Raw genomic sequence first — 72,089 nt, 5'->3', positions numbered from 1 at the left:
TATTTTTATACGCACAACCATGATAATATTTCACAATTTTAACTCTAATACATTTTCTAGGTAAACTTTTACGAAATGAGCAACCGCTGCATTGTTTCAAAAACCTAAGTAAAAACATTCCATAAGAAAATATTATAACATCATGACACTAAACGGGTTGGGCTTTAAGCCATTCAAGAGTTACATTTGGCCATACTTGGCTGTAGACGATTCCTTATAATGGGTGTAAATGTCTTTACATTGAAATATGTAACTTACATGTCACAAGATATATCAACTCCCGGCATAGGTTCGTTCTGTTTTATTTTCCATAATATAAAAAGTCTAAAACATAATAGCGATGAAATTAGCAGTCGTGATAAAATAAAGATAAAATAATACAAAATTTGCACAAATAATAGTTCACGCGCTCTGTAAAGAAATACAAACTACAATATTAAAGATATTTCAAAATATTCCCACACCGACTGGTGAATTAATTGAAGTAATCGAAAGAATTCTAAATGATTTTAATTAAGTTTTCTCTGAATTTTACTGTCTTACTCGTAAGAGTACATTAACTACTCTGAGCGCAGAAGGAATTTGGCGGTAAAAAGTACTAAGAGATTAAAAAGAACACCAGTGTATTTCTTTCTCTCATTCTATCTCTCATTCATACCCATAAAGCAAACCAAGAAGATTGGTCATACATGACAAGAATTCACAAAGACTGTACGGGCAAGGATGAAGTGCCTCGGACATCTCCGTTAATATTCGTGATATAACGTACATTGCCGAGGATATCCGATTCAATTAAACAGCAGACGATACCGCGAGGGCAAAGTATTAGTTTCCCCGCTATGTGCGGCGCACGTCACTATTAAGTTTAAAGAACATGAAATGTTACGTCCCGTGACATACATGCTATACCTTCTACATGTTTTCTTTGTTTATATTTAAGCTTATCTACATTCGTCACCGGTAATTGATATGGGCGGCTCCTCCATAAAAATATTACCAATTTCACTGGAAAAAATCCCGCAAGATACAGCGGACGCTCCACTTCAAGAATCTTCCTTTCTTCTTTACTATTCCAGATGTAAAGCACCCATGCACGGGATACTTATCCAAGTGTAAGTAACTTTAATTGGAGGAGCGGGGTATCGAACTAATAACCTGGTTTCGTAGTTAGACAGTGGATCACTGCGTCCGCTCTAAGCTTGGTTTGTTTGCATTTAAATTTATTTATAGTCGCCAATAGTAATCCATATAGGCGACTCCTTCGGAGTACAGACAACTAATTTTAGTGGGAGGATACGGCAAGATAATGACAGACGCTCCCCTAGCTCTTTAGCGTGTCGTATGTAAAACACACAAAAAACAAATGACCATTCAATTTAAATGATAAATTGCAAAATAAACAAGAGCTGTCCGTAAGACAGCCAGTGCTCAACTTTTTTATTCATTGTCCCTGAAGCAGGAATATTACCCTAAATGTTATCCAGTATCTGCTTTAGTTTTGGAGAGTAACTTGCACGCAAAACTTCATTAAACTGCAGACCAGTTTGCAGTTTGCAATTCGAATCGGAAACTGAGAACCACTGACTAGCCGGCGGTTTTGCCATTCTAATGGAGAAGGAGGGAGTGCAGACCCATAACCTCAATTTTGCCACCACTTACTAAGTACTTAAATTATAGTAGTAACATTCCTTGTACTTTTATTTTGAATCGTGAACTGCAGACCAATTTGCAGTTCGCAATTCGAACCGTGAATTGCGAACTTCGAACTGCAGTCCAGTTTGCAGTTCGCAATTCGAATCGTGAACTGCGAACTGTGAACTGCAGACCAGTTTGCAGTTCGCAATTCGAATCGGAAACTAAGAACCGCAGACTAGCCGGCACTTTGAAATTCTTAATGGAGAGAGTGCAGACCCTAAACATTTATTTAGCTAGCACTAACTTAGTACTTAAATCATAAGAGTAGTATTTCAATAAACTTTCAATTATGAATCGTGAACTGCAGACCAGTTTGCAGTTCGCAATTCGAATCGTGAACTGTGAACTGCGAACTCCAGATCAGTTTGCAGTTCGCAATTCGAATAAAAAACTAAGAACCGCAGACTAGCCGTCACTTTGCAATTCTAGCGGAGGGGGAGGGAGTGCAGACCCTTAACATTTCAGAGTAACATTCCAATAAACTTTCATTATGAACCGTGAACTGCAGACCAGGTTGCAGTTCGCAATTCGATTCGTGAACTGCGAACTGCAGACCAGTTTGCAGTTCGCAATTCGAATCGAAAGCTAAGAGCCGCAGACTAGCCAGCATTTTGCAGTTCTAATGGAGAGGGGGGAAGTGCAGACTATGGACATTTATATTTAGCAAACACTGGCCTATTACTTAAAAGTATAAGAGTAACGTTCAAATATATTTTCATTTTGAATCTTGAACTGCAGACCAGTTTGCAGTTCGCAATTCGATTCGTGAACTGCGAACTGCAGACCAGTTTACAGTTCGCAATTTAGATTCGCGAAATGCAAACTGGTCTGCAGTTTGAAATTCGATTACAAAGCTATGGGCTTCGAATTGTGAAATGCATTTTTGTACACAGTTCGCAGGGCAGTGTTGATCAGACTGCACTTTGAAGTTTGAATCATAAACTGCAGACCAGTTTGCAGTTCGCAGTTCGAATCTTGAACTGCAGACCAGTTTGCAGTTAGCAATTCGAATTATGAAATGCGAATCTTGAACTGCGAACTGCAGACCAGTTTGCAGTTCGCATTTGGAAACGTGAACTGAGAACTGCGAACTGCACACGAACTGTGAAATGCATTCTTGTCCGCAATTCGCAGGGCAGTGCTGATCACACTGCACTTTAAAATTTGAATTCTAAACTGCAGACCAGTTTGCAGTTTGCAATTCGAATCACGAACTGCAGACCAGTTTGCAGTTCGCAATTGGAAACGCGAACTGCGAACTGCAGACCAACTGTGAAATGCATTCTTGTCCAAATTCGCAATGCAGTGCTGATCAGACTGCACTTTGAAATTTGATTCATAAACTGCAGACCAGCTTGCAGTTCGCAGTTCGAATCGTGAACTGCAAACCAGTCTGCAGTTTGTCATACGATTCCAAGCCATGACCATCGAATTGTGAAATGCATTCTAGCCTAAAATTCGAAGCGCAGTGCTGATCATACTGGGTTTTGAAATTTGAATCGTGAACTGCAGACCAGTTTACGGTTCGCAATTTGATTCGCGAAATGCAAACTGGTCTGCAGTTTGAAATTCGATTACAAAGCTATGGGCTTCGAATTGTAAAATGCATTCTTGTCCACAGTTCGCAGGGCAGTGTTGATCATACTGCACTTTGAAGTTTGAATCATGAACTGCAGACCAGTTTTTAGTTCGCAGTTCGAATCGCGAACTGCAGACCAGTTTGCAGTTCGCATTTGGAAACGTGAACTGAGAACTGCAAACTACAGACCAACTGTGAAATGCATTCTTGTCTACAATTTGCAGGCCATTGCTGATCAGACTGCACTTTGAAATTTTAATTGTAAACAGCACACCAGTTTGCAGTTTGCAATTCGAATAGCGAACTGCAGACCAGTTTGCAGTTCGCAATTGGAAACGCGAACTGCAGACCAACTGTGAAATGCATTCTTGTCCGCAATGCGCAGGACAGTGCTGATCAGTCTGCACTCTGAAATTTGAATCGTAAACTGCAGACCAGTTTGCAGTTTGCAATTCGAATCGCGAAGTGCAGACCAGTTTGCAGTTCGCAATTGGAAACGCGAACTGCGAACTGCAGACCAACTGTGAAATGCATTCTTGTCCGCAATGTGCAAGACAGTGCTGATCAGACTGCACTTTCAATTTGAATCGTAAACTGCAGACCAATTTGCAGTTCGCAATTCGAACATTTGAAAAATCGGGCATAAAATTGTTAGATAGTGGTTTATGTTTGCAACTTTGCACTAAAAGTAGGCTTTTGCGTGTGGTGAGGATGAAGAACGTGAATGAGTAGATTAATATGTGTGAATAAGCAAACGATTTCGATATTGTTCTCAAAATGTCTTGATTTCAAAGTGGCGCTGATTATTAGACTAAACAGTTTTTTCTGACGCAAAGCACAAAACATTAGGCAACCTTGGTCATCAAACTTTAGTTTTACACCCCATTCTCTCTTTTCCTTCCGATTCCTTGTTTTGTCATACAGATATCAGAAGAACTCTGTAACTTTTTCCAGGAACTTCATAACAGTTATCAGAAGAAAACATGACAGGTTATCTAAAGAACTCCCCCGTAGTCATTGAAAAGATCTCAGTACATAAAAGTCCTTTTGAAACCTTATTCAAAATAGTACTAAGACTGGTATTTTGGACAATGGTGCGAGAAAAACAAATTTATTGTTTAGTGCAGTTCGTGCAGAAGCTTCCTTAAATTAAACATTTAAACACTTTAATCGACTGAAAACATCATTAAACAGCATAATATGTGTTTAGAATTTATTTCTAAACCTTTTGTACATATTAACTAAAACCATTTAAATTACTAAAACAATGCATTATATAGTTCAATTATTACCTCAGTGATCTGAAAAATAGGTAGAGATATAAATGCCAACAGGAACTATCTTTGCAAAAAGATATTTGGCGTTGATGGGGATTCGATGTATAGATAAAGCGTTGTTTACATAAGATGTGCATTACTTCTTGACACAATAATGCCGCTTTACAAAAGATATTGTGCAATTTTAAATTAATACTGCATTTCTGACATTTTCTTTGTATATACACCAGCAAAAAGATGGCATTTTGTGAATCAAAGCCATATCAAACACTTACATTATTACTATTAGTTTTAATCAAGCAATGGAAATCAATCCGCAAGTACATTACAGAGTTTACGGACATAGCGGAGCTTACCACGACCGTAAACTATACGATACATATATAATAGTTACACACAAATTCGTGTACTAAAAACAATCATCATTCAGGCAAAACTCCAATTTTACGCGTGTGAATACCTCCTGTCTGCAATAATGTTTTGTGATCCTCTAATAGAAACAGTACCTACAGCATTTATGTAATACTCTGTTAAAATGTAACGAAATATTTGTAAAACATTATAGAAATTTCAGCCAAATAAAAGTATGCATCTGTTCATTTATTTCCAGTCCCTTTGGCTTTAATTTGTTGAAGGCTTATAAATTTACAGCTTTATTGGTTCTTTAAGTAGGTCAAAAGTTGACTTAGACAGCTACGCCGATCAAAAATATTGTATTGTATTGAGGTAGTTTAAAATGTTTGAAAAACAGGAAGTCACGGCGAAACGTTATTTATCAGGATAACTGGCATGCAGAAAAATCAATTGTACTGCGTATAAATGTCATCCCGTATATATATCTATAAAATCAATAACTTACATTACTTTCTTCCCAAAGAATAAACATGATTTTTTAAAAAAGAATGTTGATAAGAGAAATAATACCACGTAATACCTTCAAATTCGCCTGAAATTGCTTATCTTCTATATTATGAGGAAATATCTCAAAAGTTATCTCATAGACTTATACATTTATGTTGTTTGTTTGTTGTTTACATGTGTATGCTATCTGCTTCAGTTCACAGAATTGTACGGCTGATACACAAACAATCAGATTTTTTGTGTATTTCTAACTTTGTGCTTTATCGGTTTGATTTAATCAATTACGTAACTGGTTCATACTCAATGAAATATTCACAGAATGTAGTCATGATACAGAAGTAAAACAATACAACAATAGCAACTAATAGAACACTGTTTATCTCTTGCTTTTTTAATATACTCTTGTACTGTATACGATTCAACGGATGTTCTCAACGTAACAGGTCCTGCAACTTCACTTGATAAACTGTCCGATAATGTGGAAATATTGTCAGACATTTTGGAACCTTCGAATAAGTTGACGACGTTTAGAACACCTTCAGCACCTGGACATTTTATGGAAAAACGTACTGTTTTTGTAAACATATTACTTTGTTTTTCATCTGAAATATAAAGATTTAATATTTAATCTAACGGATCCCTCTCAAAATTTAAATCATAGCGATTTGTCGCATACCCCTACATATGAAATCTTTATGTTGTGTATACAGTGAGCAACATCTACCATTTTTCAAAGAAATACATCAGTAATATTGCGAGTTATCCTTTTACCGCTTGGCATTAACCGTCCTTTCAAAGTGTAAAATGGTATTAATTGCATCAAAACGTCTCATTTTATATAAAATATACCACGTTTTCACAGAGATACCTACGTATATTTCGAAAGGCTTCCTGTAGTGATTTTATTGGAATGCATGCTGACAAGTATATTTGTGCTCCTGTTTCCTCTGTTAAACATTCTTCTATATCCTTCAACCTTTGTTCTAAAACTGTGCTATTAAAATAGTTCAATACGCTTAACAGCACAACAACGGAATGGCATCGAATGTGAAAGAGCACGGAACCTTCCGTTACATCTATAACTTCACCTCCGGCATTTTGAATGTCCTGAACGAGTGATGTTACACATCTTTGGGAAGCGCTTTGTTCATCTTGAGTCAGAGCTAAGTTTTGACTTGAGAAGAAATCTTTAACACGTGTAAATGCGGAAGATATTATGTTTGTCATCCCCTATCTGCTGGACTCTAAAGTCGACCTCAACCTTTCAACAAATCCTTTTGATCTTTCAGCATGCACAGGTAATTCCGCGTTCTCTGAGTCGATTTCTCACTGTATGTCGACTAATTGGACGTCCACGGTTACCTACAACTATACGTGACGTAGATTGCGCCGTCACAAATCTGTCACGTAAATGACTTTGACGTATATAATTATCCTGTCGTATTGACGTTACACGCGGTCTACCTGAACGTGGTCTATCGATAGACGTTCCCGTGTCTCTAACACGTCGAATAAGACGCACAATTGTCGAACGAGAGACGTTAAAACGTCTAGCAACTTGTTCCTGCGTTCGCCCACATTCAAGCATAGCCAAAACCTGAGCCCTCTCTTCAGAATTCAGCCTCGGCATTACGAAAACTAATGTTTTTTTCAGAGAATAGCTGAAAATATGCTTGTGTGTCGTATTACACATGTACATGTGCAAAAATCGTTCAATCAAACCACATGGTTTACATGCACGGACTGCACGAGGAAATCATGACCAGGTACATGAAGTGAACAAATGGCTGAATGAAATCGCGCGAGTTTTTGTTCACTGTGTTTGTCGGTCAGAGTACATGTAGATTTACTACATTTCACAACAATTAAAAGCGTTAGGAAAAAAATAACGCCAAATTTCAATGAGGCGTTTCTTTATCTCGTCAGTATTTTTACATTTTAAAATGATAATAATAAATTCGTAAATCCTTTTTCAAGAATGACAACTATCTTTATAATTAGCTTTAAGTATAAATAGTACACAGTCGCATTACATGCATGCAAAAGAAAAAGAAAGGTGTACCGTATTCGGCTACTGTAACTTATTATGAGGGATAATGGAGCATAACCAGTACGCTGTAAAAAGTCAAATCAGTATTATGAACGTCGCTTATGCCCTTAGATACATACCTGCGTATCAAGTTTGGACTGTAATTGTCTATACATTAATTATATTCATTATTCAGGGAAATTTCTTCTGGCAAGTTTGGGGACATAAATCATGCTCTCTAAGAATATTAATAAGATTGATTAAACTAAGGAAATACGTGCTTACATTTATTTGTTTCTTTAAGAAATAAAAGATATCGTGGTTTTACAAATATTCTTACAATCTGATTCGGCATCGGTGCAACGCTGAAATACGCGTACGAATACAAAAGTGATAAACAAGGCTAAACCAATTATTGCTTAAACTGATATTATATTGACACTGTTACTTGGTTTAACAGTAGCTAGTGATTTGACAAAATCTGCTTTCGAGTGCAGTGAAGTAATATGGCGATTGAGTTAAAGCAAACCTTGTACGTCAAGAGATAAGCGCTCCAACTGCAGGCTAACATGTTCAGTAAACTGGTCCATAGTACCATTTTCATCTCTGATATTGAGTTGCACGCTTTATATCTATAGGATCCTCTCCGACGCAATTTATTATTTCAGCTAGGGCCGAAGATTCTTCACTACACAATCCATTTCCTAGATTCATAATTGATGTACTAAGTTGATTCCATTTTCTGAAGAATGTCCTAGCGTCAATGCATCCATCTGGGTGGTGGGCAGAAAAATCATTTCGTAATGTCCGTATATTTTCTATTGCCTTCTCCTCTGATTTTTGCAATGACGGAACAAACAGGTTCAGTAATAAGCAAGAAAGCAAGGAAATATCTAATTTGCATATGTCTGGCATGGTGTCATTATGTGGGAAAAGAATGTTGTACTGTTTTAAGGTCAGCACTTTTAAGTCCTTTAATTGCTTTATTGCCTCTTTGTTAATCTGAAGGAACCCGTCTAGCTGTCTTTTTTGATCTGCCAACTTTTTGACGAATATCTGCCTCAAAACTAAAGCTCCCCCTCTTAGCGTCAGAAGTATCAGTCGTATGTAATACTCATTTTCCTGGGTCAACATGACTGTATCTATGTTCTGAAAATAAAAATAAGGTCATGAACTTTTCTCTTGAAAGATCAAAATTTTTAATTTCTAGCATTAAAAACGGAATGTACTTATACAAATACCACGGTATAGCTGATTATATAAACCGTTATTTGCACGTATGAGAGTCACCAGCATTCTCTTGTTAAGTGTTCTTATACTGCCTATGACTAAGTGAAATATAAATTTGATATTAATAAAGTGAGCATTATATTCCACTTAAATTGGCAATTAGCACAGGAAATTATCGTCATTTTGGGAAACAAAGAATAGAAATTGACTTAAATCTCTTTTACTTAGAAATGGCCTTGTGTTCAAAGCCTCTCGACTAAAAAAGATGGGCAAAGCTATATATCTGGTTTAATCATTAAAGAACGGTTTTCAGCGACAACTCAAAGCAAACAAAAATGATCTTAAAAAAAACCCTTTCTGAGAAAAGATTTGTTGCAAGGTTTCTGTCTAGACCTGTCTTTTAGATGTGAATCGTTGGCCGTGCTTGCAATATGTTTTTGCAGACTAACCATTCGTATCTATAAGAGTATGATGGAATTGTTAATTGAGCTAGGAAATAATATTTCCTTATTGTAATTAATAAATATTGCATAAAATTGTGTTACAAGGTATTGGTGTAATCAGGAAATTTTCCAAAACAAGAACATGGACCGTTATTAAGTTTAAGGTCTACAGAGTCAATAAACCAAATATTAATACATATGTCACGGAGTTTCTCCTGAAACTTTTAACTGTTATATTTCTTAAATAGGAAAGGAAACGTACAGAAAAATAGGGTTCAACAAGTAACGCTGTCCCCAAATAAGAGCATCGTTCCTGTAGACTGTACAAGAAATTGTGCAAACTGAGGTGGCTATGCTCTACCTAGAGGTGGAATCTTTGAGCATATATATATGTGTACAAGTTGAAAGAAAGTGCAAATGATTGGAATGTTAAGAATGAAGACATTTGCTGCAGGATTATTTCACCGATATAACGATACTGAGATTCCAAATATCAATAAATAAAGTAAAGACCTCTTTCAATAATATAAAGAAAACAGAAAACAAATTTCTCTTCTTTGACTGTTTCTGACTGCAATAAAATCCCTCATACAGAGTTATTGCTCCAAAGTATAAGAGAATTATTCGGTCCGTCAATAATTCCAGAGATATTATCAAAAACGATTATTTAAACACATGTCCTAGAGCTCACGGACTTTTATTGCAACAACTGAGGCCAAAAGAAGTATATATTTTTTTGTAAACAATATTTCATATCCTCCATGAAAACCCATTTCTTAAGTGGCAAAGACGTGCCTACCTATATTTCGTTTACCTACGTTTATGATATGGGAGGTAAAAAAAAACCAAAGCAAACACACGAGGACAAAACGAACAAATAAAGGAACACAGTGGGGCACCGCCTTGGAACGGTCAGTGGCAAAAACACCACTGGGGAGCTTAAACTCTAATTTTGTTTTATTTCAGCATTTGCCCATTTTACAAACTGTCCATAATCTTTTGACAACATAACTTAAATAGGGCCTTAACTGATTTAAGCAGTCTTGCCTTTTATCAGACATACCCGAGTACATCAGTCTTAGTTATTTGCTGTACGTTTTAGGAGTAATAGGACTCCATATTATTTTACTACGTGTAACTGGAAATTTCAGCATACAAAATTGTTTAATAAAAAGAAAAAGATGAGATATAGTTACAGATCTGCAACTTTATGCATTATGCGAACCCCGTCCCGCATATCCTATCGATATCATTTCAGGTTAAAAATAGTAATGTACTCTGTTATACTGGCCTAATGTTTTGTACCCGTCCAATGAGGAAATTAGTATTTCAAAATATAATCACAATATTACAACTATACATTCGTTTAAATAAATTTACAATGTATACCAATAAACTATGTATACTTACTACAGTTCCATGAACGTTGTATTAAAATAATAATAATAATAATATCCTTTTAATTGTATAAACCCGTCGTCTGATATACAGCTGTGAGGTGTCCGCTGTTGAAGTTTGTTATACGTTAAGTAACTACGCAGCTAGAGAATAGATATCATATATTTTTGTGGTAGTTTCGATCGAAGTAGGTCATTGAGACAGTAGCTAACCTTATGAAATGCGCGGCAGTTTAGATAGTTTACTTTTTCGCGTCCGCACCTTGGTTAAAGTTTTGAGGCACTTTCGCTTTATCTCTGTAATTACTTGATGGATTTGTTTCAAACTTATAATAGTTATTTCTCATCATCACCCACATCATATGACACAAGGGCCATAACTCTCGCACCAATATTTCATGAATTAACCCCCCTTTTACTTAGAGTTTTGATGCACTTTCACTCTATTTCAGTTATAACTAAATGGATTTGATTCAAACTAAAAGTATTTGTTCAACATCATCTCCCACGTCATATTACACAAGATCCATAACTCTGGTACCAATATTTAATAAATTATCTCAACCTTTTACTTAGAATTTCAGGTTAAAGTTTTGATGCATTTTCACTCTGTCTCAGTTATTACTATATGTATTTGATTCAAACTTAAAATAGTTGTTCAACATTATCACTCTCATCATACGACAAAAGGTCCACAAATCTTGCACAAATATTTCATGAATTATCCCCTCTTTTACTTAAGTGTTTCATGTTAAAATGTTGATGCATTTTCATTCTTTCTCAGTTATTGCTACATGGATTTGATTCAAGCTTAAAATAGTTCCACTTTATCACCCACATCATATGACAGAAGGTCAATAACTCTGGTACATGTACCAATATTTCCTGAATTATGCCCCCTCCCCCACTCCCACACCCCTCCCTTTTACTTAGAATTTAAGGTTAATTTTCATGCATTTTCACTCAGCTAATACTAAATGGATTTAATTCAAACTTGAAGTAGTTGTTCCACATCATCACCCATATCATATGACACAAGGTTCATCACTTACTTTTGCATCAATATTTCATTGATTATGCCCCTTTTTTGCTTAGAATTATACTTATTTAATGTTTTGATACACTTAATCTTTACCTCTCTTATTACTTAATACTTTTGACACAGACTCAAGTTATTGTCCAATATCTTCATCCACATTGGAGTCATTAAACACTCAAGTGACAACTCCAGCTTCCTCAGATGTGCCCATTTTCACTATCCAGCATCGAAATAGTCAAGCTCTGTCTCCTGTGACAGCTCCTGTTTGCTAGACTGGTTTGAGGGATTGGGACCTCGCACAAGTTTTCATAATGGGAGTCTATGGGAAAATCACTAACTTGATGACATATTCTAAAACATTATTTTCTGCAATTATAGATCTTAATGAAACTCTCAAAGTCGTAAAAAAATCATATCGTCTATAATATGGTGAAATAAATTGTTTTGGTCCATGGTTTTGTTTTGAGATATTTACCCAACCCATTATTGAAGAGATCCGCGCATATTTAACATGTCCAACTTTGAAATATCATCTTTTATCGTTAGAAAGATAGTAATAAATTTTAAGTTTTAATAAATTTACTCATGGGTTGACATTACTTCATAAAATGTTTTTCGTTTCCGGATGTAGAGACCGAGCTTTATGCTACATTATCCGAATAAATGACGTTACTCCATTACGTCCGGTTTGTCAAACGTGCAGAAATTACTTAAATATCAACATTTAAATTTATCTTCTTTCAAATTATATATGAATTGCTACAGTTCAATAAATTTGAATCAGTCCTGGTGACAAGATATCATATCGCATGAATATATGATAAAACAAGCTCTGGTTCTTTTTTAAATAAATAAAAATGCAAACGGAAACTGTATTTTACGTCTTTTTGAAGTTTATTACATAATTGAAATCAATATTGAACGAGTTTTTCTATACGTAAAATGTCATCAAAATTGCCATTATACCATTGGCTCCACTAATGAAAACTTGTTAAGGAACAATAGTACTAAATAGGTAATCAAGCAGCACTTCCGAGCTTGTCGGATAATTTGTTTCCCAGTTAAAATGGTATTTTCATGTTGTATAAGTCAGTTCCTGTTTTGATTTCATTGTGGACCTATACTTGACAGTTTGGTAGCATTTTCAAGGAGAAAATATTTGCATTTATAGAATTGTAAACAAACCTTATTACTCATGTGCTCATACCAACAGTTTAGTTGTCAGTTTGAGAGATATTCCATAGTGCTGACCTGTCAGACAAGAAATCTCTTTTAGAAGATTCATGACCCCTACTTTTCGTTGTTGTTTTTTGTGGTTTATAGGCCATTTAAGAACATAAGGCTAGTAACTAGATTTTGCAATGGGTCTTTGCAATGGGTCTTGCTATGTTTGACAACTCTCTGAAGAATGTGAATTTTATATAGAACATATAGTAATTTATTTACTACTGTACAGCCTTAAGTAACAGTGAACACGCGGAGCGAGTTATATGAATTTTGTTACCTTCTTATTGACAACACGGTCCAACGCAACCTCAGTTACAAAAATGACACTGATGCTGTTAACGCATACATGTCAAAATATGACCCAAAGATTCCTTCAGGCGTGCAAGTTTTATTTACAGAGTGTTTCAAAACAATGTATAAATTGTCATCAAAGTAAAGGATTCTTGGGAGCAAATTTAAAAGTATGACATGAGATAGGAATAACTAGTACGTAAATACTTATTTAATTCAATACATCCATCATTTCAAATCAGCCCTTGAAACAGCATCAATTTACTTTTTTATTAATTTAAGTATATATGTTTCTTTTGTGCCGTTGTTTACATCTAATGGGTCCATTGTACCAAATAAATTTGAGACACGCTGAAGTGTTTTATTTATCAAAAAGTGGACTTTTGCATGACCCGTGGAACTAAAATACTGAAATGTACCATTGTGTTTACCCGGATCTGCTATGTACAGTGGCAGTAGCCAAGCGTACGTAGTTAATAAACGCATGTAGAACATAACACATGAACTCGTACAATGCCATTGTGAGTATTAATCTATCAATATATTCTGGCAATGTACAGCTGGAATTGTGGCTGTAACCTTAACAAAAGCATGAAAGAATTATTACATAAAATCGTACAATATATCATTGTAAATGGTGCAGTTAATATACCGTTATACGAAATTGTGGTAGTAACCAAGCGTACGTGCAATTAATAAACGCATACAGAGCAAACACCAACCATTGTAAGTAATTCAGTAAAACGAATACAGGTGTGAAAAAAATTATGCATGTCTGAACAATGTATCGTTGAGTGTTATTCAGAACAGCAAGTGAGCTTTTAACATAAAGAGCGCAGATCTACTGATCGCAGGATCAAAAGTTCGATCCACGGGTGGGGATTTGATAAAAATAATCATTCGTTCTCCACCGCTGATTCATGTGGGAAGTTGGCAGTTACTTGCGGAGAACAGGTTTGTACTGGTACAGTATCCAGGAACGCTGGTTGGGTTAACTGCCCGCCTTTACATAACTGAAAGACTGTGGAAAAAAAGCGCTAAACCTAAAACAAATAACTTATATATAGCATACAGTATGCCAAATACAAATAAATCATGCCTCGGGTATTTGTCAACAAATTTGGTGATAACGGTCATTGGCAGTCTACGGTCACTGGCAGTCTACTTGCTAATTGTATACTTCCCACCAAAATTAAGTTACATATACTAGTCAACATTGACTCCTGTATCATCCGAAGTTGGCTGTGAACTTTTAGCCTTCAATAAGTCAGCTTCAGAATTAATGTGGCGAACCTTGTTGTTAGCGTCCTTCATCGTAAGTCCAAGCACCGGTCAAGTAACGACTATTCACTAATTGCATGGCCTTATAGAATAAGGATGATCGTATGACACCCGAGTAACCACTTGATTTTAGTCCAACACTGGACCTGTGCAGAACATTTCTCGCTCTGTAAGACGAGAACTTGAAGATTTAACTCTGGATTTACCGGGCCTTTGTTGGCCAATACGGTGGGTCCAGTCTATCTAAGGTTAATACATCAACATTAAGCGCTCTTGCAATTTGTACAATTATATCGTCAGTAAACTAACGATTCAATTGTTGGTCGTCAGCCTCATACAATGAAGAATACATACTGATCCACTGTTTCTTAAATTAATATTTGCTCGATGTTTCTAAAATTTAGCAAATGTTTATCAAAACCATTATCGGCAAGATATACGCTATTCAGTTAATTCTGTACGTAAGAGTCATAGAAAGTTTACCGGACTGATATAGGGCACAGGTCGACATTTGTTACTGAGGGTTTTTCCATTTGTTTGAAAATGTGCACTATTACTAGAGAGTCCGCCGAAAGATATACAGATACAGGGTTCGTCCCTTGGATGGTGAAAGAAATCTTTTTCATTCAAATACTTATGGTATCTATCATATATGACATTCGAATGTATAAACCAACCTAATTATTCTGAGTCGCGAAATAGGACAAAATGAGTTATTTTGATATTCTATATATTGTTTAACTAACTAAATAAGGTAAAAATGAATTAAAAATGGATGTTTTAAATGTTCACTGTTGATTTCACTAAAGACATGTGTTTTAACCAGAATATTGAATCGATAACATCCTGACTGTGTACTTTACAACATATTCATACATTGATTATTAGACAGTTGCGAAGTATGACAATTTTTAGAAAAACATGTTTTGATCTGGTCTGTCTAAAATCTCCAGAGGGCACGTGGCATCTTTCTCCATCATAAAGAAAATCCAGAAAGTCGACATTTGATCGTAACTGCGTCGATCGACTCGGTGTGACTTAAATCCAAACAGAAAGAATCAAAACAAAATCTGTTAACGAATACCATATATGCAAAGTTCACTCTGTGTTAATATGTTTGAGAAATAGATTTGAGTATTGCGTGTTTTATTGGCAAATAAAACACGGCTTTGAGTTCAGATGCGTCGAAATTAATCACGAAGGTCGAAGGCATCTGAACGAAATAACGTGTTTTATTTGCCAACAAAGCACGCAAATCTTAAATCTATTTCCATTCTAACACGTTCGAATTACACCAGGAAGGGATACTAGTTTGAAATAAAATGCGGTTTTAAATACGAGGGAGTAAACCGGAATAGCCAAAAGTAGGTCATTTTGCGAAACGTGTTCTAATCGGCACGACAATACATGGTAAAATCCTTCTTTGTTTATATGAAAAAAAATCTCAAAAGTATAAGAATTTAAACGCAAACTGATGACACACCAACGTCTACTAATATATAGTTTAGTATATGTGAAATTCAGACACATTTGAGATATATATGAGATAGAACTAACTGGCTGTAAAGAAAACATATTTTCGTTAGAAAAAAACTTTGATTTTATACTGTCTTTAAAGTATATTCGTTAATGTTATATTCAATCTACTTGAACAGAAAATGAAACGAATATCTTAGTATATAGCCAATCAAAGATTCATTTATCTCCGGAAGAAACAGCTAGCCGACTGCATATAATCATATATCAAAGGATGACATACGTTCAATAAAGACACTGCCTTTGATGTAGTTCTAACTTCACTGATGTTTCATATGGGTTAGTTATATTAGTACTATTCATACATATAGAGGAGCTGTCAGTTACATGTGGAGCAAAGCAGAAATCATGCAGTTCATGTTGCTGGAATGTATTATGACAATCTACAAGGTGGGCTACAACATCTTTATGCAGATCGGCAGACTCAAAGACATACCTTTTCGATGTAAATCATGCAGTAATATACTTTCTATAAAAGAATGTATAAATAGAGAAATCAATGAGGGCGATTTCGTATTTCTGTCAAATTATTAGCCGTTCTCTGAGCGTTTCTGTTACATTAGACAGTCTTTTAAAACGTTTCTACCAATCAAGGCAGCAATTTGTCTTTACACGGACTAGTTTGGAAGCCTGTGACCTTTTTCAGAAAAGACGTGTACGGTTTATATTTGGTGTACATGCTCCTGACGGATGAATGTGTTCATCTTAACCAAATTTTTTAGAGTTTATTCACTCAATAGATCTTTTGAAGTAAAAACAAACATTTTTACATTCTGGATCATAACATACTGTGATATTTATCACATAAATATTTCAGCAATTATGCCCCCTTTGAAGAAGGAGGTGTATATTGTTTTGCTGATGCCGGTCGGTTGGTCTGTCTCTCGGTCGGTAGGTTCGTAGACCAATCGGTTTCCGGATGGTAACTCAAGATCGCTTGGGTCTTATTTGTTTGTTTGGTTGGATTTAACGTCGCACCGACACATGATAGGTCATATGGCGACTTTCCATCTTTAATGGTGGAGGAAGACCCCAGGTGCCCTCCGTGCATTATTTCATCACGAGCGGGCACCTGGGTAAAGCCATCGACCTTCCGTAAGCCAGCTTCCAGCATGGCACCTCACATGAAGAATTCAAAGCCCCGAGTGAGGCTCGAACCCACATCGATGAGGGGCAAGTGATTTGAAGTCCGCTTGGGTCTAAGATCATGAAAGTTGATAGGGAGGTTGGACATGACCATCAAATGACCCCTATTGATTTTGAGATTAGTACGTCAAAGGTCAAGGTCACGGTGACCTGAAATAATTAAACGGTTTCCGGACGATAACTTGAGAATGCTTGGACTCAATAGGGAGGTTGATCAGGACCAGCAAATGACCCCTTTTGATTTTAAGATCAGTAGATAAAAGGTCAAGGTCACAGCGACCCGGAACAGTTAAACTGTTTCCGGACAATAACTTTAGAAGGCTTGTGCCTAGGATCAAGGAACTTAATCGGGAGGTTGATGAAGGGGTATATTGTTTAGCTGATGTCGTTCGTTCGGTCGGTCTGTCGGTCGGTCCGTAGACCAGTCGGTTTCCGGATGATAACTCTAGAACGCTTAAGCCTAGGATCATGAATGTTGATAAGGAGGTTGGTCATGACCATCAAATGACCACTATTGATTTTGGGATTAGTAGTTAAAAGGTCAATATCACAGTGACCCGGAACAGTTAAACGGTTTCCGGACGATAACTTGAGAACGCTTGGGCCTAGGATCACGAAACTTAATAGGCGTGTTTATCATGACCAGCAGATGACCCTTAGTGATTCTGAGATCAGTAGGTCAAAGATCAAGGTCACAGTCACCCGAAACAGTTAAACCGTTTACCGGTTCAGGGTGATAACTTGGAAAATAAAACAGATTCCAGATAATAACTCAAGAATGCTTTGGCCTAGGATCTTCAAACTTGACAGAGTTTGGGCATGATCAGTAGATGACCGCTATTGGTCTTGAGGTCAGTAGGTGAAAGGTCAAATTTTTTTGCCAAATAAGTAGAGAATGCTTTGGTCTAAGATCACATTTGATACGGAGGTCACTTATGACTGGTAAATGACCCATAATTATTGATTTGAGGTCAGTACGCCAAACGTCCAGCGCACAGTGACTAAATTTCTGTTCCTTATGCAGTTACTGAATGCATCAAGGTGGGTGGGGATGCATTTCATGTTCTTCGAGCTGTTGTTGAAAATTTGAGTCCAAAACTACCTAATTATATCACAAGCAACTGGACAACAGGTTTGTGAATAAGAAAATGCTCTTGCTTTTATTATAACATTATCACAACCAAATATCTTACCTATCTAGTAATTGTCCGCAAATGTAGTGTCTGTCAACCTATCCCGATACTTGATAATTATAGACAGTTGTTATGACTTTATTTAAAAAGGTAGTAAAGTATTCCAATTAATAAAATGCCTATTCCTTCAATACATTGTGTAGGGAAGTAATGGAAAGAACAATTTTAAACATGATTATTTGCACTTCAATAAACTTATTTACCCTAAACAATTTGGCTGTTTACCTAGTCATTCCACTCTTTACCAGTTGATAGATATATATTATCAAATATGTCAAGTTTATACAAAACACAATCCACTTTCATGGTATTTTGTGATATTTCTAAAGCCTCTGACTGGGTTTGCCATGATGGGCTAAATAAATTACGTCAATAAGGATTAAATGGCAAACTCTTTTAATGGATAAACAACTACCTCTCTATTCAGAGTCAAAATGTATTTGTACAGTCGATATTATTATATAATAAAATTAAAACTCAAAAACACCCACAGCTGGAGTTCCCCAAGGATCGGTCCTCGGCCCTTTATTCTTGTTAGTATACGTAAACGACACTGCAGAAAACCTTTTAAGCATAAATCGCCTTTTCGCGGATGATAGTTCTCTTGCGACTTTAAAGAAACACTTTACAGAGGTCCATGCCAGGCGGAATTTGATGTAAGTCTGATCAGTAATTTCAGAGGAGAAGATATTAAAGTAGAAATGCCTGACGATTGGCGCAGGTCGACAGACCTTCTACCTACTCTAATAGTTTACCCTGAACGTTTGCTTACATAGTTATGGCCCAGAAATGGTCTGACATGACATTGACCTGTGATATAAGGTCCTTTTGTTTCCTCAAAACACTCCATCTTATTATTGAGCAAACATTTTTGCAAAATATGACACAAATGTTCCGTGCAATTGAAGTTATTGTTTAGACAAAATTGGACGGTTGGACGAAGCAACGCACATACAGAGTACATCTATTTTGTTAACTTTTTTGAGCTTTCCGCAAGTAGGCTCAACAGAAATTAGAGCTACGGGACATGTTAATATGTAAACTTAATACTTGATCGATGGTCTAAATATTACACCTGCGTCGTTGTCATTCGTCATTGATGATAAATATTCCGTTATTTTGAAATCTTTTCTCGTCATTAAGGGATGACTTTCTCTTCGTTTTTTTTCTCGAAATAATAGGTTCAATAAACCGTGATTTACTCATTGGAACAACATGTCACGTATAAACAGCAGATCGATCTTTCAATGAAAGTGGGCCCAGTTTGCGGTTCTCAAGTACGGTATTCTGAAAATCAGTTTCTGTTCGACAAATTCCTGGAAAGCTTAAAATCTCCAGTTATATCATTGAATGAGGAGAAGCTTTCCGAATGAGGGACCAAAATCATTACATATTGATCGGGTAAAAATCGGTAAAGGAGAACAATAAGGATGCCAACGATGTAATTAAAAAGAAACATTTTCACTTACGTCACAGCTGCAAACAAATATATAAGAAGCAAGATCCGCTTCGGAGAGTAGTAACTAAAGAAGGGAAACCGGTTATATTTTATGCACATCAATCATACAGACACGATTTGGTTTATAGGGGACTTGCATTAATGTTGTACTTGAAAACAAGAAGTATTTTACAAACATCTGTTTTCGTTTTTGCTTATATTTTAAGCAAAATTATCTCAATTTTAGTATTTTCTAAGAGACTGTGAGTCCGTCCTCCTGAATGTGTTGCACACCAGTACAATGGTGTAGAATATAACCAAGACAAAAGAAACAGCTTTACTTCTTTCTCAACGCCTGTAAGTTCTGAAGGAATGTCTGAACGAATCAATTCGCGAAATTCTGCATACAGAAACAGCAAAAAATTAAAATGACCTGGCACTGGCTCCTGAAAGCCTGCGAGCTCCCTTATTAATGTCTTTGAAATTTATGAAAGGCATTTTCCTCGTGTTTTGACTTATCGCAAATTTTGAAGTCAAGATCGTCCGCGTTCCTGTTTAGGTCATTTAATCAGGTACCAAAGTAAAGGAAAGTAGCCACCACTATATTCACTATCAACTTCTAACTGAACTAGGCACTCAAACTACACTGCATAAGTGTAAAATGTTGATAAGGTCTTGATAAAAGTGTTGATTATGCTACGTGCAAGGACAAGATACCTTCCCTCCATTGACAGGAGTGCCGGATGAATTTTTTTTTTTTTGTTATCGCGTAATTTTAATTGACTTATTGAAAGAAAATTTGCTAATTATGTTGTCATTATTAACAGTCAAAACGTGAATAATGCACCTGTAAAAGACATCATGCTAACGACATTGTCATTCTTACCGCATATTTCTTCACCTTATCAAATTATTATGATTGATGTGCTCGTTGACCTAACGCAAAAGTTCAAACCAGAAGCATTTTCATACATAACCGACAGGTTATGATTCTGGAGATTACCGGGTGTGATATAACATTCGAGGTCCACATGTGAAGAGTTTTCTTTCTAATAATACCTTTTATTTTTGCATCGGCTTATCTGTTCTCTAAAGGTCTCAAATTTACCTTTAAATATCTCCAGTATCTTTTGAATTCATCATCAAATACTTTGAATCAGACAATTTTCATGCCATCTATTTACAAAAGTAGCCGTCAGCTTCAGTGAGTACCAAATGTATAAGAGACCATCGACGTCTCTAGTAAAGAAGCGTCATATGCATAAATATACTGCACACTAAAGTATACTCATTTTAGGTACTCTAAGTATATAAAACCACAAGCGAGGTTTTGAACCCCAATAGGCCAATGGCAAGATATTCTAAGTCGGCGAACTGAACAACTCGGGCACGGAGACCCCTTAATAAATTAGCGAACCTTATATTCAAATTAGGTTATGTTATTTAATTAACCCTAACAAGAAAGTGTATGTACTAATTCAAACTTCTTTATTTAAGCACTTACATAACAAGCAACAATTGTCTATATCAACAAATGTTATTTCATTTAACAAGACCAGGGTCCTAAAGATATATGGTCTTCAAATGGTATTTCTTTCATTTTTATCAAAACTCACTTACTACTCTTGCTATTGAAAAGTCAATAAGTTAAATCATTAGTGAAGAGTTTAATAATTCTGTAATAAATTCGTTCATATGCATCTAGCCTGGTACAACATTACATATATAAAGTAATAAAAAATATCATAAAATATCAAAATGACTTTTATATTTTAAAACTTTATATACAACGCCATTGTAAACATACTCATTTCAAAAGACGTGTAATCAAATAAAAGGGATTCAAATCATTAAAGGTGGTTAATAAATTTTAGTCAACTAATGGATTTGTTCAAAACTTAAACAACTAATCATTTACACTTATTTGTGATCATTGATTTCTTAATAGGTGCTAGATTTTCACTGGCAGTATTTTAAGAATTTGATTTTTCTATCCCGGTTGCCCATCCAAGAACGCGTTCTTAAGCATAAATATAAATATAATAAACAGACTTTGCCTAAGGAATAATATGAATATAGTCGCTATTGTATTAAATTTGTCAAAGATTTGCATTGAAATGTATATAATTTGCCAAACTTCATTAAAATTGCAAGTTTGTAGAATTATCATTCCCTCCCTTTGCCTATCTTGGATTTGCGACCAAGATAGATTGAAAAACAAATCCCAAATCTACATGTTGTTTTAAAACTTGCCTTTTTCCGATAGTTGAATTATCCCAATATTTATCATATGCAGACGTAAAGCTAGATATTTATTGAAATCTAAAGAAATAGTCCACTTTAATACATGAAAAGTAATAAAATATACATTTTGAGTGCGGATCCTACTCTATGTAATGGGTCGTTTTGTTCCTTAAATAAATCTCTAACAGAACGCATGAAAACTGAAAAATGTCAAAAAATGTTGCTCAAATATGACTGTTATTACATGTAATACATTAACGGCATATATAGCAGGAAGAAGTTGTAAAAAGAAAATTCTTTTTCCTTTTTGAACAGTAAGTAGCATTTTGCTTAAGCTGTAGATAATATGACCTGATTTCATTAACAACCATTTCAGTAATTGCAATTCTGCAATGTAGGGATTATTTTAAACGCCTCGGCCGAAAAGCAAATTTGGAAATTTTGTAAATAGTCACCATGAAGATAAGAATAACTTCGTGCGGGAAGAAATTCGGTTTAAATTTGGTGTCACCGCCAGAAGGATATTACATTTTCATGAGACTGAACTCTTTGATCATTCTTGGTAAAAGGATTTTATTTAACTGATGCCGAAAAATGGTCTATATCTTTGTCTTGATATCTAATTTTTGTGTTCTCTTACATTTTAAATATCTGTATATTTATAGACCACGAAATAGATTATAATTTATATAATAACTATGAGCAGATTACAAAGTAATCCTTGAAGAGTAATCATATATAGGAGCTACTTTTCAGCATGCGGCAAGTTGTACGAACCTAATGCTATTTATTTCCTACATAACATTAATTTATAAAAGTCGAATGCGTTTTCTGAGACATATATGTTTATTGCACAGATCAAGAAATAAGTCAGTTCGAGTGTTTTACTAGACATTGTTTTGAAAATTTGTTTTCATACTGGCCTTGATAAAGCACTAGGTAAGTCGTACTGGCCCAAGGCTGCAGTCCGAGAGCAAATGCAAAAGGCTACTACCCAGTCCTGAAACTGTATTGGTAAAATATCAAATTACTTATTTAAAAACTTTCTTTAACGTTTAAGTCGTGTTAAGTTTATTTGTTTTCTTTTTGTTTGTTTTTGGGGTTTTTTTTTTTTTGGGGGGGGGGGGGGTTGTTGTTGTTGTTTTGCTTTTCCTTTTCACGTTAGATTACTAATAACCAACTTATTACATATTGCAAAATAAAATATAACAGCAATCTAAAATCTTTACTAAGACATAAAAGTTATCTACAGCATAGTAATGAATGAAGTTTGTGTACATTTTTGTGTGTTTACGTAGGATTGTAGAAAGTAAATATGATTATCTCTTCACACGCAAATAAATTTATCTGTATCGACATCAATAGAATTCTATGGTACAAAACTAATGAAAAAGTAAAACATCCAAAACAAACGTAACAAAATGAAGTTTATCTCGTATCTTAAAACAATAACGGTAATATTTAATGCCTAATTTCAAACATGTTGCGATAAACAAAACACGTGTAAGCTTGACTATAATGATTGTAATAAACATATAATAATGTAATTTTGGACACATATCTAAAGAAGTATAAACACTACTAGGCAACAAACAACACACTACCTTTGGGAAGTGTTCTAAGTAGACAATGGATATGCATCACCTACCACACGCCCCTGCACCTCTATTAATTAACATTTACTTTAAAGAACTACATGAGCCATACGTATCGGTATTAATAACAGCAAAACAATAACTGTATTGTATACGAATTTGACTTATATCTACTTTTCAGATTATATTATATACTTGTTAATCATAACAACAGCAACACCACAGTGCTGAAATTTGATCATGCGTTGTTTGCTAATTACTTACATGGCTCAGATAACTTGCTATGTAATTTCAGTATTTCGTTTACTGTTACTTTGCCATTTGACCTTATTACACTACCCAACTCGATTGAAGTCATCTAATGCATCTGCTGACCACAAGCAATCATCAAATGAGTTTTAAAGGCCGTAGGCTTAAACATATTCTAGGTTGTAAGCGGAAACCGATTTTAAACGCAAGGTCACAAAATATCGTACAATTCCGATATGTTGTATGTACCCAAAACCTCCCTTTACATACTCAGTTGTCATTAACGTATAGTCATGTTTTATGTTACAATTCAATAAAATGTGAAGCAGCAATTTAAGCATGGGAGCAATTAATGACTATTCATTTGTTAATGAGTCTCGCCGACGCACTGAATATTACATTTTTTCAATATAGCTTTCTTTATAATCACATTTTATCTAAATGTACTTCCATTAATAAGTGTGTTACAATGTGTGTATCGACGTCTGTTTCATCCTAATTTCTTAGTTGTACTATTGCATTTTACATTTGTGAATAGATTTTTGCGGTACTTTTTATTTCATTGACTTTCTATGACAACAAAATAGATCCAAAGCATGTATTGAAGGAAATATTTATGGAAGAACGCTTTAAATTCAATAACCTTAGCTTCGTCACGAAATTATAGTTAATCACCATACAGCCAATTGAATCCATGTATTTCTACATATTTGTCGCACTTTGCAGTCTTAACTATCGACTGGTGCCATTGCGTTGATCTCTCCGCTTACAATAGCAATTGGTACATTAAGCATACCTGTGGTATCTTCTTTTCTGGTGTCAGTTTCAAAAATTTCACTATAAAGTAAATTTCCTACGTCATCCAAGGTGCTGCTTGTATTCGCCATAATTTCTCCATGAATTCGGTACCCTGTGAAATCATGCACGATATTAATAAATGTTAGGGTGGACATGGAATCAAAGGACAATTCAGCTAGTGTAGATGCAGATTTTATTTGCGAGACGTCCCCTCCAGTAACCTTAGTCGTTACCTTCAAGATAAATTGTGATATTGCCAGCTTCTGTGCGCCTTGATCTGCAAGTTTTAAGGTCTCTACATCAAATGTCATATTGTCGATTCCATCATTGTCGAGTTCCATTACAAAAGACACCATCTGATCAATCAAGACTGACATCTGCAATCTTATTCTTGCCAATTTAGGGTTTGTATAGTCCTTTGCAAACATATCCCAATTGATATTAGCAAAAACTGTACAGGTAGAATTCTGCATCATCGCCTGTTGAAAGCAGCTGCGGATTTCAAGGACAGACAATAAATTAAAACCTCGTTTTGAAAAATTTTCCGTGAACTCTGGCCTTGACGCCATACCCACGGAGAGAGCTCCCCAGTTTATTGACTGGCCTGCCAAACTTTTCCTTCTCCTCCATTCCATAAACGCATCTAGGAACGAATTAGCTGCCCCATAAGTACATTGTCCCGGTGATCCAACTAGACTATTAATTGATGATGCAACAACAAAGTAGTCCAAGTTCAATGATTCTGTTGCTACATGCAAATTTAAGGTTCCTAGCACTTTTGGCTTAAGTATGAATTCTACATTATCTTCGTCTATATCCACAAGCAGCTTAGATTGTATAACACCAGCTCCATGAAAAATTCCCCTTAGTGTCATACCTCCCGGTACCTTGCCTCGTAACTCTTCCAATGCTTCTTGTACAGAAACAAGATCGGTTACATCAGCTCTAAGACTTACAAATTTGCATCCTGTTTGCTCCTCCATCTGTCTTATTTGTGTCATCTTATCTTCTGAAACATTTCTTCTTGACATGGAGACAACACAACCTGCTCCCATTTCTGCTATGAGCAGAAGTAACTCCCAACCTAATCCAGTTAAACCCCCTGTTATAATGTAAACGCCATTTCTTGCAAAAAGGTTACCAAGTGGGTTTCTAACGGGTAAGCAAATTTTATGTGCGTTCATCAGATCGACTGTTGGACAGGGTATTCTACAATGCTCATCAGGTGGTACTTCACAGGTCGATGATGAATCTGATAAATTGTCAGTGCATGTTGGTGTCGTTGTGTGATGTCGATAGTTCTTTTGTAGCCACGACACAACTTTGGGCAGAATTTTACTCACTTGTTTTCTTGCCAGTGCATCGCTAACATTTATGCTTCTTATGTACTGTTCTCCTGTTTTCGCTACTCTGGTTTTGAAAGAATCAGAAACGCTGTCTTCAAAGCAAATAATGGTCTTACATTTTCCCAGTAAGAAGAAACCTGCATCTAAGTGGTCAAGAGATATAAGGAAATCAATATCTCCCTGTTTGTCTTTAATATCCTTTGACAAATCCAAAATATAACTGTTCTTCCTGTCCTTTAGCATTGTCCGTAAAATCGTTGCCGGTTGTTCTGTTTCGTTTTTACAATGTATCACAACACTAGCGCTTTTTTGCACTATATCTACAATTTGCCATGATAATGTCGCATACAGCAGTAACCCAGGTTGGTAAAATGGTATATCTTTCAAGCAAACCGTGCAGTCATTGGGAACTAACATTTCTGTCAGTATTTCAGCTGGAAAAAGAACAACAACTTCCCACTGATTATCGAAATCTTCGTATTCGGATTCAATTTTTGTACTTTTGCATACAAATCTGCCATTCTTGCGCTTGTTTACTTGATATCCTACATATTCGAGACCAAGTATTTGCTGACCATCATCAAGTGGTTCCTGCCATATGTCCTGTTCTAGCTTCTTGCCTCCAGTCGTTCTCGGAAACATAAACAACGGATGCATGCTGACGAACTTTATTCGAATTGTCATATGATTCTTTGCATTTTCACTGGAACTCTCGGGTTGTACGACAACTGGAGAAAGCAGTGCCGGGAAGCGTTGTGATACCGAGGCTAACACTCTGTAAGACTTTTGAGCTATATCTACGCTTCGATTCTCATCTCTTAAAGACTGAATTATCTCTTTTTTAGGTACTTTTGTGAACTGTGCTCCATATAATTTATTTTGATAAATGACGACTTCAAGTTTGGTCAGTTCTGTGTGCCTACAAGTATTTTTGATTAAACTGTGTAAGGTTTCTTTAGTGTCAACATTGTATGATTGCAGGTCTACTAGTGTGATATCGCCATGTATAAATTCAGTGTACACAGATCGAACAAACCCCCATAACTCTCCACCTACAATGTTTATTGACCTGTCCTTCATTGGAAATGTTGCCTGTGTGTTCTGTGTAACAACGTAAAGATTAGCTTTAAAGTTATGTCTGGTCATACTTTTGACTACCTCTGTGAACAGCAAACAGTTATCTTTTATAATATTGTGCAGCCATTCTGCATCATTTTGGCATATATCATTTTCAGCGCCAGTTTCAATAAGTAAGATAACGGCATCGACATTTTGCAGGCCATTCCATTGTTTCGACGCAACCAAAAATGCGTTGTCAGCGTACTTTGCATTTGTCATATTGTCTCCTTTATGGATAATGGTATTATTTTCATCTTCTGTCACAAAATCTTCGATTTCATCTAGGTGCATACTCGTCAGAACAATTGTTTTTGGCTCGTCTGCCTTGTCACGTTTTTCAAGTTCAAACGGATGCCATGTTATGCGGTAGTTCAATTCACAAGGCGATACTGCTGCATTTCTCTTTCCGTAAGTTGTGTAGTTTCTAAGGTCAGCAACGGCAGTACCGTCGGATGTCATCAAGAGTATGTTGTAGTGAATCATAAGTACAGTTTCCAGCAGTGTCAAATTTATTCGTTTTGTATAAATATACATCTTTTTATCAGGTTTTCGAAGAACGTTTATTTGACCAAGACTTACAGGAAGAAGTGTCAGACTTTCGTTTTGCACCATTTGGATCAAATCTTTTGATGTTGTGATAATTGTCGACTGCATCATAGCATCTAAAATACATGGATGAATAGTGGTTTTGTCTATTTCGCCAAATACTTCTTTGGGCACTATCGTTTCTGTCAAACTTTCATTCCCATTACTTGTACTGCTTTTAAGTAAACGTAGGTATGGTCCGTACTGAAATCCCATTGAATCCAACATCTCGTAGATTTCCTTGCCACTCAAACTTCTGCTACCATTGTAAACAATTGATAGTTTCAATCGTTCAATATCTGTTCTGTGGTGGTATGTTTCTTCAAATGTAACAGGGTGCACCCAACCTTTACACATTGTGATTTGATTATGTTTTACATGAAATAATACTTCGTCTTTCTGATTAATCGTACTGACATATAAAACTGCCTTCATTCCCTTGTCTATCTTGACAGGTCGCAAAAATTCTAATGAAACAAATGTTAAATCTTGTTGACGTCCTAAAGCCCGACATATTTCAAAGCCAATATCTGCATAAAATGCGCCTGGTAATAAAATAAAACCTGTGACGACATGCTGAAATACAAATGGTGTAGTTTTCTCATCTACCTCTGCTTTTAGATGGATGTTTCCTTCCTTCTGTGGTTGTTGAGTTATATACAAATGGTCAATGTTTACAGATCCTACTCCTTGATTTCGCATTATTGCAGACGGACTCTGATATAGTTGTTTATATTTACGGAGTTGATACATAGGTACATCTGTGGTACGGGTATGGCATGCGTTCAAAGCGCTCCAGTTCAGATCTAAACCCGTTCCGTATAGGTCACACAGTGTGCCCGCCAATGTATGTATTTCATCACGCTTTGTCATGGACGGATATACTGCGTAATTTTTATTGTCTCTAAGAATGCTGCTGATATGTGCTCGAAGTACTGGACTTGGCCCTATCTCAATGAAAACTGTAAACCTCTTGTCTGAGACCGAAGATTTAATTGCCGCTCCAAACATCACTGGCTGTCTTACATTATTCTCCCAATAACTTGCTGATCCAAACCAACCGTCGGATTCAAGTTTTCCTGAAACTGTGGAATAAACCGGAATACTGCTTTTTTTTACTGTAATACCTTTAACTTCACGCCCAAGTTGCTTTGATGCGTCGACAACGTAAGGGCTATGGTAAGCACATTGCACATCTAATTCCCTTATATCTGGATCTATATCTTCAAACTGTTGTAAACTCTCTTTGAACGTCTGTATAGCTTTTTCCGATCCCGACACTGTACATGATATAGGACTTTGGAAAACTGAAATGTGAAGAGACCCTTTGCTTTCATCACATAACCTCTGGACCACATCTACAGCAACATTTCGAACCACTGCCATTTGACCTTGCTTTACTGTTGCAAGATATTTTGATCTGTTGTATATTACTTTTACTGCTGTTTGTAGATCCAAGATACCGGCAACGTATGCTGCTGCTACCTCTCCGACGGACTGCCCCACAACTACATCTGGCTTTATTCCATAATGTCTCCATAAAGCCACAAGACCCACCTGACAGGCAAATATAGCTATGTGTGCCACCATTGGGTCTAATACAATCTCTCTGCCTTCGTAAAAGATTTCTGAAATCGCCCATCCAGTCAATGGCTTCAGAAAGTTGTCTAGCTTTTGTATCTCTGCTTCAAATGTTCCAATTTTCATCAGAGATTTACACATACCATTCCACGCAGTGCCTACTCCACAAAACACAAAGACAATATTCTTCATCTCAATGGCTGCCTGAACGCTTTCACTTATATTGAGAAATGTACTGCATTGACCGAGGATCTCTTCTTGACTCTTGCCGAAAAATGCTTTCCTGTAATTCCTATGATCCCGTTTGCATGTTGACGTACATGATAAAACAGCCAAGTCATAATCCTGCAATTTAAGGCTATCATATAAATGTTGAACATTTGAAATAAGAGTGTCTTTATCAAACGCAGACAAAGTTACCAAGTACGGAAGAGATTCCGGCGGCATTGATTCTTTACAAAAAGGTTCACTTGGGTTATTGTATTCTTCAACAATCGCATGTGCATTTGTTCCACCAAAACCGAAACTGTTAACGCATGCTAATCGTTGTATATTTGCTGGACTGTCCCATTTTACGCATTTTGTTGGCACAAGAAACCCGTACTTAGAAAGATTTAGTTTTGGATTTTCATTCTCTTTTGTATACCACAGTGAAGGAACAATAGTTCCATGCTTCATCATGAGAAGAACTTTGATTATGCCCGCAACACCGGCAGCAGCTTCAAGATGACCAATATTAGTTTTCACAGACCCTATATATACATCACCTTGCGCTTTTGCAACTCTTCCAAAGTTATTTCCAAGAGCATTAGCTTCAGTTGGATCCCCAATCGGTGTACCAGTACCTGAACAAAACAACAAAATCCGCAAAATTTACATGTTTCTTTTCACAAAGGAAGGAAAAAGTAAATATATTTGAACTATATTAACAGCATAGTAATTATGTAGCTTAAACACACACTTTGTAGTATGCTTCTTGATTACGTAGACGAACAATTTATTAAGATATTCATCAAGATAATTATATACACTATGTTTATCACATGTTTCTAAGATTTTAATTAAAAAATAATCTGTTCATACCATGTGCCTCAATAACTTGTATTTTTGATTTGTCAATGGCATATTTTGTATACACTTTCTTTATCAGATTTTCCTGTTGTATCCCAGAAGGTGCTGTTATTGGAGCTATCATATGACCATCCTGATTTGACCCTGTTTTAATAGTTGCCCATATTTTGTTTCCATCTTTCAATGCCTATTCAAAAGTAATATATGCTTATAGTTTTATTTCTTTAATGTTTCTACGAAGCTTGAAGGCAAGGTTTTACATAAAAAGAAAACGCCAAATTCCTGACATCTTGAAACTTCTGCACTACTATGTAAAATAACGAACATAACTGTTTTTTATTTGATTGATCTCTTACCTTAAAGAGAATATTACGAAATAAGAAAAAGTAAAGTGACATAAACCATTTTTTTTAATCGATATTCATTTGGAGATAAAGTGTTTTTGTTTATTTTCATGGATAGGTCATCAATAAGTGTCATTTATGATAATTTGTTTAGTTTGATCATCTAGTTTCTTTGCACTCTCTCCTGATTTATCAGACAGCAATGAGTGGTGTACCGCCGTACAGATGAAAGACCTAGCGGTTTATTACATTCATAGAAGAAAATAATTACATACAATCAAACGTTTCGTTTTGGTATTATATTAGTATCAAGCGGCCTTTGATATAACACTTGTGCCTCAACGTTCTTTTGGAAAAACTATTTACGGAGGAAAGAGGTATGTTAAAGTAGGCGTTGCCATCATTTGTATATTCCTTTAATTCAAACATAAATATATCTAAACTGTAAGTAAATGAAAATGTTTAGAGATTTATAAGTGTTTATATGAGCAATGTAAAAGTAAATCAAATATCGTAATTCAGATAACACAGTAAAAATATAGATGTAATGTAGTTAAATTTGGTAGATAAATCTACATTGATTTAGTATTTTTGTGAACATTCAAATATCAAAATAACAACTTTGGTAAAGATTAAATATCTCCTATAGATAAAGAATTTCATGTTAACAGATCCACGTATTAAATTGTTTTATTCTAGAGAAATTAATATCATTGAAGAATTTCTTCGGTGTTAATTTGCAAATTGCAATAGGTACACTAACCCCTTTCAGTTTCTTCAAAATCACGATGCCGCAACCCTCACCCCTGGCATATCCATCTGCTTCATTTGTAAATGTTTTACATTGTCCGCTCGGTGATAACATTCTTGCCTTTGATAAAGCAACAAAAAGTTGCGGGTCCATCAGAACATTTACTCCTCCACATATTGCCAAACTGCAACTCCCTTAGATATAAGCATATCAGAAATTAGACAGATAGCTGAGATAGCACATACATAAATATCTAAATTGTAACGAAATAAACGAGTAAATTGTCAAGAAACGTATGTTTTGACTATGTCTAAACACGTTAGACTTCAATATTGAAGTCAAGTCTAAATGAAACACAATCGAAATGTTGGCATCAAAACATCTTTACGTCTAATCAAGTTTAAACTATTGTCACTAAGGGTCAACATTTGGCCACTAGCTGAAACCATATAACATATGTTCGATGGAAAATATTTTCACATCCTAGTTTCATTTATGAACCACACATTCTAAGTACACCAAACTTTGTAGAAGTTTACATAGAGCTCTCATAGACTTGTTCAAATGGTCCTTCCCAAATTTGCATTACAAAATCAATGTAAAGGTCAATTTGTAGACTCACTCGCTTGTTTCATTTATAGGCACAAATGGCGTATTATAAAGGACAGTATAAAAGTCGTAGTACATTTACTGTGAGTTGATATGTACCTTATAAACTGGTACTGATGATAAACTCGGAAAAAATGAGGTTTTTCACCTGTAACTTTTTTATTTCTGCAAATTGTTATCAATGGTTGGTATCTAAATACAGCTTAACATTTGCTAAAAAATTGACATAATTTAAATTTGTATTTAGTAAGCAAACTCACAAGAATTGATGCCCCGAGACGAGTATGCAAAATGGGGACTGTACGAACGTTGGCTGGTGATAAATTCGACCACGTTGTCATTAAATTTTACAAAATTTTCTCCATTGTATTATATTGAAACTTTCCTAAATATTCTGTAACAGTCATTCCGTATCAAGTAATAAAAAGTGACCCAATGTCAGGCCTTCATGTGTTGACAGTGAGCATGTGCAAAAAACATCCTCTTCCCCAGTAATTTTGGATAGATATTTTTAAACAGATAAATGCAAGTCATTTATTTATACAAAATATTTACCAATTTTGTTTTTGTTTACACCAGTTGGTATTATAAGTGGTTGCTATTAGACGGTGTGTTCAATTATATAAATAACCGATTGCAATCGAATAATTCGAAGGCGGCCGACTTTATCATCTGTCCGAGTTTATCATTAGTACCAGACGTATAGATATGGTCATAATACATTCCGCTTCTTACCAAACTTCAATTCCTGTGACGCTACATTTATTGCTACAAGAGAGGAGGAACAAGCTGTATCGAGCGTTAGTGCAGTTCCAGAGAGGTTGTAGGCATAAGCAACTCTTGCACTGATTATACTGGCCTGTGTTCCAGTTACTGAATATGTACTGCTTATGCTACTATCATCCATTACATGCCCTTTGTAGTCATCTGTCATACATCCTAGAAGTATATAGATATATAGATAATAAGTTTTAGTCATTTTACAGAGTATCTCATAAACTTGGACGTATAAAAAGTAGCCTAGACTGTTCATTTGTTGATATCTTTAGATCATATACGACACAAACGTTTTAGGTGTAGAATGAGGTATTCAAAGTTTAATTGAAGCTTTCTTCATTTAATCCCTTTTAGTGGTTTCTCAACACTAACTGCTTTCAAATATCTCCCTTGAAGTTTTTTTCAGGTTGTGTTGCTTTTTTTTGGCTCAGAATCTGATTACGCGGTAAAACTGCATCGGTTTTAAATCCACGGACTATTTGATTGCCATTCATCTTTGAGATGAACTTTTGCTAAGTTTTGTTGACATCCTTTTCAATTTGAAGAGGCGATGTTTACAATTTTTCTAAGGATATATTTAGAAGAACAGAATGAGTACTACAAACACGTATGTAAATATATTAAAGGAGTTAAAAATATATTTTGTTTTATACCAGAGTTAAACCCGCCAAGAAAAAGTCAATGATATTTATAAAGAGATAACGGTAGCAGAATGAAAACAATTGTTTACAAATTAAGGTATCAACAGCTAGTAACTAGCAATATCTCAAAAAAAATAAGTACCAATGTAGACTCCGGTATCAGTTCCTTCAATGTCTTTTCTACGAATCCCACCATCCTCCAGAGCCATGTGCACACAGTCTAGGACCATTCTTTGTTGAGGATCGATAAGCTCCGCCTCCATATCATTGATGCCATGAAATCGATGGTCCCATTCCTCAATGCTTAAAATTAACGTGTAAAGTGTCTGAATATGGTTACAAAAAACAACATATCCAAAGTAAAACTCTGGGATAATCAACCAATTACAGTAAATTAATGGACCACTTCCTTGGAATGGTCGTATTCAAGTTTAACTGGGTTAGTGTACTCATACATTCACTTGACAATGTACCCTATATCGTGTTCAGTGACAATATAAATAAAAGTAATCACCGCCAGATAAATCTCTAACACTCCTAAAGCATAAAATGTTAATCACAGAAATGCTCATGTAGAAAATGTAGAGAGCAATATTCGCGTATTGGTGGCCTTTGCCGATAAAAGGTTAACAATAGAAATGTATTTTGGGGACTTTGGGACAGAGGAAACGCGCGCATGAAGACAAATACAAATTAATTCAGTCCCAATTGGCTATGCGAGCCGTTTGCAATAAGTCTTCTAGTTGTACAATGGCACAAATATTATCTCGGTCTAAATGAAGAATGAGGGCAGTTTACAAAATCAACCCAGTATATTTAAATATATATCCATGTTAGAAAACTTCAAATATCATCAAGAGAGCGCAATGAATAGTTAAATCCATGTGTAATATGTACATGTCACGTATATATCATATTGAGTATTCAAAGGTAAACTGCAAACGAATGTTTGTGTCAAATTACGTAAAGATCCACCAAGCAATACGAGAATATTTAGTACTGGGTTTGCTATACCCTAGACATTTATTCGTTATCAGAGTCGACGTTTTATGTCCACTTATTGAGCATATATGAACATAGACAGGCAAAATAGGAGGATAAAACTTGAATAAATATAGATAGAAAACGCTTCCCCTCACCCCTTTATTTTCATTAATATTCGCCATTTTCGAAAATAAAAATGAAACACTGATATACTTTCCGAATTATGCGTTGTATCAGTAAATATGCTTGTTTATCTTTTGTAGTTTTAAATTATTAAACTTGAATAAAGACATAGTAAAAATTAACATTGGCCATAAATGGATAAGTGCAGTAACGATATTTTGTTGGGTTTAACGTTGCACCAACATATTAAAGGTCACATAGCAACTTTCCAGCTTTGGTGGTGAAGAAGACCCAAGGTGCCCATCCGTGTATTATTTCATCACAAGCAGGCGCCTCTTAGAACTATCGACCATCGACCTTCCATAAGCCAACTGGATTGCTTCCTCACATGAAGAATTCAAGGCCTCGAGTGTAGCTCAAACCCATATCGGCGAGGGGCAAGTGATTTCATGCAGGCGACCTTAACCATTCGGCCACGGAAGCCCCGCAGTAACGATAAGGCATAAGCGATACTCAACACATCTAATAATCAGTCAGTTTAAGCTCACAAATATTCATTTCGGAGGATGGGCCTATTCATATATGTTTAAAATTGTATCATGACTTCCTTATACTAAAGTAGAAAAGGAGGCCTGACTTTAACTGCACGTTTAAGGCCCCGCCTATACATCGATAATTGAGGGGGAATGATCGGACTATAAACGATTACAGTTTAAATCACGATGAACGTCTCGGTGTTGCACGTTTTGCAACGGTTGCGGCTGTTTATCAGTATGGTATTTTGTAAACATTGAACACAAATAATGCACTTCTAACTGAATAAATTATAAATGCATATATCCAACAAAAGTGTTTTCACAATCGACCGTTATCGCATGGCATTTAATCATGAATGTAGCTCTATCCATACAATTTATGTGTATCTTTAGTAAAATTAACTACATCTGATGAAGATTTTCTACATTAAAGTAAACATCTTAAGAAAACATTTTAAGTGAACGATGTCCATTGGGTATTTTTATGACATTTTGTTTTCAAATATTCAAATTCGTTAGTTATTCAACAGTAATTTTTTTTCATTGTCAAAGAAATCTTAGGATATATTACCTAATTCGATACCCGAGTCATTGCATCGGTGGACAAGAGTAAAGCATTGTAAATGTTATATTATACAAACGGGACATCTCACCAGTTTTAGTATGTTCGTGTAATAAAATAAAAGTACTGTTACTTGGATTGTGAAAATTTAATGTTTCAAAATACTATTTAAGGTATACTTTTGCAACCTTGGATTAAACAAATGTAATCAAAATAAATTATGTCCGGTGCTCAGAACAGCCACAACATAAGAAACCTTGTTACATCCGTAACAAAGCCTATACAACCAATATACTCATTCCTTGTAATACCTATTATCGGCTCTGTGATTTCGTTATTTTTGTTGTTTTAGATATTTTGCGAGAATACAAATTTAATGCTAGTACAAATTTGCTACACGATTCCATCAGGGTAACCTAGTCGTCAAGTTACAGATCTTTAAGAGAATATGTTAAGAAAATGCAGAATTCCTAACTATTATTCCTGTCAGCGGTAGACCTTTTTCATCTGCACTAAAACTTAGACCTAGAGCGTAGGGATTTTACAATAGTTAAAGCTACATCTCTTTCATATCAGGCATGACATTTTGAAATGTGCAGAAATTATACCTGTACACTTGTATATTACATTTTACACAACAATTCTGCACCACATAAATCAATTGTAATATTGATAAACATTCAATACTGAAACTACTGAAAATGTATAGTCAAAGATTAAAGAACAAATCAAATGAATACTGCCAGATAAATGAACGGATGTAGTTATCCGTATTTATTAGAATAAATCATCGACTTTAAAAGGCACTATCAAAATAAAAAAGTATAATGGTTTCTGTGTAACGATATTTCCTAACGCTATACTAAGGAGGGAAACAAAAGTAACAAAATAGTATTTGATTTTACATGAACTACATGACTGGTCCAGGTACCAATAAGATATAGTATGCGCCACATGGATTAAGAAGATACGTACAAGGAAGGACAACAAGAAAAAGCGCATAAGTGTTGTTTTATAGAATATCACAGCTAAATACATCGCGTAAGGCTGGCCCGATTGTAAAGTGGTAACTAGCTTGACTGCCAATTCATAGGTCTGGAGTTCGATTCCCACTCTAGGCACTGGAAATTTCTGAGATGCTCTCGAGTGTCTCCTACATAAATAAAAAAGGTCAGTACTGTTTTTTCTCAGTAAAGACGGCTTTGCGTGTATCGATGCTAAACTTTGTGTACGTTAAAAGATCCAGACTGTCTATTCGCAAAGAGCTAGGCTAAGTTAGCCGGGCAAGCCTTATCTAATAGACTTCTCTCTATGTCTGTTCTGGTACATTTCTCGCGCTCTGTCCCTCTGGTAAGATCACACTGTGTGTACTGACAGATGGTAAATTTAGTGCCATGAGTGGCTGCCTTTGTGCTATATAAAGTTTTTGAATGTGGGCGTATAAAAGTAATAACAATAGTAATTGTGGCTACCGGAGGAATAAATGGATGCTCCCCCCAGGTCTTTGTCAAGTGATCTTACGCACTATTTTTTTAAATGGAACAAATGAGAATAAATTCTTCACTAACTTGAAAATATTAGATTTCTTGCATTATGCACTTCCTCTCATTGCTATCTATTATTCTGACAATGTTCTAAATTAATTCTGCAGTTCAAAGGATATGTCCTGGACAATCCAATTAATAAAGGAAGATAATCCGAAAGTAAGTAAGGTAGAGTTATGATTCCAGTACGATGTATTCTTTTTAAATATCATCTGTGAATATGTGAATTAAATTTCCCTCTAACTGTTCGGAGTAATTCCTAAAACAAAAGTATGACATGTTTAGGGATAATAAAGTTAGCAAAGTAGAGTAATGGTTCTTGAACACTGCACCCTTCTTTTCTATCCCCTTCATTATCGAGTAAAGTCTTGGACAAGTGAATTTACTTAATTGAAATAATCCAGAAGGCAGGTCTGGTAGAATTACGGTTCTTGCACACTGCACTTTCTTTTAACGTCATCTTTCACTGACAGAATCCATCCCTTAAGTTGTCAGAAAGACAGACATATAAACTAACGCACATGTAAAATTATAAATGAACAAAGTGACTACTTTAAGGTCACTGCCTTCTAAAAAGTTATTTCTCTTGAACCATACTCTTTCTTTCGCTTAGTTTTTTCATCTTTAATGCAGGCTGCAAAATGGTCACTGGCGTACTTAGATGTTATTTTTTGTAAGAGTAATCGCTCGTTTAATCAAAAGTATAAACTTTTCCGTAAAAGCACATGCTTTTATGTTATATTACAGTTGTGTACTTATCATAACATCTGTGTGTGCTAAAATACATTTGTTTGCTAAAATAACCATTGCGGAAATTGACGATTCGCTTACCCTGACGGAATCATGTGTTTACAGCGATGGAAAATGGTACGGTAGGGATAATAGGCATGTAAAAGAGACACTTGCATTGCTTACTTTAAGTCCTTACTTCCAGCAGTATGTAAATCAGCATCAAAGCAAAACTCATAGACTTCTACTTCATTTTAATGAAATTCATGCATAATATTTTCGTAAAATATACATCCGAGCGACATATTACTTATAAGTAAGAAATTCATAAAATCGAATTACGTAAAAAAAATATTTTTTTTATATTACTGTAACTGTCAGTAACAGGAGGGTGACTATGCCCAGTGGTCATATAACTATATACTAGATAAATTACATATTGTAGTTACCTTCTGATACACGATACCATACGTTTTGTCAAACATGGTATAAGCTCCTTTTTTTGGATATGGGGTGTATTTTTTATATTAATTTAATTAATTTTGTCTCAATTATTATAGTCGTTAAGGTTAAGTGATAGCACAACCGATTTATTTATCATGTTAAACTTTCCTTGAGCACAAATTTCTTTTATCTTTCATTTAAAAGTTAAACGTTTAAAACGTTAAGTTTAAAAGTTTAAAAGTTCATTAGTTAAAAACAGATAATCATATAGGGAGGAGGAAGTAACGTGTGTTGTTAATGCACTGCATACACGTGTATATTTCTTTGAAATTCATACCTGCTAACGAATCCTGCCCGGCGCACATACGTTTTTCCGGGTGCATTAGGGTCGGGGTCGTAAAATGCATCAATGTTCCATCTGTCCTTTGGGATTTCTTTGACATGGTTCTCCCCGTTCTCCAATACTTTCCAGTATTGCTGTATATTACCCGCACCCGGAAACCTACATCCTATACCAACAATAGCAATCTCGTCCTCGGTAGACATCTGTTTCAGCTGACTCACTTCTGTAAAGTACAGTCATATATTACTAAATTTTCTTAAGTTAAAACACCTAGTAAACAATTAAGACATCCGACCCTTTGAAAGTTAATATTTGTTTAAAACAATTATGAAATTCATTGGGTCTCTATATGCAAACGAAAATCTAGAAAAACAATCGTGACGGTTGTGAAATTAGATAAACAAACATTATAATCAGTAATTCATTTTGTTTCTTGACTTTAGATAATGCAATCAGACGGTAGTTACATGTCATAGTAATAATATGCCATAATAGTATGCGATATTGTATTTACAGAAGTCCTTTAAACAATTGTGCGTCCAAAATATCCTGTAATCTGTTGGAACAGAATGATTCATAATTGTTAGTATTGAATGCTGGCTATGTAAAGCATAGATATTGCCGTGAATTTGAGGTTAAGGTAGTTCTGCACGTTAGATAAACCGGAAGTGATGGCGTAACGTCATTTTTCCGGAAAACGTAGAATAAAGACTGGATTCGGATTACGGAAATGAAAATCATTTTATGGATTAATCGCAACCTGTGAGTAAATTTATTACAGTGACTCTGTTGCTGTATTTCTAAACTCGAAATATGATATTAAAACATATCACACGTTAAATAATGCAAAATAATGTCTTAGAATAAGCGTGAAATGTACGGTTTACTTTAATCATGGTCAAATATCTCAAAAATAAGCACACGGACCTATACATTTTATTTCATCAAATCATAGGACATGTTTTTATTAACAATTCTGAGCAGTTTCATCAAAATCTACATTGTAGAAAAATTTCTATACACGAAAACGTTATAAATGTCATGTTTTGCCAATAGACTCCCATTATGAAGTATTGCGTGAAGTCCCTATTTTTCAAATCAGTCTAGCAAAAAATCAAACACACGACCCCATCTTTTTTATTTGCTGAATTTTCTAGGTATATTCTGAAATTTTGAAAAATCAGAGTTTAATAAAATTCTACATTGTATTGGTTTCGAAACAGTTTCGATCAAAACGTGCAGATCTACCTTAACTGATGCATAATACAATTGTAGTAGAGGCAGTTTAAATTAATTAAACAAGACGAAGTGATTGTACGTCTCGTGGAATAACATCAGGAGAGTACAGTCCGGGAAAATTATTCTGCGCGCCGTTTAATCAATTTACAGTGTTTAATTTAGTTGAAAACACTTCTGTAATTATATATCATTTCCAGTGCTCATACGACTTCTTTGTACAAAAGTAATCAAATCAAATGTGGTAGCAATATTGTTCTTGGCCACTAAGACTAGAGCGACGTGATGACACTGTTACAGTGTTATATCTAAAATGAACACCGTTTGTCATATATATATATAAACAACATTAAAGCTATGTACTCTTACACAAACTATCATTGACTTCGTCGAAAGTTATTTATTGCACACACGTACATCAGTTCTTGAAAACTTCCCTTGGCTAATCCAATATCCCACTATTGCTACATTTATATTTGTTTATTTCAGTCTCATCTATGCGCAATACAACCAACATACAAACGGTCATAAAACAAAGCTTGGCACGCAGTCATTTTATGATAGAACTATAAGAGATGTTAATAATCTTTACCATAAAAAGTGATGTTCCGTTCTATTACACTATAATTATGTTTGTATAAATTCTAAATTCTATATTTGTACATGTAAAAACTATAGGATGCAAGTTAGACTATTTTCACTAATCACTACACAATATTTGTCTAAAATACATATAAGTTTTAATGTTTAAAAGTGATACATTTCATCTGAAATTGAAATATGCTAAATGCACAAACGTCCAGACGATAGCAGCAAAATTACAATGATCTTCAACTACACAATGTACACAATATAAATAAAACTAAAATGGTAAAACTAATTTTAAAACAAAAATTGTGTTAAAGAACTCAAGTCATGATAAAAGAATACCTTTTCCAGACTGACGTTCTTCCAAGATCGTAAAATTCTCGTGTTTGACTGCGTTTGTTTCGAAAAAAAACTTTTTATATCAACAAAAGGTCAGACAGGTAAGTAAGAACAGACACAAAATTCCCCCAAAAATCGAAACCATTCATTTCATTGGCTGCTCAGTTTCCAGGCCAAAGTAGATATGTGAAGGGTACATACAGTTTTTATGAACTTAAGGTCAGACACGTAAGTTAGAACAGGCACCAAAATTTCCAAAAAAATCGAAACCATTCGTTTCATTGGCTGTTCAATTTTGAGACCAAAGTAGATATTTGAAGAATATTTAAAGGGCTGAGACATAGATAGGCCATAATGAGCTGAGGTTGTAACACCATGATTTGTTTTGTATATAACATTACTTTATCAGGCATACTGAAATTTCGACGAAGTCTTATGAAGGACATTTTTGTTATCTGACTTTGGTCGGATAAATCGTAGTTTTATAGAACTTTCTTATTGCCATAGGCTGTACTACGTCAATGTCTGTATTAAATTCTGGATTAAATTCAACATCAGCTATATCGAGGGTTCAACGCAATAGGGGCGTATCTACATATTTTACCAAAAATCACTTTTTTTTGATTTTTCACTTTATTTTGACCTAATTTATATACTGTGAAAATTTAAACCAGATGTTTCAGTTATTTATATCATTATTTTGATATTGCAATAAGGGCGTATCTCAGATTGCCTTGATTTTTATGCGCAATATGGAAGTAAGTTGACTTACTGCCTTATTGCATGCAAAAAAGTATCTAGTAGTCTTAATATCTATCCTGCAATACAGGCTTGTGTAAACAGATAATTTCTGTGATGTCATAATGATGACATCATAAGGTATCAAGGGCATTATCCTGATGCATGACCCTTAAAGTAAATGTAGTATTGTCACATTTTATGACATTGAAGTCAAGAAAAGCTTTTTTATGCTTATGAGAGTCAGTACTTACAAATGGTAGATTCATCCTGTGTGCATGGATATGTTAATATCAAATTTAGCTACAGTTAAATGATAGACCCCCATTCATCTTACTGCTACTTAATACACTAATAGCCCAATACTTTCAAAGTGAAAGCCATACTTGCCCCCACAATAATTATTGCCAAATAGAAAGATTTCTATACTCATAAAATAAAATGAATATATTAACATTTTATCCAAAATATACAGTTTAAAAATATTAATTGGGCTAGGTTATAAAAAGGATATACTAGATATTCTTGAAGACTTCAGAAGGTGTATCATGATTAAAGTAAGTCTATATTCTGTATTCTTAAAGATTTTTAAAGGTGTATCCTTGTTCTTAAAGATATTTAAAGATGTATCATGGTAGGAAATACCGGTATTTCAATTTCCTTGAAATTTGTAAAGTTGTACCATGGTCGAAGTAAGTCCATGTTCTATATCCTTGCAGGCTTTTTAAGATGTATCATGGTTTAAAAATATTTTTTTGCCCTTGAAAAATGTAAGGGAGTTAAAAAATTATTTTCTTGAAAACAAATAAATTGCAGTACCAATTACTTGAAGATTTTTACACTTGTGCCTGCTTACTCGGTACAGTATTGCAAAAGGATTATAGCCCACGAAAACTGTAGGTGAAACTCCATATACATATAAAAGGGGAAGTCCAGCAATGAAATGTGATAATACATGAAAGGCATCTGGCCTAGGAAAAACTCCTCAATAATCTGTACCAAAATTTTAGTTGTATGGCACCAAAAGAAACAAAATATTCAAAATGAGGTAGAAATGTGCAATTTTTTAAAAAATTTAGTTACTTTAATAATAAAATGAAAATCAAAAAGGTGCCATACATCAAAAGCCAGTACTTCAGGCTATAGTTTACAGTGAACAGCCACAGCCTAAGACATACAGCATACATTCTTTGAAATGTAAGTGTGACTGTATTATTCAGTAACATAATAATACATGAAGCCAGTTTGGTAATTTTCGAAGCTTTTTAGCTTATCTGATTTTTTTTTTTTTTTAAATTGATGAGTTATTGTCATCGCTTGATAGGTGTCAACGTCTGCGTCAGTGTCCGCATGCTTTAAAACTTGCAACACTTGTTCAACATCAGTAACTGACTATGTACAGCAAGAAACATAACTCCATCCTGCTTTTTGCAAGAATCATGGCCCCTTTTGGAATAGGAAAATATCAGTTTTTTTGTTTGTTTTTTTTAGTTAAATTTTACATTTAGGTCAACTTTTCTCCTTAAAGGTCAAAGCTATTGCTTTAATTCTTGGTGAAGGTATTCGCTGACTCTGCAAAGCAAGTACCGTAATTTTAAATTGTTTTTGCAAGAATTATGGCCCCTTTTGAACTTAGAAAATCATGGGTAGACAATATTTCTATTATACAGAGACAATAAAATCAGATGAGCGTCTGCACCCGCAAGGCTGTGCTCTTGTTTTGTATACTGCATATTTTCTATGCCATTTCAGCAAATTTCCTGGGCGTTTTTATCTTCTTATATTTACTTATAAACCAATTTGTGGTTCTTGCATTGTGCTCAGATGGAATATGTCAAAATGATAGGCATGCTTAATCTGCAGCTATACAGATTCTTTTGGTATTAACATTGTTACAGTCACTGTGTGATTTTTGAGCCATCCAAAATTTCGTGAGCAAGGGTTGGATGGAGGCACTTTGAGTTGCCCTTGTATTTTCGTCCAAATTTATGTTGTGCATATCTCAAAAAAGGTATTTTACAAAGTGTCATCAAGCTCCATTAAGTGAAATTGTGCACGTAGCTAGTATTTTAATTTGGATCTCTCACAGCTGACCAACATTTTATTTTAAGTCTGTGTCATATAACAGTAACTCAGGAAGTATTTGACATTAGAGATTATGAAACATTACAGGATTATTATTCAGAAGTTCTGTGCCTGCCCCCTTGGGTTTTGTTTGTGATTTTATTCAGCCAGACCATAGTTATGGCCCTTCACTTAATAAAAAATATGCATAAAATAAATATAAAAGTTTGTGTCACACTTTATCTTAAAACGTATTTGACCACGGGTCAAAGAGGATGAATATTATTCAGCATGGAAATTTGTGCACCTAAGGTTTCATTCAGGATTTCTTTTGTTCATACTAGTGTTATGGGCCTTGATTAAGTAAAAAAAATGCATAGGTGCAAACAAGTTTGTGTTGCCTGTATCTCAAGAAGTATTTGAATTAGAGTCAGAAAACATCAGGGGATTGTTATAACATGTGAACTTGTACATTTGGGTGTTCTGTTTGGGATTTCATTCAGCCAGTCAGAAGTTATGGTCTTTGACTTAGTGAAAAATACACATTAAAGTGGTGAAATATTTATCATAATTGTGTTGCATGTATCTAAGATATTTCACCCAGAGTCATGAAACCATGATGTATAGGTGAACGGATAGCTCAGTGGTTTGCACACTGGCCTTCCAATCCCGAGGTCGGGGGTTCGATCTCCGGCAGCTACTCTGGAATTTTCAGAAATGCTTTTCAGTGTTTCCCACCCAACTAGAGGTGTACTGGTCAGGAACCCAGGCAATGCTTGCGTGTATCAGTGCCATACACTGGGCACGTTAAAGAACCAGGCTGTCTATTCGCAACGAGCTAGGCTAAGTTAGCCGGACAAGCCTGTATCTGATTTCAAATCTCTCTGTCGTGGGGGCTTTGTCTCACTCTGTCCCTCTGGTCAGATCGCTCTGTTTCTGTACTAGTAGAGGATGAATTATGCATCCTGTGTGGCTGCATTTGAACTATGAAAAGCGCCTTTGAACGTGAAATTGATCATTAAAAGGGCGCTATATAAATCTGGTATAATAATAATAATTATGTACAGTGACAGGAGGTGGGGGCACCTGTGTCCTTTATACACACATCTAGTTTTCAGTTTGGAACCACTCTTGTGTCTGCTTCTGGAAAATCCAATACTGGTGTCATATGAGAGGTCATGGTTGTGACCCCAGTGGGGCTCAAACCCACGACCCCATGAATGAGCGGTTGACACCTTATCCACTAGACTACCGCTCCCCGTTTCAGTTTATTAATTAATAGGCAAGGAAAATTGCCATGTTATAACATGCAGCAAAGATGCTGTTACTGTGCTGTGGTAACTGAGGCCATCTCCTGTGTGTCATGTCCTGTATTTTGTGGTGTTTTCATTTTGTCAGATATACAATTAATGTCATTTGTCTTTGATAAAGCTTGCAAGACTGAAATTTAAGAAATAGAGTGACTGACAGATTTCATTTGTCCTATTTGATATTTGATAGACTCCCTGTATACCGCTTTGCTATTTTAAAGTCTTTTGTTTTGTTGTTTTCCCTTTATTATAGTGCCAAATAGAAAGATATTCATTCAGGTCTGGAGGAAAAAAAATGAGATGTGTAATATTAAGTTTAATTAAAGAAAATGCAGACATAAATTAGTTTATTATGATTCTATTCTGTTGTATAGTAATACCATTTTACGTGAAAAAAATATTAAATTCATCAGAAACTTTAATTGAAATTTTACTGCAAAAGAATACTTTTGCCCATTTTGCAAATACAATCTCTCCGGATTTACATAAAAAAAATCTTGCTGTTAAGTCTGATACTTTAAAATAGGCTGTTACATTCTTCAATTTCAATTATGTTCTTACATGTTTCATTTAAAATGAGTATAAAAGTGCTAGTATGCTTTAGTTGTATTTACTTTTTTGTACATACTACCTTGTTGCATGACATAATTTTACCAACTTCAACAGAAAATTTCCTGCAATAAAGGCGTAAGTCCACTTACGCCCATCTTGCATATAAAATTACTCCAGATTTACATGAAAAATCATGCAATAAGGGCTTAAGTCAAATATTTTAAAATATACTGTTATTTTGTCAAATTTCATTCATGTTGTTTAATGTTTCATATAACATGTCTAATATTAAGTGAAAACTTTGGTAAATTTGTATGTGACTGAACACAGAAGAAAACAAAGTAGTTTTTTTCTTCTCTTGTAAAGTTTTCAAAAATGTAGTTACGCCCTTATTGCGTTGAACCCTCGATATGTCACACTTCCTGGTTTGTCTATGATTAAGTGTTTATAATCTAAGAAGTCTATGAATATATAAAAATAAAAAAGGTAACATTTCACCATATTCAAAAAATAAAAATACTTGAATAGAAGAATGGTTACAACGTACCTTATAATGTTATGATTTATCTGTCAATAAACAGCATCTTGTATTTCGGATTTTCGCCTAAAATGTTAGATTTTTGTCAAACTTTTCTCTAAAGCCGATAGCAAGTGTATTAAAATGTCGGAGAGTCTGCATTTGGTTTCTGTATTTATTTTATATTTCACTACATCAACTTATATTGAACTGATTAAGCCTTTTTCATATGCAATTTCATCGTTTTGACCTTTGGTTTAAATGTTTTCTTGTGTTAAGAATGTCCGCTTGGAAATGCAAAATATTAATAATGTTATAACGAAACAAGCAACTAAAATATACACACATTACCGCGCATATCTTTGCACAAGTCATGCGTTTTGCTGTTTATAATATACAGAATCCAACATAGACTTCGGTACATTAAACTGGCCGTACTCACTATAACACATCTCTAAAAACATAGTCAGCTGAAATTCTTGCTTTGAAACTAGTTCACTGCAGCAAAAGTAAGATTCTTACCAAAAAAAAAAAAAAAACATAAATGTTACAAAATTATGGTGACATATATATGCACTCGATAGCCAACATAACTTTTGTGAAAATTATGAAAATGCTCAAGAAAATAAAATATTCTTTGAGGAAAAGAATAACCTTTTTGTGATCTTACTGAAAGTTTTCGCGAAAACTATTATCTAAACATCGAGACAAATAGTGCCCACGAATGCATAGTGATAATCTGATAACTTTTCGAGAAATATTTTAATTTTCTAAAAAAAATCGTATAGTTTTCATAAAAAAAAACAGTTTTCGCAACAATTAAAAAGGGTCGTCAGCTTACCCTAAAATTCAAGTACGAAATTCAGAATTTTCTCGAAATATTCTAATTTTCGCTAACATTTATCTTACGTGAAAATAAAATAAATCTTCCACAAACAATTGTATGCAGTACTTAGTAACGTGACGTTTCCGACAACTTAAGTAAACGGAAATATTTTTTTCTTGAAAAGTTTTTATTGTAGTTTTCTTTAACATTTAATCGAGTATCGTCTGCAGAAATATGCCACCATACAAAATAGATTAACTTTGTCTGACTCTTGTGTGTTTTACCACATGTTTGCAACTATAAATCATTTGTATGGTATAGGTTTGTTTATGTCTCCGCAAGGGTTCTGTACTATCGTTTACAAAATGCAAAACAAAAAACAAAAATACTGCGCAGAATTCTTAAAAACATAAAAACTACATCTAAAGCAAATAGCTGAGATAATAATGAAGTTTCCTATTGACTGTCTGATAAATTTGTTATGTAGCAACCACGTAACGACTGATAAGACCAGGTAGTGTTTGTGCAATATTTGTTTTCTGCTCGTAGATAAGAGGACAGGAAGTTGAGAGTTGCACACAGCTATTCGGACTTTGAATGAGACACATGCATTAGGCTTTATCAAAGTAAGTTTGTTTTATCTTGTTATATACATTAAGATAATTTTGTTTTAAATTCATATTGTTGTATAACAATGATTTTATATACAGTATAACCTCCCGAAACGGCATCAATACTTAAATGAATTACTTAAGTAAGTTGTTATAATGTAGATTTAAAAGATGTATTAGAAGGAATAAAAGGCTATCCCCGAGATGACAGAGGCATTAATATTGTTCAAACATTTGTAAGAGTATAAGAGCGTTCTCTTAGGTTACGTTGGCTTTATTGAAAACAAAAGGTTGAAGGATTAAGGTCGCTGACTTCAAATTACTTGCCCCTCATAGATGTGGGTTCGAGCCTCGCTCGGGGCGTTGAATTCTTCATGTGAGAGAGCCATCCAGTTGGCTTACGGAAGGTCGATGGTTCTACCCAGGTGCCCGCTTAACCATGTGTCTAACAGCAAGTTTTGAACCTCTCCCACCCCCATTCCGCATAAAGAAAGAAAGAACCCAAAACATAACACCTGCAGTGAGCCAATAATGTCTAGAATGTTGTTTTTCCTTGGATTAGAGCACGGTTTATTTGCTGACGTGTAACCGTGCTCTAATCCAAGTAAAAACAACATTCTGGACAATCTACCCATCCATTTTACCCTTACATTATTGTTTGACGGATATGTCTACGAAACTGATATATTTAAGGTTTTTCTTTTCTGGTTTCTGATATAAAACAATGACTAAATAAATTTGCCGAGATGGGCAAAATACCACCTTCTGATTATTTCCAAAGAACACATTTGTTGTGCAAATGCAAGAATAGTGATAACGTACGTTTGTTTCGTTTAACAATATCTGTGGCATTTTACGGGCTATGTTGGTTCACATTTATATCGGTTTTGCCACATTGCAAATGCAATTTTCTCGTACATATTTACAAAAACTTGTAATGACATTATATCAAAACATTCTAACTTTAAAATAGGTGGGTTAATGTAACAATTTTCATTTTTGTAAAGCGCGTATATATATGGGCTGAATTTGCCAAATACCGGCGTGGCAAAAAGAAACCGGCGGCTATTATTACTGAATAATATACAGTTTTTGGATTTTTGAATTTAACAAATGATGACAAATTTCACTCAAAAATTATCATTATCATAATAAAATAGCCAAACTTTACAAGCCGGGATATTGCCACAATTAACATATTTCTGGTTCATTTACTGAAAAAAAGTAAGATTCATCATTTTGTATGTACATATTAGAAACCGTTGAAAAAATAGAGACTTAATATCTTGAAAACATCTTTGACCTACCGACAAATCACTTGTCCCAGCGTTAGGTAAATTCAGGACTGGACAAGTAATCTTCATTCAACGGACGAATCAAGCAACTGGAGTTAGTAATTAAACAACGAAACCTCAGTATCAGTACTACAAAAATAAATGTAAAAATATTGTGAAATATGTTACATAAAAAGGAATAAAAGCAGTATCGAGAGAATTATATAATACAGAGTTTGAGAAAGTGAGATTCTTTTTTCCTTTAAGACAATGAAGACATGAAGAACACAACATAAAGATATACATACTTATTTATCATATATCTATATGAATATGAATATCAAATGCTATATTATACACATTTAGTAAATTTCACATATTATACATATTATGTATTGTGACAGAAATTAATTTGGTATCCGAATTCAAAATTACAATTTTTATGTATTGTTATCAAAGAAATACGTTACTGGATGAAGTAGTGCTGATTATTTCAACAACATTGATATAATTGAAAATTGAAAGAAATGAAACATACATGTTAAACAATTTAGAACTAGATCAGTGTACACTATGAGCTGCACTTTAATATGCACCCAGTAGGGAATAAACATGAAAGAGAACATTTGAAATGCACCATATGTATATTGACACTGGACTGTTCTTGTATAGATTTTAGATTATTTTATATTAAGTTTTTTTCAGTAGTTTGAAATTATGCCCCTTAACAATATGTATATAAAATACAAGAGAAAACAAAATAAATAAATTAACGTTATAGAAAGAACACGGTGTTAATTTATAAAAAAAAGTCATTCAAGTTTAAGCCGAAACGAAATGTAAAGACTGTCCTGATAGGAAATTTTAATAAAGCAGTGCCCTTGATTGAAAGCCTAATATATAGAATTGCACAGGCCCACTGCATTATGTGTTCATACATTTTCTTGTAAGAAAGATTTAATCATATGAGAACATTTTACACAAAACCGATGGAATTGGCAAGTACATAATACTTGTATTTTAATCATTGACAGTTGTACATATTTTTTTTTATTTTTCATTGCCCAGTCATAGTTCAATCGATAATGTCTGGATAGGTGGCAAGACTAGTGTCTTTAATGAGCGTCTCAACGCGTCATTCCACAGGTTTTCGCGATTTGAAATGAGATTCATTTTAAGTTTGAAATCGTGTTTGATTTAATTTCATTGGCAAAAAAAAAACAAGAAAAATTTCAACATGTGTGTGTTGTAAATTCAAAATTAATCGTGATAATGTTTTAAAGTTGCAGTTCGACAATTGCGTAGGCGCTTATTATCGTACGGAAAAAAAAATGATGTTTAGCAATTACTGTTTATTAAGGAACAATTATGAAAACGCTGCCTCCGTAAGTTTATTGCTATTGTGAGATTTTTTGATTTTGTGAATCTAAGACTTATTTTGTTAGAGCTCTATATTTTCATTTCATGGATTTGCATGCTAATAAACTCTGATATTGGTTGTGAAAGTCGCGGTAACGAAAGTAAGCATATGAAAATTTGACGTTTTCACCATCATGGTTTTCGTGATTTCGGATATAAGAATCGTGATTCGAATGTCGAATGTAATCGTAGTGGTTATAACTGTCATCGTGCAAGTTTTGATTTTTGACTCTTCCCTTCCTATTCAACAGACACCTTTCCTTATTATTACAATTAATTAATTTTTATATTATTTATCTCTATATATTTTTTGTAAAATGGTAGATGTCTTAAGATAGGGACAGAGACAGACTGACAGAATTACTAATTTTCGTTCTGAAAGTTCATTCAGAGTTGTCATTGTTTGACTTATCTAAATTTTGTTTGATTTTCAAGAATGCCGTGTTAATAATGCAGTATCAAACGCAGGAATACATAAACTATGGAAAAGATATATAGTCAAGCTAAAATGCTATTAACATTGAACTATGTTTATAACACCATATACACACACTTAAGTAATTGTGTATTATAACGAAACTTCTAAATAAATTAAGCAGTCGTCTGCTGGAAAAAAGGTTAATCGTTAACTACAACGTGCCAATTTTCTCTTTGAAAATTAAAATAAATTTCAGTTATTTTTCACATCATTATTTTTTTTCCTGAAAACATGTAGGCAGGTAACTGCGAGTTACGAATTGTGTTTGATCTGTTATTATTCGCTGCAACGAAGACTTTTTTTTCAAATTCTACAACATCATTGTAAACGTTGTTCATAGACATCAGAACACGGCGTCCACAATTTCAACATCAAAATATCAAACTGTTCGTTTGAAAAAGAAATTACCAGCCCCTCCCCACCACTGCAAAATTATTAAGATTTTCTATATTGAAGTTGTTACTGTTCAACTTAAGGAAATCCTTTATTTTTTATTTATCTATAATTATTTATTTATTTATTTATTTATTTATTTATTTCATTTTGGTGGGATATAATTTATTCAATTCAAATATTGCATACAAGTATTTTAATTGATTTATTTTATTTCTATTTTATCATTTTATTTTATTTTATTTGGTTGGGTATAATTCTTCTACAGATAAATATGTTTCTTTTTTCTTAATTTCTAAACACAACACGTTATAATTATATACAGTTGTACTTGGATAGCCCAAGATTAAGGATTTACAATTGATATAAAACTTATCATCATAATTCTTGGCACGTTTTTTGATTTCTCTGATCAAAGGTTTTACATGACCACAATCCAAAAATAAATATATTAAAGTTTCCTTCTCAAGTTTACAAAATGAGCAATATTCGGTTATAGTCTTGTTCATTTGAAATAACAAAACATTGGTACCTAATATTCTAGGAGAAAATTTAGTTTGTAACAAATGTAAATATGTATCAGTACACGTCATAAAAAACCAGCTATATAAACATATTTATCCAATATCCGATGTCTGGGGTATTAGTGTATTCTAATCTATCTTCATTAGCACTCAATTACAAGTAGCGATTTATTAACCTTTATCCCGGATACGGCAGAACACGTTCCTATGCCTCTGTGCAACGAGCAGTGTAAACGATTTCATTCGGTGGATATCTTGATATCAGCAGATATGCTGAAAAATTGTCAAAGAAATGGTCAGCTCACTGAATGAATTACAGAGCAACGTAAAATATTTTATGTTATATTTTATATCTATTGAAATCTCGCAAAAAGGTTTTCAACTGAAACCTCTACAATAACATAAGTGATATTCTGAAAATCCGCTGGAAACTTGGTAATCCAGTTATTTCTTTTACGTATCGTCTGTCGGGACAATCGACATTTTTCCGTGTACAGTGCTACTCAGTTCCCAGCATCCTATCCACATTGTATGACCCGTGACTATAAAGGTTCTCCGACAAGATACCAACATATCACTTTTTTGTGTTCTTTGTGACTTTCAAAAGAACAAACATATAGCCTTTACATCTAGAAAGAAAACTTAGACACCCTTGATTTGTCGATATGCCTTATTTCATACATATCAAACTTTCTATACTAAACGCGAAAATAGTATTAAATAGGTAATCAAGCAGCAATTCTGGGCTAGTCAGGTAATGGCGGAGAGTAAAAAATCCTCAAATTTTCCCTGTGAAAGTGGCATTTTCATGTTATATGTAAGCCAGTTCCTGTTTTTATTTAATTGTGGACCTATACTTGACATTTTGGTAGCATTTTCAAGGAGACTTTTTACATTTATAGAAATGTAAACAAACCTTATTACTCGTGTTGTTCATACCCACATTTAAGCCGACAGTTTTGGAAGATATTCCATAGTGTTGACATGCCAGACAAATTTCTCTCTTACAAGATACATGACCCCTACTTTTCTTGGTGTCTTTTGGTGGTTTATAGGTCATTTAAGAACATAAGGCTAGTAATTCTTTTTTTTAAAATGGGCATGACTATGTGTTACAGCTCTCAAAAGACTGGTGCTTGAAGCAAAAACTACCAGAAAGGTTCCAATTTATCAAAGATACCTCTGGTCAGCCCTGGAAACTTAGGAAATGGGTAGAATACTTGACCCCGTATGTGATCTGAAAGGCAACCTTTTTAGTATGTTCAAGAGGTGAGGCAGACGATGCAGGAATGCACACTATAGCCCTATTCTTTGTGTGAACAGATGGTTGTAAGCCTCATTGACAGCAGCTACTTGACATGTTTTGTTGTAAAGAAGAATATCAAAAGTCCCTATCGCAGGCATTTAATCTAAGTTAGGCTCAAATATAGAAGAAAAAACAAGATCTGAGAATGATGCTGGGAAATCAAAGAAACTAGTCAAAGTTTCCCAAACAGATTTTTTGCCTCGCCCACAGAAAGCTCATGTCTTGTCACAACCTGTGATGACAAAGCCTCACTCAAAGCCTTCATGAAATACCCGGAAAAGTGCTCTCATTTCTTTACATTTAATTAAAAACTGTGACAACATGTAGAAAGGGGGAATTTAGTTGATATGTCAAAATAATATTTTCTTTTGGACAAATAGAAATTGCTAGTCCCCATGGCAATGTCATATGACGTCATCCGGCCAACGTTGGTCTAATGTCCTATACTGCATTCGCTAAAACATTACTTGCCACTTATCATTCTTATTTTTTCAGTCTTCATGTTCTTAAATCAGGTGAATATATATGTGAAATATGTTATGCCAGAAAAGTCAAATTATAAATATAGGATATTGTCTGTCATCGCCCAATAAACAGTGTTGAGCAGAGGTCTGCAATGTAAGCTTTTGTTATGAATCAAGAAAAGAGACAAATGCTTTAATGCATAAGGGTTTAGTAGGGACAATAACCTAAAGAAAACAAAATTCTATCAGTGGTATGGGAGGTTAAAAAAAGTGGCCAGGAGAGTACCAGTTTGCAGTTCAGACGCCAGAAAACAACAACGTTCAGTCATATTTTGCAAATTAAAGCTCTCCTTGATATGAATCGATGTATCAAAGTTCAGTGTCCCATTTCATCAATGACACAGAAATATTATATGAACAGTTTGTTTGTAAGAAAGTGTAGAAAATGCATTTAAAAGTTTGATTCACCGGTAATCACGAGTTGTACTGGTTAGTTTTGTTTGACAAGACGGCGTCATTCTTACATTGGACCACTTAATTTGTAGTTATTAATGGATCGCGATAATTTTATTTTAACGGTACTTGGTAAAATCCAAAAAGACAGGTAAAGCAGGTGTATTATCCGGTAAGTGGTGTTAATTTGTATATTGTAGTATTCTTAACTCTAAATACGGTGCGTTATTCCATAACAGATTTGTAGTCTAGTGGATAATGTGTCAGACCTCTATTCTTATGCTTGTACGGTGTAGGTTCGATCCCTTCTTTTTTTAAATGAGTTTTACTTATTCTATTTGGCAGGTATTTTTATATCGTCTTTTGTGTTTTTTTTTTCTTTCATTATATTTTTTATTTATCTAATTTATTTTTCATGTCATGAAATACATGTATATATATGTTCATTAAAAAGCACTGTCGGTATCTGAGCAGTCATCTTGCTCGCTAGCAGTGTTTTACCTATATTCCTTCTTCAGGTCAAAACATGCTGGAAAAAAAGCAGCTCGTTCTGTATTCGAACCAGCACCGTAAGCTTACAAATCATACGTGTTAATAATAATATAATAATATTTATCCACGGGAGCTGCAGTTAGATAAAACTAACAACTCGGATACTACTGCTTCATTTCTAGATTTACATCTCTCTGTTTACGACAATTTTATATATACCAAAATTTATGACAAAAGGGGTGATTTTAATTTTAGTATTGTATAATTCCCCCATTTGGATCGGGATGTATCCCATACTACATCTTATGGGATATATATTTCTCAGTTAATTCGGTTTGCAAGAGCGTGTAGTCATGTTGAGGATTTCAATAAACGTAACCAATATATTACAAATAAGCTTCTTCAACAGGGATACCATTATTATAAATTACGTAAATACTTTTCTAAATTTTACTATTGTAATTCAGATTTGGTTTTGAAATACAATAGCAATTTCAAGACACTTCTGCGAGAAGGTATATCAAAACCCATTTTTTATGGGGATGTGGTTTATAAACTTCGTAAGATTTTGGGTCATGGCAATTTTGCAATTGTATTTAGTAAAGTCATTAAACGTTTTGTTAAAAGAGGTTATGACCCAAATGTTTTGAGACACGCCGCATGTTTGGTGTTGAGCCCTTTTACAGTTGGACACTACGCTTTCCTGTTTGATTGTGTCTGACGGAACAGGTGAAGGACTCTATGATAAATAGTTCTTAAATTCAAACAGGACTGAGCTATTTTGATTTCCGTCTTCTGGTCTGTTTCGTTGGGCTCTTAAGGGTGTTTCCCTTGTTGCTCTGTCTTCTGCAAAGGCATTGAGTAGTGCGTTTTAGGTTTTTAAGGATTGCATTTATATATATATACATGAGCATTTTTGTGTTTTAGATTACATGCCTTCTGTTGCCTTTGTGTATGTTAGGGTTTCACCTGGCGGGGATAGCTTTTATTTACACTGTCCTGTGACTTTTGAACATGGTGGGGGTAAGAGTGAGGTTAGGTGCACCATAAACTTAAGCTCTCTAGTGATGGTTTTGCCACTGACCGTTCCAAGGCGGTGCCCCACTGTGTTCCTTTATTTGTTTGTTTTGTCCTTTGTGTTTGCTGTGTGTGTGTGTGTGTGTGTGTGTGTGTGCGTGCGTGCGTGTGTGTGTGTGTGTGTGTGTGTGTGTGTGTGTGTGTGTTGATCGTGTGCGCGTTTGGGGAGGCTGCGTTTTTAGAACGTGGCTTTCCCTGTTGGATATTCTTCCTTGTATTTAACCATAGCACCACGCCGCTACTTATATCGGCTTTGCGATATAAGATATTTGTCATATAATGTGTCCATCTGATTCCCTATTTCATTATTCAACTTTTGAAAATAAACAAGAAATCGATTCTGACATCGACATTTTTGCAAAATCTTTAATGATTATGTAACAAATTCAACTACTGTAATGTAAAAATAAACAAGTAACTTCTAAGTATTTTGCAACATATGTGTTCTGTTAAATCTAAAGGGGCCTATCCCCTTATAATTTATTGAAAAATGTCATTTTCTACAAAAATATATGAATAAGGGCAAATAAGCACCGAATGTCCTATCATCTAACCAGAAGTATAACCAAAAACATGCTTATAGATATTCTCATTGTATGTTACATTTACATAAAATGATATAGCCGTTTCCTTAACTTGAATGATCTTTCTTTACACCCTTTATATTTATTTGTTAATACTATTGTTATCCATATTCGGAACGCTAATATATTGTCCAAATACTGATCTCCATTGTATAACAATCGATCTCTTTGCTTACGGCTACATTTGGTGTTTACTTTCCAACACCAAAATAATAACGCATGGCCCTGTAATACACTGCATTAATGCACGAGTAAGATTTGTCACCTAGAATAGGAGCACTGTAGTTGATAATGGGCAAAGATATGAAATCATGCAGTTTAGTTAATGTAAAATAGTAAACACCACTAAAATGCTTTACCTTTAGAGATAACAAGACCAATAGTTCTAGAGGCAGACAATGCTACAGTTTCTTCATTTTCGTCATAATCCATAAACTTATTTAGTACAACACTAAAATACGTATGGCGATATACAATATCCAGTTTCTCTGTGTTGAGTTTAAAAACATGGCCGTTCAGCCGTACACAACATTTAACATTTTTATATAATTTAATAAAGATGACATTACTTGCACGGATCTAACACAGAGCCCCACATGTTGATGCAACTTTTGCCACAGATAACTGTGGTCTTTTAGGTCGTATGTCTTGATCAAGGCTGTAAACGTCGGTAACTTTTTATGTTTATGTATTTGAATTACTGTTGTAAGCGACTTTACATAATAAATTGTACGATTTTACAAAACGTCTGTTAAAAAAGACTACGCCTAAAATTCGAACTGGGATTTATATAAACATAGTCTAGTCTCGTTGCTGTCTGAACACTACTATCACATGCTTTTCTTTTCAGTACATAAACATGTTTGAGGGCCTGCCAGTTACTATTATTACCTTTGGGCCATGCTTTACAGAGGTTAGTCCACAAGACTGTAAAATGTTCAGACCACCGCGGCTTATCCACCCTGAATTTCTTAGCCGTTTCTCTGTAAGCAGATATAATGATCTTTTTTTTATTCTAGGTTAGAAGATATCTCAGCATAAACAATACTGACAAACCTATCACATGTTCATTTAGACCCACCTGTGATACAACAGCACTTTCTAGCTGATCAATAGTATGAAAAACCTCCCTCTGAACCTCGGGATCTGCCAAAAATTTAAGACCTTCATTTTAAGTACCATACAGTCTTTTGGTATACACCATATTACACTTAAACGGAGCACAATTCCTGCCAGCATCATCCAAACTTAGGTTTCTCTTCAGTAATTAGTGATCTGGCACTTCTAGTTTACTAAGTTGGGTGTACCCGTTGGTTGAGTAAGTTGGGAGTACCCGTCAGTACCTTTCAATACATCAAAGTATATAAACATTGACAGGCTTTCATAAGGCATTTAACAATAATTAACCACAGACGTACCTTGAGGTTCTACAAATGTGAAGACATTTGTTGAAGTATCCTCCCGTTTAAAACACACAAAACTTGCAATACTTAAAACTTCAGTTAAAACATCTCCATGATCTATAACAGCTCTATCTGGCACAGATGACCAATACCTGGAATATAGTCCAGGTTATCAGAACACCTATTATTAAAATCGCCGTATTGATACATTACAGTATTTCCTATTGGTACTTTTTGATTTCACAAAATAGTGTGTTACATTAATTTGCCGCATTCTATTGAGGGAAAATTAGAAACACAAGCAAATATATCTTCAAATATGTCATCTAAACATGACAATGAAAACAAAATGTCAGACGAGTTATTTATTATTAACTTGTTTGTTTACTTAAAATCTATTTATATCTCATAAATCATTTAAGGCCTTGATAATTCAGCTTTATTGCGCTAACGTTTTAGTGTGTATAAAATTTGAATAATTTAATTTGCTTTTAAAGTTTTAATTCATATATATTCACAGGAACATTGCAAATATTTTCCAGATTTTATTACAATTTGCTGGAATGTTCCTTGAGTGAAGTTCACTGCGTCGCGATGTTTTACAAAAAAAAACACTGTCGCAGTGCTTGATGGGATGAGGGAAAGCTGACTTCCTCTTATATGGAATTTTTTTTATATCTTCGTGTCACAAACCGCAATTTCAACTTTCATGACCAAAAATTCCCTCCTTGACATGACAAAAAGACAAGCAGCAAAATATCTAGGGTAAACCATTTAAGTATTTGCATTTTACTGAGTGCATTATGTATTCAATACAACGTCGAAATCCGTAAACATGGGATGAAAAGACGCATTTATACCTGACATGACTAAATTAAAGGTAAAAGCATAAACACCTCCTTGATCAAATTTAGGTGCACACAATTAAGGGTAAAAGATTAAGCTCGCGTGGAAAATTCCAAATATGTGTTCTTATTAGAGCTTTGTATATAATAGTTAGATGTGGTTTAAAACAAGGTCGAGTCTTACGTAAATAAACGACGGCTAACTTAGAATTAGGGTGTAACTGTCAATAGACTCAATTCGGCACCGTTAACTGTTGGAACCGCCGTGAAATGTTAAAAGGTTTACGTTAATTGTCGCAACCATTGCTACCGTCGCAAAATAATCTGCCGGTATATGTCACATCTCTAACGCTAAACGTCGCAGGAATTTGTGCCACCGATATGTGTCATAGCCTTAATGTTACATGTCGCACTGCCTATTCAGAACTAAGACATATACTGATAGTTCATTGTTCTTTATTTTGTGTAATAAACATGAATCTTCAATAGTAAAACAACCAAAACTTAATTATGTTGTGCTTAGTTCAAACCCAACGAAGGGAGGTCAAATTAACACATTCTTATGTATTTTTTCCAAGGTAGCAGACTCGGCTTTTTAAACTTAACATGTTAATGTTAAATAAATAATAGTCTTTATACTAATTGCTGGTACATATACAAGCAAGTGTAGATGCATGAACATGTATTTGAACATTATTACAATAGATCTCAATGATGAGGTCGTCCGTGGTTCTTTAAAAGGGAGTGGTCTTATCACAAAGTTTTTTTTACAAGTAATACAATTCGTAATGCGTGTGTCTTTAATGAACAAAACTGACTAGATAGTAGTAGATACATTATAATGATTATCCTGATCATATGCTTTTGTTGCAGAATACGGTTTTCAAAATAATATGATAATATAACTTGAATTGAAATGCCACTTAACTCACGTACTTGTGTGGTCCAAGAAAGTGGTTATATCAAGGTGCCAGCTCTGATCTTCCTCCGCCAGGTGGTCAGTCACTTTGAAGCAACATTTTATGACATTTTCAGTTTTTGTATACTCTGTATGGTTTTTTTAATTCACATACCCCCATATGAAAATATTTATAAAGCGGCTTATTTCTTTGATTTTAATATAATTTCAGTTTATATTAGTTTTGCATTTGCATTTGAAATGTTCAACTATCTGAAATAAAAGGTATTTTGTTAAACGAGTGTGTAGCTTTGGAATTGATTTACATGTACATGTATTTTAAATATAGTTTGGTTGCGCGACCAAGACAGGCAGGGTCAGTTAATAATAACTTTATAAAATTTCATTTCTAAAGACTTTTGGCAAAATATAAACTTGTCAATGCTTATTTTTGATAAATATGATACAATAGTTCTTATATATCATTCCTTAGCCAAATAATGTTTATTAAATTTATACAAAATATCGCTTGTCTGAGCAACGAGAATAAGAAAATCAAATTTAACACTATCTTCAGTGAAAATCAAAACCGTGTTTTAAAAGAATTCTGTGAGCACAAATAAGTGTAACTGAGCAGTTGCTATATAATCTCGAACAAATCCATTAGCTGACGACTGATTAACCAGTATATGTTTGCAATGGTACAAAAACACGGGAAACTAACACAGGTTGCTGCAGATCCCAAATTATTATGTAATAATTATGCAGCTGTCGTGATAAAGTACAAGTCACCTTCAAAGTTGGTGGTACAGATCACAACATTGGACTTGTTTATGACTTCGAGGATGTCACCAAATAACACCTGGTCATCAAAGTTACTGAAACATATTAAGATGTCTTTGATATGACTGACCTATCTAACTTTTGCCCTTCAGTCGTTAATGCCATAATTAGTACACACTCGTACAAATATATGCCGTGTCAGGACTATTTCTTACATTCAAAATAGACATATCAAACAATATCTAAAATTGTAAATAACATCTATAAAAGGATCCTTTGGACGTTTGATGGAAATTTCCTTTAATGATGATGTTCATATGATCTGCATCTTTTAAAGCATTTTAATCACTATTGGGATTTATTAACTTAAGAGAATATTATTATATACCTAATAAATCACCATCTTGTTTTCTATTCTTTATATAATCATTTAACTCTAGAAAATATACCGAGCGCAGAAATCAACAACCTTCAATAAATAGCGTAAGGGAAACAATGAACTTAAATTCCACAAAAAGAAATCAGATCAGATCAGATCAGATCAGAAAGAATGTGAATGTAGAACACCCCAACCAAAACTCCTTCCCCGTTACATTTGACCGCTGCGGTCCCCAACTCCCCCATACCACCACCATCTACACCAAAACCCTTTGATTTCGTTCAATTAGACTTTGAAATGAAATTAAAGCATACATAAAACAATGCAATTTTATGATGACGACTATCTTTGTACGGAATGAATTGATCGCTATTTGATCAATCAAATTGCAGATTGTGTCCGCCTAAGTCAGATTTAGCATAGGGGACTCTGTAGGTGTGTGGGGGTGGAACATCAGCTATGGTGAATCTGTAACCTCGTCGAAAAGTAGTAATTTTTAAATTCTATGGACGGAAATGAAATGTTTTATTCAATTACTCTTGAAAAACTTTTCTTTTTGAACAAATAAATATTACAATTAATGATATTATCAAGAAGGCTTATTGCGACGCGTTCGTAACTTCTGTCAGATAATGTTATGCAATGTCCATAAAACATCATCTTTCAGCTGATGGAGTATATCATTTTATCATTTTTCTTTAACTTAAGTTTGTCAAATTGAAAGTCTGTATGACTAGAGAGTAGTCTATTGCCTGTTCACTTTGAATCTTGTTTAATAAGTTACATTTATAATGTGCATTTGTCAAAGTTTCTCACTTTTGAGCATTGAAGCTTTGGTGTTCAAAGGATAACATGCATTTGTCTTTGTCATACACTTATAATTTATCATTTTGACCAACTTGATTGAAATGTGATATAAGTTTAAAGCTGCTATGTCCTTTTTCCCTAGGTTACAGTGCGCATGCGCGAAATTTTACTTCTGTTACTAAGAAACGGACCAAGTGTAAATTGTAAATTCATCTATATGAACAAGCGTTATTAAGATCGTTAAATTCCACATTACTCGCATGCGCATCATATTGTGCTTGAATTTCATTTAACATATCGAGGTTAACTTTGTCGGATGCAAGGCGTTTTTATGCCGCACAAAATATACATTTCCCTATTACAAATAGATGTATTGGAGTAGCTTTTACTGAAACGAGTCAGGCTGGACTGGCTGGTCTGTGATCGGCGATAGTAATTCATTTTCTATAATTATGTTTCTTTATGGATAAGTTGTTACAAATGTTATATTCTTACATGAAAAGACATGTACCTCATTTTTAACTTACACACAAAATTTAGAACATATATTCATCAACATTTCAAATTAAAAACTTGTGCATTTGACTGAGCATTACTAAAATTCACATTTGATGATTTTGTACAGACTTTAATGAAATTTGTATGAAGCCATGATTCAGTACGTTAGGCAACTGTGATAAATTTATTATTTAAAGTCCTCTTATTTGAATGTGTTATCAGCTTGATAAGAATTTTAATGGTAAAATAGGCATTATTTGTCCTGACATTATGACATGTTTTAGATGTACATTTTGTAATATAAATGGTGTTACTTTAAAAAAAACGAAATCAATTCAATGATATTTAGAAACACTAAATTGAGAACTGGCCAAATTTTGGAAAATTATTAGCATAACTTCATGCAAAATATGTAATAAATGCTCGGCACGATAAATGTCAACAGATCAATTGCGATACATCCGGCGTCGGCGTCGGCGTCGTATGTAGACGATACTTAGCAGTTATTACTCATAACAACTTAATGAAACTTCATACACGCCTTTCCCATGATAACACCAACAGAATGGTATAGGTTCTATAACTTTGATGAAATGCTCCGTTTGTGCTTAGCCAACTTTTTCATCAGAATTCTGTGATTGTCAGTCAGTTAGTTTCTCAGTAACTAAATTAAACATTACACACTTCTTTCCCATAGCGATACCAACTGACTGACATATATCCCATAAATCTTGCTTTCATTTTGATAAAGTTCTGCCAATTTTATACACTTTTATACACGTTAAATACCCCCCCCCCCCACCCCACACACACACCACCACCCCCTATTTCTCATTCTGACCCCATATATGTCTGTGGAGGGTCACTAACAAACCCAGTAATCAATAATATTTTTTAGTCCCTTGTGTTTCATGGTATTGTATCTTCATACCCCGACAGTACAAACTCACCCACGTTCCTACCCCTTCTCTACCCAATTCACCACCAGCACCGAAAAAAAATACTTTTTTATTTTCTTAGTCTTAGTACAATACTATCCCGTCAACCCCTTCCCACGCCCCACATCTTTCAACATCCTTCCTCCCCACGCGCCATAAAAATGGGAAAAAAACTGTTTTTATTATTTCTAGTTTATTCTGTTTCTTGATATTGTGTCTTTCTATCCTGTCAACCATCACAACCCACATTACACCCACACCTACCCTACTCACCAGTGCCAATTTTGTTTTAGTTTTTTGTGTTTAATGATATTGTTTTAGTATGATACACCCACTCCCCCATTATAGTAAAAAATACGAAGATATTTGCATATGACTTTGTGTTTTATAGTACTTCGTGTAGACATTTTTCAACCCGTTGAACAATTGTTATCGCGTTTTCCGTTTCATATAGCGCTTCCATTTCGAGTACGCCATAGGACATTTATTTTGAATATCTCCAAAATTCAAAAATAAAATATAACGACAGCACATAGAACGATATTCAGCAATATTAGAAGAAATACGAGTTACCAAGAACATTTTTACAGAATTATTTAGTCAAATTTAAATTTTAAGATAAAACGTAGAATGTTTGTCTTTTGCGTTCTCAGTTATTTTACGGCGGTCATTCAATCTTACTAGTATCCATGAGCACTGAACCAGTTCTTACTTGTTCTTCGCTAGTAACGCCCAACCATAAATCAATGGTTGAGGACGAATGGCTTCAGATAAATCATAGCAGAAAACATTCACCTCAACCGAAGATCAAACTTGCAACCTCTCGATTCTTAATTATGTACTGTACCTACGGAGCTTATACAGCAGACATAATAGTGGCGTTTTAACTGTAAAATGTTTTCGTAAGTTGCTTTTATTTGATTACAAATATGATAGACTGGCATACTAGTATATCCATGTAATTCCTTTTTAATATGTTGTCTTCTGTAATACAGCTATTTGCGGTAGAATGTGATCACAATAATATTAAATTGATTGTCAGATAATATTTTAAAGCTTTAGATAAAAGATTTGCAAAGAAACATGCTTTCTTTTTATTTAGACTATCAGTAAAAGGAAAAATTATCCGACTGCAATGACGGAACGAGGTTGATCATATCATCAAAACACAGAAGTATTAGAAAAACATAAACATCTTTACCAACAATCTCTCTTTCCGTTACATGTTCTACTGTACTGTTCCGTACTGTTCCGTACGACCACTCGATACTTATATATTCTACTCTCGAACAGTTGTCTCCCTTTTAAAATGAATATCAGCTATTTGGCAAATTTTCAAGGTTAGGGAATCATGCTGTTTTCCTTTAAAGTTAAATCTGAACTACACTGATTTGCGAACTGTTCATATGCTACATTTTGGAAGTGTGATTGTCCAGTATGAAAATTTATGACTTTAAAACCGAAAGAATGTAAACCGGAAGTTTACATTTGTCTTTTTTCCAATTATTACAGGCAAAGGTAACCAAGGCAGACATGCAGCATTAGACAACAGTTCTACTAGTAAAGTTATATTATTAATATGACTTCTGGAAAATGCCGGGATCAGTTGATTGTTTTCGAGTGCTTACTGGATTGGTATTCAGACTTCTTCCGTTTCTGAAACCATGTTAGAAGTAACATAGGCATTGTCAAAACCAACACTTTTTTAAAGTCAGCACATCAGCGCTGACCTGTAAGCGTAATACGCATTTCTCGCAGATAAAGAAATGTATCCAGCAACATAATGTAATCGTTCATTACTGTATATTACCCATAGTATTCATATTCATTTTCTTGTTTCTTTCAGCCTATCTCATTCAGTATGGCAATTACGTGTAACACTTGTTACGATGTGGTTGAGAAGAAAATTGGGTCTGTCTTTTTCGCATACGGAAAATTCGTCGCTAGGCATCCGTGGAAAATTATTGTCATAGCAATTCTTATAAATGGTCTTTTAGGTATAGGTATGCTACGACTTAACGTTTTGATTGAAGTTGAAAAAGTGTATACTCCTATAAACAGCCAAGCCGGTAAAGATAGCGATAAACTGAAAGACATTTTTCCAGATATGAGTGGATCTAACTTCATTAATTATCAAATGCCAGATCTGGGACGAAATGGCGAGGTTATTGTTAAGCCGAAAGGTGGAAATATATTAGATGGTACATTTCTTACAAAACTCAGCTCCCTTTATAACAATCTTTTGTCAATTAATACCACAGACGGTAATGGGAAGACAGTGACTCTAAATGATATATGTGCTAGAAGCTTTGGAAACTGTGCGATCGACGGAGATATATTTGTAGATCCGCAGTTCGTTAATGATGTCAACACTAACACACAAATAAAGTTTCCATATTATACCCATGCAACTAGAGGTCCCGTCTACTACGAGCAGATAGTTGGCGGAGCTGATGTGAATTCAGGTGTTCTTCAATCGGCTACGATGTTACTTCTCCGAGTTAACTTGAGAACGGATTCCTCATATTTCATCGACTCCGCTAAAAACTGGCAAGAATCTTTCCTGAAGGCGATGAAAGATTTTTCCTCGGACGATTTTGAGATTACCTACTCTCACTCAGACTCACTAAGTGAAGAATTAAATGATAACGTTAACGGTGATATAACATTTTTTTCTATAACTTTCACGATAATGATAACTTATGCTTGTATAGCAACCATGACCGCACGATGCGATGTTGTTGGGCAAAGATCAAACCTAGGTTTTGCGGGAGTGGTTGCAGCTGGACTTGCAATATTAGCGTCATTTGGACTAGTAAGTGCATGCGGTGTTGAATTTGTCAGCATTGTTGGTGCAATGCCATTTTTAATCATAGGTAGGATGTTACTTTAATCACTCTTTGATTAAGACACGTATATATTCAGTCAAGTATAAATGATAAATGAGCTGTTTTAGGGAAGATATTTAAAATTCCAGCTTTGGTTAATGGGAACAGATCAACAAATTGACTTGGGGCGCACTCGTTATATAAATGCTGTCTAAAGTCAAAATTATCTTTTGTTTCCAATGCTGCATTAAACACCATATTCGAATACATTTGCAGGGCTGTTTGACTCGCCCTTGCATCGGAGTCGGCAGCCGATATCTCAGTAACCACTTTTGGGAATGGATTGAAACTTCACATACTTATTCACTGCTATAACCTACCACAAAAACCGACAGGGGATCCAATGCCCATAATAACTGCGTTTTTGTTTAAGTATTTTGTAAGCTCAGTACTCACTTACAGGAATTGATTGAAACTTCACGCAAATGTTTGCTTTGATAATTTGACATGAAGTGCACATGTTCCGTAACAACTCTGTTTTGCATGTTCACAAACTAATGCCTCTTTTTCGACTTCGCAAGTTTTGGTTTTTGTATGTTACCTGATATCTCTATACCCACATATCGAAAGGGATAAAAACTCACCATAGTTGGTGACTGTGATGATCTGACATGCATTGCACAAGTGTCATGACTTTACTTTGCACTTTTACAAAATTATGTCCCTTTTTCCACTTAATATCAATTTTTGGTAACGTTTATGTATGTAAGCTAGCAACTCAGTACCCACTAATGGGAATGGATTGAAACTTCAGAAATACGTGTCCGTTCTGCTTAACTGGCATGCATTGTACACAATTCTTTTTGCATTTTAACAAAAGTGTGCCCCTTTTTCGACCTTCAAATTCATTCAATAGACAAGACAGTTGAATTGTTGCATGTTTATGTCCTCCGACAGCTCTTGTCTCCTACATGTAATTGCTCTGTTATTTACACTTCATAGGGTTTCATTAATCACTTTACCAGACTTATTTCCATACGAACATGCATTCTTGGAAAAGTTACATAAGAATGAGAAATCTGAAATCTTTTCATCACAGTTTTTAAAAACATCATCATATAAACTTGATTATTGATTTAAAATTTCAGTTTATTAAACGAAATTTTCAAATGATAACATAACAGTATATTTATCTAAATACCAACAGGTATCGGAGTGGATGACATGTTTATGCTCATGTCAGGAATTACAAACGCAGATTACGAACTCGACGTTGAGGCTCGGATTGGAGAGACGATGAAAACCAGCGGCGTATCCATTACAATTACATCTCTCACAGACCTGTTAGCCTTTGCTGCTGGCGCTTCTTCAATTTTCCTCAGTGTGCGAAATTTTTGTATTTATAGCGGTAAGAAATTTTATGTGACTCATGTTTCTGTGTAATTTCATTAATTAAATCTTTTTTTTTTTCTAAATATTCCTGGAGACTCTTTGTTTTCTTCCTTTTTTGTGAAGTTTCAAAACTTGTTAATTTGAATTATGTATTGATAATATCGCAAGGTCGCCGTCAAAGCCATAGTTGATTTTGGAAAATATCAAATACAGTGAAACCTTTTTTAAGAGACTACTTAAGGGAGAGTGAAAAGTGGTCCCATAAGACAGGTGGTATTTTGATGCAAGTTCAGTCTATATAAAATGAACTATAAAGGGACCTAAACTTAATGGTCTTATAACACAGCTTTTTGCTTATTACAGGTGGTCTAATAAGCAGGTTTGACTGCAGTTAAATTATAGAGAATTTGTAGTTTTCTTTATATTTTAATAGAAAACATATAAAATATATTTTAATAACTAATTATAAATTACAAAATAAATGCAATAGTACTGCATAACAAAATGTAATAAGGTTAAAAAAGGCTTCGTTCTGATTGATCTAAACAATTTGATATTAAAACATATACATTTAAAGAGATACCAAGGTGAATAATTAGACAAATTATAAATAGCCTTTTATTCATTGTGTAAACGGTATTTCTCACAATTTCTCGACATGATTCTTTATCAAATATAGACATTTTATACCTGTGCATTTTCCATGATTTTGCTTACCCTACCTATTCCACATTACTTGGTATTTGAATTTGATGATCATAACACGGATCGGACGAGTTGTCGCATGTTTCCGCGACTTTACATAATTATAGTCATGTAGCACTTAGTACAGCAAGATTTAATTCAGTAAAACAGCCTCGTTCTGTTTCCTGTAATGTTGCGAGTATAATGAAAAACTATATCGTTGATCTATTTTTTAAAAACACACCTGAGTATCCCAGTAGATCAAACAATTAAGGCTATACTTTGCCCATCTTTCATTAAAATATTTTATGGTTAGATGTTAATTTTACATGTTTTAAATCTTACCCAACCTTGGCAGATTGTATACACGTACCATATAGTACATTGTATATATTTGTTACAAATAGGTGTATATCTAAAATGATTTTGTACGAAATTATGTACGTGTACTTCTTTATCCAGTCTTAACTATATTGATTACGTACTGAACGGCAACTTGAAAAGGATTTCAAGATATCATTTATTGTTACATTTCAGAAATCAACGGAAAAATGCTAAATGAATTGTGTGTATTTGCTAAACAAATCTCACCTAAACAGTCATTGCGGGATAACTACAAGATTATTAGTGTTTTCATTATCACAAAATGAAACGTAATCTAAATATAATAAAAAATGGCCTGAGCATTTTGATTTAATTGTGGTCTTTTGATCCTTTTAGAAATTTTCCATTCACTTTTTGCAGGTATAGCAGTGATTTTCTGCTACATAAACCAAGCAACAATTTTCGTCTCAAGTATAGCCATTAACGAGAAGAGGATGGAAGAAAATCGTCATTTCGCGACATGCTTCAAAATGAGCGAACCTAAAGAGGAAACAATTACAAAGTCTACTTGTTCCATTGTGTGTTCCACGGGTAGAAGACCTAAAAATCAAAGTGAATCTGAAAGTTACCTCGACAAGATTCCAAGATGGCTTATTCCAAAATTGACAATGCCAATCCCAGCAAAAATTTTCATATTAGTTAGCTTTGCAGCCTACCTTTCAATCTCCATTTGGGGTGTAACTCGCATGGAAGAAGGTCTTGATTTAAAACATCTTGTCGAAGAATCATCATATTACTACAAGTTTAGACAAGATCTAGATTCTAATTTTCCACTCGGAACATCTGTCTCCCTTATATTTGACGATGCTCTAGTATACTCAGATACTGCAACTCAAAATAAGCTCGATGAGCTTCTTAAGTCATTAAAAGCAGAAGATACCGTTCAGGATAATTTTGAAATAAACTGGCTCTCATCATATAAGATGGACTCAAATTATGATACTTCAACGGAGCAAAATTTTATCGCAGGATTGCAAACGTTTCTTGGCATTGTTAGTAATACCCGCTTCCAAAATGACGTTATTATCGACAGCAGTAACAAGAGTATCACAGCTTCGAGAATCCATGTAATGTCTGAAAGTATTACTCAGTCCCAAGAACAAGGAAAATTTATGTTAAAAATGAGAGAGATAGTTTCCGATAGTTCCTTGCCTGTGTTTGCATTTTCTCCGGCTTTCCTTTTCTACGAACAGTATGTAGCAATATTATCCCAGACTCTCCAAACGCTTGGAATAGCTGTAGCAATGGTCTTCTTTGTAACGTGTATATTTATGCCACATCCTCTCCTTCTTCTTTACGTTACAGTCACTGTTGCTATGATTACAGTTGGAATATTTGGTTTTCTTCCATTTCTCGATCTTACCCTAAGTGCTATTACAATGATTCATATTATTATGAGCATTGGATTCTCCGTCGATTTTGCGGTACATATTTGCCATGGTTATATGATTTCAAGTGGTCAAAACAGAAATGATCGGATGACTGCTGGAATAATTAGATCAGGGGCTCCAATATTTCATGGGGCTATTTCTTCCATATTAGGAGTAATCATGCTTGCAGCAGCCAAATCTTTCATCTTCTTTTCCTTTTTCCAAGTAATGAGCCTTGTTATTACATTTGGAATTCTCCATGCACTTTTCTTACTTCCGGTTATTCTTTCCCTTATTGGTCCATCCATTTCTAAGACGGGGTCTATGGTTGATGTTAAGGTAGATGAAATAAATATGGATACTCCGAAAAGTAACGTATTCTGAAATAAAAGTGATCAAAACGCATTCAACGTCCGTTAGCTGAGGCAGTATATGCGGTGAAGAAGAACACTAAAATATTTATTTTTCAGATACACACTGTTCGCCATACATGGATTTACAAGCTGCTAATCTGTGATTTATGACGAAATTAGATTTAACCTGTACGAAAAAAGAACATGTTTTACAGCTGTAAAATGTCTGTAAAAGACCTGTATTTTGAAATTACAACTGTAAAAGACCTGTAAGTGGAAAAATGATCAGAAATACAGTTGAAATTTTCAGGTGTTAAATATGAAGGTCTCAATTTACAGCTTTAAAAAATTTACTGTTGAAAGTTACAGCTGTAAAATGGTCATGTCTCAAAATTACAGCTGTAACATTTTTGGAGGGAAACATGAGTATTGTCAGCCATCTTTAATGCATTCTGGCGGGATATAACTGAAATTCACACAGACATCACATCTTGTAAAATTTTGGAATTTAAAGCGGTATAGAGTAAGTACAGATGTTCAATTATCTTTTATAGTTGTAAAAGGACATGTATAAGTACATACATTAACTATTTACTCTATACTGGAAGCCGATAAGTTTTAAAACAATAATAACAAGATTGTCATATGTTTTCATGACTGACAAAGAAAGTTTTATAAACAAGGTCTGCATATGTAACCTACTTTGTATCCTACTCTTGAATTTTACTGTTGCTAAACTGTAATCATACCGCATATACTTTACGTACTAGATCATTTATTTTGGCATTTTCTTAGTAATTACTACCTTATCTAGAGAATTGCAATTCATCCTAAAACTTTTTGCCCCTCTACTTTCGTCCCTTAAAATAATGCCCTCTTTTTCAACACCTATAATATTTCTACAGCTGTAACTTTTGGGCATTTTTACAGCTGTAACTTTTTTCATTTTTACAGCTGTAACTTTTTTTACAGGTGTAGCTCATTTGCATATTTCGAACTGTTTTACAGTCGTTTGACAGCTGTAAATTGAAATCTACAGCTGTGAAATCAATGTTGTTATATAAAATCTACAGGTGTAAATTTGGAATAAGCATGACTGTTATTTTGAACAAAAATACAGGTCTTTTACAGCTGTAAAATTTCGTACAGGAAGAGACAGATACATCTCCATATCTCGTATATTATGGCCAGAACACAGCGGATGGATTTGTTTACATTCCGTTAAAAAAAACACACTTCTGTGAACTTACAAGTAGCTAATTTTGTTTCCCCATATGTGGGAGATATATATTGATTTGTGCTGTTTGTTAGTTTGTCTCTCTGTCCGTTTGTCTGTCTATCCGTCTGTCACAAAACTCTGTCCAGACAATTTCTATGAAACTCATCGTGGGATTCCAGCTGAAAAGGTTCAATTCTAAGGCTAGATTTTAGTGGCGGTATGGTCCCTTTACTGTCATTCTTTATAAATTTTGTCCGGACTACTTCTCTTTAACTACTTACTTGACTTGAAAGACTCTTCATTGCACTGATTAGTAACAAGCCTAATTGTATACATTGTTTTGTTAATTCTTCTCCAATCCTATTCATATTTACAAAGAATGCCTATATCTATAAAGTCTTCTGTTAGATTGATCACCATTAGGTCGGATCGTAGTAATATGTCCATAGTTATTTGTATCTATTTTATCAAAAAAATATCCACATTTTACTATGTTGATGCTTGTGAGCATTCATTACTAAATGATCCTTATCATTGTTAATAGAATGAGTTTACCAAACTGAATGAGGTCTCTTTCCCGTTCAAATATTTGCTAGATCGGATAAGTGAGGTGTGAGGCATTTGCCCTTGCGAATTGAGTACAATTGTACTCAGGTGAGCGATAAAGGGTCATCATATCCCTCCAATTTCGCTTTTGTTGATTAGTTATGTTTCCATACAATATCCTACTTACCTTTCACGATTTCCCTGTGTATTTTCCCGAAGAATTAATTTGTATCGCAAGCATTGCACTGCTTAATATTTATATTTATAATATTCTTCCTCCAAACACACGATTTAGTGTTATGCCAAGAAATTGCATATCCATTTATCCTACGTATCGCTTAAATTAGACATGCAATTTCTTCAAACTTTATCTTAGTTCAAATAATCTACCAGACGCTAGTTTCTAGTTCATTCTGTTTGGTTTTCTCAGTAGTTCGATAAGCTTTTTGCATATTCTATTAGTTTAAAAACATATTCAGAAAGGAGGTTCAGCCATTGAGAAGAGTGTTGCTTTTGGAATTGTTTGAATGATTAATTAGACTTCAAAATCTATCTTTCTCTTTCTCTTTCGTAATACCATTAAGGATTAAGATCTTAAAAAAAAACATTGCAAAATAATGCAATAATGTATTATATTGCGATAACCCGAAGGTATTTTCTGTAGCGGTTTTACGACCTTACACATGCTATGATTTTATTTAATATCCGAAATGAATTTGTACGGTTAAGAAAAAAGAAAAAGAAATGACAATTATTTAATTTATATCTAAAGCAAAGATGTGACTCTCCAGCGCATTTCCTGCTTATGTTTTTTTGTAGAATTTTATATTTATTACTGTTCAATCGTACCCAATTACCAGTTTTCACATTAAACCTGGTT

The 72,089-nt window shown here is 34.5% G+C and overlaps 3 protein-coding genes across 3 annotated transcripts; 1 reads left to right on the top strand and 2 right to left on the bottom strand.

Annotated features, from left to right (window-relative positions):
* Positions 1 to 5,724: 5,724 nt before the first annotated feature.
* LOC128557294 (uncharacterized) lies at positions 5,725 to 6,653 on the bottom strand. Its single transcript, XM_053544532.1, has 2 exons — positions 6,285 to 6,653; positions 5,725 to 6,014 (listed from the first exon to the last, which is right to left on the bottom strand). The coding sequence occupies exons 1-2, from the start codon at positions 6,637 to 6,639 to the stop codon at positions 5,725 to 5,727; spliced, it is 645 nt and encodes a 214-aa protein (XP_053400507.1). The 5' UTR covers positions 6,640 to 6,653.
* A 16,396-nt stretch (positions 6,654 to 23,049) lies between these two features.
* Positions 23,050 to 33,667, bottom strand: LOC128556967 (mycocerosic acid synthase-like polyketide synthase). The gene is made up of 5 exons (XM_053543207.1): positions 33,515 to 33,667; positions 32,690 to 32,893; positions 31,358 to 31,539; positions 30,263 to 30,437; positions 23,050 to 30,024 (listed from the first exon to the last, which is right to left on the bottom strand). The coding sequence occupies exons 1-5, from the start codon at positions 33,633 to 33,635 to the stop codon at positions 24,479 to 24,481; spliced, it is 6,228 nt and encodes a 2,075-aa protein (XP_053399182.1). The 5' UTR covers positions 33,636 to 33,667; the 3' UTR covers positions 23,050 to 24,478.
* A 13,354-nt stretch (positions 33,668 to 47,021) lies between these two features.
* Positions 47,022 to 70,223, top strand: LOC128556966 (patched domain-containing protein 3-like). Its single transcript, XM_053543206.1, has 4 exons — positions 47,022 to 47,433; positions 64,280 to 65,309; positions 66,469 to 66,669; positions 68,082 to 70,223. The coding sequence occupies exons 2-4, from the start codon at positions 64,295 to 64,297 to the stop codon at positions 69,473 to 69,475; spliced, it is 2,610 nt and encodes an 869-aa protein (XP_053399181.1). The 5' UTR covers positions 47,022 to 47,433; positions 64,280 to 64,294; the 3' UTR covers positions 69,476 to 70,223.
* The last annotated feature ends 1,866 nt before the right edge of the window (positions 70,224 to 72,089 follow it).

Source organism: Mercenaria mercenaria, chromosome 5, assembly GCF_021730395.1.
Source record: "Mercenaria mercenaria strain notata chromosome 5, MADL_Memer_1, whole genome shotgun sequence".
Taxonomy (NCBI): Eukaryota; Metazoa; Mollusca; class Bivalvia; order Venerida; family Veneridae; genus Mercenaria; species Mercenaria mercenaria.
This window is presented reverse-complemented; position numbering and strand designations above follow the sequence as displayed.

Coding starts and splice junctions, on each gene's coding strand:
- LOC128557294 (XM_053544532.1), bottom strand. CDS start 6,639: ATGACAAACATAATATCTTCCGCATTTACACGTGTTAAAGATTTCTTC. Junction 6,015..6,284: donor GGAAGCCTTTCGAAATATAC/GTAGGTATCTCT, acceptor TTTATATTTCAG/ATGAAAAACAAAGTAATATG.
- LOC128556967 (XM_053543207.1), bottom strand. CDS start 33,635: ATGGAGGCGGAGCTTATCGATCCTCAACAAAGAATGGTCCTAGACTGT. Junction 32,894..33,514: donor TGATACCGGAGTCTACATTG/GTACTTATTTTT, acceptor ATATACTTCTAG/GATGTATGACAGATGACTAC. Junction 30,438..31,357: donor TTTTGAAGAAACTGAAAGGG/GTTAGTGTACCT, acceptor ACTTTTGAATAG/GCATTGAAAGATGGAAACAA.
- LOC128556966 (XM_053543206.1), top strand. CDS start 64,295: ATGGCAATTACGTGTAACACTTGTTACGATGTGGTTGAGAAGAAAATT. Junction 65,310..66,468: donor AATGCCATTTTTAATCATAG/GTAGGATGTTAC, acceptor AAATACCAACAG/GTATCGGAGTGGATGACATG. Junction 66,670..68,081: donor AAATTTTTGTATTTATAGCG/GTAAGAAATTTT, acceptor CACTTTTTGCAG/GTATAGCAGTGATTTTCTGC.